The 65,478-nt window shown below is 38.2% G+C and overlaps 1 long non-coding RNA gene across 1 annotated transcript; it reads right to left on the reverse strand.

Annotated features, from left to right (window-relative positions):
* Positions 1-3,698: 3,698 nt before the first annotated feature.
* On the reverse strand, positions 3,699-22,264 carry LOC128245658 (uncharacterized). The gene is made up of 3 exons (XR_008263208.1): positions 22,090-22,264; positions 5,232-5,379; positions 3,699-4,214 (listed from the first exon to the last, which is right to left on the reverse strand). It is a non-coding gene; the product is annotated as an uncharacterized LOC128245658 (long non-coding RNA).
* Between the last annotated feature and the right edge of the window lie 43,214 nt (positions 22,265-65,478).

A 65,478-nucleotide genomic window follows, 5' to 3' on the forward strand; every position in this document is an offset into this window, starting at 1 on the left:
AAAATCATGTATACTTGCTCGTATTGACTATTCTAGGCTTGTTTGGACCGATTTGGGGACCCTTTAACTTAGGAGTTCATGGGACAAACCCAACAGAACAAAATGAACTACTTATAAAGCGTATGTTCTTAATTTCATTGCAATTTAATACATGTGTACATACACATAAGCTATACATATGACTAGTGTAGGGAATCGTTTATAAACAAGGCGTAACAGCGTTTTAGTTCGATCAGTGAAACGCACGGGATAAAACCAAGTGGACATAACAATATCTAATCTGAGCGCTGGTCTTGTTCATTGCTCTGGTTTACTTACGATACATGTCCAATTGAAGCAAACAGTGGCTAAATTAATAACAGTATCAAATCTGAGCGCTGGTCACGCAGCAAGAAAGCTGCTTTTACAGTTTATTAAGTCAGTTCGGTTAATATCATTCATTAAATGATTACGGTTTTCCCATCTCAATATATAGGTGTATATTCGGGCGATGATCAATATGTAAAAACTTCAATTCAGCAAATACTCATCTTTTAATTGCCCGATGCGATATCATGTTTCAATTGCTTACTAATTCATATCGATTTTACTTTTGTCCTGATTTCAAATTTGCGGAATTCAATGCTAATGCGAGGGAATCCTTCAGATGTTTATTATTCACAATTTTTATAGATTGTGTTGATTGATAATAATGTTAATCTTGCAATGTAATGGTATACCTCTTTTATTGCAGTTTCATATGCATTATGAATTTAAATTCGAATTTCTTTTTGCATAATACCATTATCAAGTTCAGAGGAAAAACCAACCACGAATCGATTTGTATTAAACTATGAAAGTATCAAGATATTTTCCGGGTGCCAACATCTTTGGGTGCCTTGAAGAGACTAACTGTGTTGCTAGTATTTCGTTGAACTATTCAATGAGACCACACTCGTCCAGCAGCTATAGCTTACACCAACAGAAACCCTCCTTCGCAATCGATATGTCGAAGTTCAAACAGTGTTATAAATAAACGAAATCTGCAAATATATAGAGAAGGAATACAGCAGCACTGTTGTAATGGGAGTTTGCAGACTTTGTACACCCACTTTAATGGCGTCGTTTTCTTTATCTGCCATGAAGAAACAACTGATGTTGATACCTATATAAAGGAGTTTGAATTATTGCTTTGACTGGAATCATCTGTTTGTAGTTGATATCCGTATCTGGTCATTACGTACTTAAATTAAGTGTATCTGTTTATTAATGTGTGGTTTAGTTTACTTTAATCTTCATTGTCTTCAAGTTGATGCTGGCTTCAGAAGCGGATCCCGTATTTGAAGTAAGAGGGGCATAACATAGGGGCGTAAGTTTTTAACTTGCACCCCTCCTCCTGATCCCAAATTGATTTGGTTTTATGTGTGTTTGTATTAGATGATGGGCCGAATGTGATCTTGTGTACTCATGTAGTTTAAACCCATACTGAACGTCTGTTTCGCTCACCGTTTCAAATTGGTAACTCTAGCATGTATAAATGAAGATATTTTGATACATGTTAGGACTGTCCGTGTTGTTTTGTACTTAGTGTGCTTATCACTAAAAAGTGTTTGTTTGACCTTAGTAATGCGCCTTTAGACAGGGTTTCCATTAATCTTTTGTATAGTTGGCTTGTCCCTGTGATGTGATATTAAGATAAAAAGAAAACTTTGACTCTGTAAGCCCCCTTGGCCCCTGGTTCCGCAAGTGCGTTGATGGACTTGATCCAGTTTTTTTTAACTCTTAACGTAACTCTAACACAAAGGAAAACGTCACAAACAGTCACAAAATACAACAGAAAGGCGAAATGGCGAAATGATATTCTATAATAAAAAAAATATGGGAGATAAATAATTGAAACAAACTTTTCGTTGACAATGCAATAACAAAAGTACAAAAATATGCTGATTATAACAATATCCATTTTCTTAAAATACAAAATTTAACATACCCTTTCTCTTTGAAAGATGCACTCTTACTCCCAAATAAGATTTACCAAAATTAATAATATTGTTTTTAATATTCCAAGAAGGATGAATAAATGTCGAAAACAATGGTTCTTATTAAGGATACCGAGTTTAATTTGAAAGAAATGAGCATAAAACACGGTATTTCTACCTCATGAGACCACAGTAAATCTTTTAGCATTCACCAATCATTTAATATTTTTGCGTTTTCTGCTATTAAATACACGGTTACAATCTTGTTATCAGTAATTAATATTTTCCATAAATGCATTATTTAGTAAGAAGTTAAAGTTTTATTAGTCAAAATTGGTGTTTGTTATACATGTGTATGTATTGATTTTGAATAAGAGTATCACTTTAAGCCAATAAATGTAGAGTTAGTGATTTCCTTGGAAAAAATGTCTTAAAAATACTCACTCATCCAACCCTAACAATTATATAGATAAATAAATAATAATAAAAACGCCTTGAAATATGTATCCGAAATAACCGTGCGATGTGGGTTTTTATTATTGTTACCCGATGTAGACAAATATCTGGGCGCAAAATACAGGCGGGCCGTTACCAAACCGAGATTGCCGATAATGTTTACGAGATCAATTTGATTTTGGAAGAGATGTCGATAAAATTATGATGTCGATTTGATTTTGTTAACCGCTGTTGGACCGATGTCGCGCCTTGTTTCAATATCAAGGCGGAACGATAACATATCGATATTTTAACTTTATCGGGCTGATATTATAAGCGACATAAGTTTGATCAGCACAATAACGAATTATTTGACTTGACATTTGAGTACGTGCCGTAATCGAACACTGCTGATACGTTTAAGATTAGGTTAAGATTTAAGGATGAGAATATTGAATAAGATCGAATGTTTTTTTACATTTAAGAACACATATTTTTGTGAATACGGCCCTTGAACGATACGTTATTTTTACATTTATAGGTAATTGTTGTTTTTCTCACTTAATCTTCTTGGACCTAAACATATGCCAAGTTAAGGAAAAGCCGACGTTTGAATGAAACAGGAGAGGTACGAGCAAACACTACTAAGTAATCGGGCGAATAGCCGTAAATTGTGCAATAGTTTACGAACACATAGCAGTGAGTAATAAAGGCTTCAATTTCAACAAATGTCGTACTTATAAATTCCTCTTTAAAATGTACGTGTAAATTGTGTAATGAGTGTTGAAATATATCAAAATCAATAATTGAGACTTCTGTTAAATGTCAATACTTTTAAATTGAACATTAAAAACCCAACATGCATGTACACAACTATATTATGAAACAAATTTATATTCGTTGCCCCACCTGCCAATTACTGGCAATTAGACAATTTATAAAGACTGAAGATCAATTACTTGAATGTCGTATCATTTTCTCCTCATTGCTAACATTGATTTGAACACGTTTACGACGTTAAATGTCAGTCTGTACGCGTGTCACCTGCTCATAGCAACCAATTTATGACAATTAAACGAATTTGATCATCTCTGTTTGTTTACATGTCAAGGATGATTGTCTTGGTTTCTTCTGTCAATAAATCAAAATGATACAATTGCAACATTTCTTTGTCAATTACAACGTTCAGTAACAACGGTCCAAACAAGAACATTGCTTCGACAAAGTATTTTGCTCATAAATTAAACATGGATTGCTTTTTGAAAATGTTTATTAACATACTTGCTATTTTTATGTTTACCACCATTCAATTTCAGGAAACTTATGGTAAGTATTGAATAATAGTTTTTAACTATTTAAAAAATAATTGTATTTCAAATAATAATCTCATTTCTAATAATTTACGTACAAAATTCATAATATACAGCATACAGTCGACAATGAAAATGCGTAATGCACTGTTAAACTGACATAAAACCGTTGATTAACCGGTTATTTTATTTTTCAATAATCATTTTCAGACTTTGTGCGGTAGTAAGAATATGAGATTGGTGTTTGTTTCAAGACAAGAAGGTTGATTAATCTTAAGTATGTAGTTTAACCGATCGCCTTATATAATCCAGCCATTAATATTACTATATAATTAAATGTGTTCGTCGTCTATTTCCTTGGAATGAGACCTTATAATGTGCAAGAGGGCCAGATGTCGTGAATAATGCCTTTTTGTTTAACAACAGCATTCATAGGAGAGCTGGACTTTGGTGGGATGGACTTTGGATTTTCGGACAACTTCAATCCCCTCTGGTGCGGTTATGGCTTTCCCTGTAGACAGATGCTGTTTTATGAAATGATGACCAACTAATCCGAAGGTACAAATACCATACTATCTTGTTAGATAGACTTATGCACATTTTAATATTGTATTACTGTGCCATTTTACCAAACTCCACACAGCAGTGACTTCCCTTTGTGACAAACAGTGGTTACTACATACGGAGCTCCTCGGCCATTTTTATCGAAAACAACCTCGGATGTATGCCGGTACGTCAGTTAAAGTAATACGTAAAATTTTGAATTATATCATTAATAAGATGAAGTGTTTTAGCTTTTATTTATTGATCTAAGTTTAAATTTATTGCCAGTGAAGTGTATTATTGCAAACATAATTAAGATTCCCAAGAGTTAAGTTATTAAGTTTAACTGCTAAATTAAATCACTACGCGATCTACTCTTAGCGGACTTAAAGTGTATCGAATTCTGATATTGTAAACCGTCCATATACATCCGAGGTTGTTTTCGATAAAAGAAATGGCCGAGATGTTCCGAATTACAGTGGTAACTACCCAATTTGAGCATCTCGACCATTTTCCATCGCAAAAAAACGCGGATGTATATGCCGGTGCATAAGTAAAAATAGTTCGTAAAATTTATAATAGCAATATTAATTAATGGTATTGTTTTAACGTGTAATTTGTATTACTTAGTTCAAATCTATTCCCAGTGTAGAGTATTATTGCATAATTCATCCAGATTCCTACGAGTAAAGCCGTAAACTTAACAGCTTATTTGAAATAACTATGCGATCTACTAGCAGCTTTGTTGAATGTTAAGAATTCTAACATTGTGAAAAATCCATATTAACGGAGGTTGAATTCGATGGAAAATGGCCGAGGTGTTCCGATGGTATCACTACCATTACGTAATATTTATCAAAATCACGTGACATCATTCATAAAGTTAAAATTTTCTTTCATTTGAAATATATAAATACATATATTAACTTCGTCAGCCGCGTGATTTGAAACGTTAAAACAAAATTGCATAAATACGTATACACACCTTTTTAAATAAAGTATAATACTAAAGTTCGCGGTGGCTATGATCTTCTCTGCTCGTTTAAGAAGATCACAACGTCGTTGACATTGCCCGTGTCGTTGCTCGACCATTTGATTGTCCATTGCTAAAACCCCAAGTAAATCTTTGAATTCTGAAATATGAATACATATCTGTTTCTTTTACAGAATACTCTCTTACAATTAGCGCCAAAAATCGGCCCATAAAATGAGAGCTTCGAATTGTGTAACCCTTCTCACGTTATAGTTACGTGGGTTACAGGGAAATAAATAGAACATATTATATACAATGAAAACAAATCAATGTTCAACCCCAAAAATCGATTCATTGTAATTATTGTAACCGCATAACTCTGATCAGTTGTCGACCTAAAAACTCGATTTTTGATGTTGAACTTTAAAAATTTTCGATGTAACCGGTTGTTACCAATGCAACCGCGTATCCCGATATTTGAGATAGAAAAAACACTTTTTCAAACTTGTCAAAAACTTTGCTGTAACTCATTGTAACTAATGTGACCGCATAACTCTGATCAGATGTCGACCTGAAAACTCGTTTGTTGATGAAAATTTTCGATGTAACCGGTTGTAACCAATCTAACCGCGTAACCCGATATTTGAGATTGAAAAAAAAACACATTTTCAAACGTTTCGAAAACTTTGCTGTAACTCATTGTACTAATGTGACCGCATAACTCTGATCAGATGTCGACCTGAAAACTCGATTATTGATGTTGAACTTTATTAATTTTCGATGTAACCGATGTAACCGGTTGTAACCGCGAAATCCGATGTAACCGCATAACTCTGATCAGATGTCGACCTGAAAACTCGTTTTTTGTTGAAAATTTTCGATGTAACCGATTTAACCGGTTGTTACCAATGTAACCGCGTAACCCGATATTTGAGACTTTTCAAAAACGTTGTTGTAACTCATTGTAACTAATGTAACCGCATAACTCTGATCAAATGTCGACCTGAAAACTCGATTTTTGAGGTTGAACCTTAATAATTTTCGATGTAACCGGTTGTAACACCATTTTCAGCATACACGACTTACAATAAACCAGTTTAACCACTGTACTGATGGTCTTATAGGCGTTACAATATTCAAAGCTTTCATTTTATGGGCCAATGTTGTGCCCTATCTCCCAAACAGGGGCATTTTACTCATCAATTACTCAAGCCAGGGTTTGTGCTCATGATCTTTGGAAACATGTGTACCATGTTTTTCAGCTATGGCTTAAGTTAACATTTCGGTAGACGGACAAGTGTATATTTACGCTCCACAGCTTTCTAGTTACAAACGATCGTTCTGTTTTCAGGTCCCACACAAACGTGTCCGCTTGAAACTGTGGGTTAGGCGTACAACTTCGTGTGGATTCAATGAGAATGCGTCCACACAATATTTTGTAATTACTTGTATACATATAATAAAACGAGTGTATTTTTTATTATACCTTATATTATCAGCTCTCACCAGCATTCGATTTTGTAATGATAAGATAAGATTTATTATAATTCGGCAGGATAGCAAGAAGTACAACGTAAACTCGTATGGTCCTTTAAACCAACTTTGTTTTAACATACAGTATATAGTTTAACAATAAGTTTAACAATAAGTAAAAGAGATGCAATGGCAAAATTGCCATTGATTACAATAATAATAACTTTTAGAAATAAAAATATTCATTTGATTCATAAACTTGATTCATTATAATAAGAACAGTTATACAAATAGTGTAGTAGCACAGCTTTTTGATGTCAATCTTAATATATATATATAAGAGTAGCATGAATGATAGATGAGAGCTTAGGTGTCAAAAAATTGTAATAACAAATATCACAAAAATGGTTTACAAAAGTTTATTTAGAATTCAATATATTATTATGTATTATGACATAGCACAAATTGATTAATATACAAAAATTACATAAAAAAAATCAAAAACCGCAACGTGATAACACAGGGCAAGCATAAGCATGTATGTATTATCCGCCGGTGCTATGCAGACCCAGTTGACCATGCAGTCTACAAGCAATGCACTTGCAGTCCCTGCCACTCTAATTTGAAATCAGGCTTCTCTTGGTTGAAGCTAGAGCAGGTCCTAAAGTTGTCTAGCAGTGAGTTCTACAACATACTTGGTCGCATTTTAACCGTATGCAGTTGTTCTTACATTGTTCTGACATCTGGAACCTGTAATATAATCGAATATCTAACATTCATATGTGTTCCTTTTCGACAACAAAGTAATATAAACCCGGTGGAGCAATATTGTTTACAGTTATGAACGTTTCTTGAGCCATAGTTTACATTCTACGAACATGTTAGCTGGTAGGCATATTAGCTTTAACAAGTAATTCAGTGGAAGTGGATAAAAATCATTAGATAAAAATATAATAGCTCTCTCCTGAACCTTCTCCATTTTCTTGGTGTTTTTCTCGGTATAAAAGTGGCAAGCTAGTGAAAAGAAGTTAACATTTGTCAGAACAAAAGTATAAATTATAGTGAGTCTTTTTAATCTATTAAAGTTGTGACCTATTCTCATAAAAAATGTTGGCTTACTGTGCGGTCTTCTTTCAAATGTTACTGAAGTGAGTTACTTCAACTTGCTGTCAATGTCCACTCTATGATTGTATAGTTGTATAGGGTACCTCTATGGATAAAATAGAAACTATCATTTATGAACACATTAAAAAGCATTGACCCTAATATAGATCCTTGAGGAACACCCCTTTGAATGTCAGCTACTACATTCCTATCTTAATTTGTTGTTTTTATCAGTTATGTATGACTCTAATAATTTGGTTGTCAGAAATTTCGTATGCAGACAGTTTTTGAAGTTAAATAGTAAAAGTTAGGCAGTCAAATGCTTTAGACAAGTCTATGAGGATGGCAGCAACATATTTATAAATTTCTAAAGCAAGTTTCCAGTCCTCAAGGTGTCTTTACAATATAGTTTGGCAACCATGGTTCTTTCCGAAAGCACATAAAAAGTCATGAAACATATCACTTAAATATGCACAGCGTTGCTAACTAATACTTTCACAAATATACTGGAAATAATAGGCAAGATGCTGACGCGTCTGTAGTTACAGGTATCTAGAAGGTCTTTCTTCTTGTATATTAGAGTAACTTGTGTATGTTTTTTCAGGGAAGATACCAGTATTTATTTATGTCGTTTGGAGATAGGTCAAGTGTGGGACAATAGCCTCTTTACCATCTATCTACCACAGTTCATACTATTCACACTTATTAAGTGTCACAAAATTGACGCAAGGCCGTTGGTGACATTTCATCCTCACATTTTCAACTTTAGGAAATTAGGATATCAACTTCATTTTTGTTCACTCTTTTAACGATTTTACTATTTTAACTTGAATTCGAGAATTCTTGAAGTTGAACCATCTCAACCAAACCGCTATATATACCTGATTTTCGCGATTATCATACACTTCGGTTGCATCTTGGGCGGGGGTTCTCTTTTCTTTCTTTTTTTTTCTTTTTAGGGTCGGGAGTATTTTATTAGACCATTCAGCCCCCTCCCCAAGAATCTGTATGGTCTGAATGCGGTATGAGGGGCTTATGGGTAATTTAATTTAAATTGGTGCATCCTGGTTGAATATATATCTGCATATATGAATATTTCCTCAGACAGGTGTGAGAGCTGCACCCAATAAACGTAATTCGAAGCTAGTTATCTAAATAGTTATCTAAAAATACATTCCTCATACAACTGATTACTAAATGTAGCTGTCTGCGTTTTATTTTAGTAAGTGAGCGCATAGTATTTCTGTAAGAGCTTTTGAACTTAGTTTCTACACAAAACAAGAACAACCTCGAAGAAAATAAAATTAAAAATAAATGGGAATGGTTATCAAAGCACATGAACGTCAACGATACTTCATAATCTGTGTTTGGCATCCTACACGGGAGAAATCGCTCACAACCGTTACTGCTTTTTCAACATTTTCCAACCATGACTTTATATAACTATGCTTTCAAATCATTAAACAATATTTTATACAAAAGACGACAGGTGACATTGATTATGCGTTAATGTGTTCCAAAAACAACAATTAATTTTGTCTAAGGTCACCGTATAGCATGTTGAGTACTTTTGGTAACATTCAAGATATGTTTAATGAAGTCAGAATGATTTTTGGCTTCATTCGTAGCCCCATATTTCACAAGCATGTAATACAATTGGCTGGCATTCAATTGACAAACGAAAGTGTCTTATTTTAAGAACAGACTGACCAACCAGAGTCCCTATATCGCCCATATGGCTACAAACATGTCTAAACATGATACGGCCGAAAATCGTTAGGCGACTATAAATTCATTGCTAGATTTTCATACTCGTCCGCTTCTTTTTCCGCCACCCCTTATATGTTATCGCCTCAAATCAAAATGTCGAACTATGGTCTGTATTTGCGTACCGTTCATGTACTATCCGGTAACGGTGTGTATTCCTACCTATGGTGTCGATGTATATCATGCAAATGTAAAAAAGGAGAATTGTTACTATCATGATCGTGGTCCGTCTAGAAACTCATGTATATGGACCCCAATAAAATGAGAAAGAGCAGTAACACATATTCAACGGTTAAACAGTAATCTAAGAAAAATAGAAAAAATAAAAATGTCGCCCCGCCCTTATTTAAAAACAAATGTGGATGAAAGTCTAGCAAGTAGTTTATAGTGGCCTTACCAGGGGGTGAAAACGATTAACTTGAGTAAATATAGTTAGACTACTTTTATACCGTTGGACATTCTTCTAGTCCTAAAAAGTAATACACCTGCTAAATTGCTCATTTTATTGTAATTGTTGTATTATGATGAATATAATTATATGTTAAAACTAATAATTGCACAACTAAAGTAAAGCTTACTCTTTGTCATCAATATTAGTTAAGTAATTAAATAATGTAGAAGATCAAAACAAGGGTTTTCCAGAGTATGATTGTTTTTTTCGTTAACAACAAAAACAATCTACTTCAGAATTATGGAGAGACGACACTGGTCGTTGCCTAATCAACGTCACCATAGAAGTTACGATGATCTATAACAATATGTTACTCACCTCTGTGCAGACAAGGCATGATGCATTTATACAACAAGAAATGATGGACCTGTCAATACCATATAAAATTGCAATAAAAATTCTATACTTATACTGCTGTAATTAGTTATTTTGCGTTTATCAGTCATTTATTGATTTTTCGTTCAGTGGTTACTTCTTTGTCGTGACGTTCTGAAGTAGGTAAACGCAGCGATAAACAAATATATGTTAGTTAATTAATTCATATATGTTTTAATAAATACTACATAACCTGATCGATCTGATCAGAAGGACTCCAATAATCAATAAGCGATAACAAAAATAAGATATTATCTATTTTCTTCAAATAAAGCTATTCTTTATCTCAGAAATGTTTCGTATTTCGACTGTAACGTTATGTGGAGGAATCGTGCTAGCTGTCTGTCTACAAGCTGTACAAGGTAAGAAATACTTATTACGACTGAAAGAAAAATGCAATTTACCATTACGGATAACCCAAGTGTACATATACCTTTCTAAAACTTATAATACTTTTTAATTGTTAGAATGACTCAATTGATAAATATATAATTTATAAAGTCGCAATTTTATTGTTAATTGTCGGGTTTTACTGTTATTACCTCAATAAAATATGCTTCTTACTTTCACGTTAAATTAATATATATTTTATTGAAGTCTGCGATGCAGCAAATTATATTTTCAAAATAAAACGGCTTGTTTTTTTCTATTCACCGTCGTAGTGAAATTTCCAAGAAGTTTTCATTTCTTACTCATGCACGTTTAGTGTGCAATCTAATTTTCTAAGTGTATGTAAGAGTGTGTGTTTTTTCCATCGTCTGAAAATTAAGCGTAAGTACCTCGGTCTCCGGCATTGGTCTAATCATTTAAGCACCCTCCTCCTTTACGTTCATACAATGGCTAGATTTTGAGTTTGAATATGAACTTTTAAGGCATTTGGTACTGTAACTTTTTAACCATTTCCAAACTGAAATTGTGTATGACCATCGTCCTGTGTTTATCTTATGCCACGAAAGTTCAGGATCTTAACACATAAATTTCAGTGTTTATATCGTTGAGGACGATGATTCCTAAAAGGTTCAGCTGCAACAAATCGTTGCTCTTCTAATTCTATACATTTTTTTTCACAGGACCATAATTCGAGGGGTGAAAGCGAAAAGGTCCTATCTTCTTCTTTATTTAATATCACTTAGAACCTTTTCGCATTCATCCCTCAATATTCAACCTTCGATACATTCGTTTCAATAAGGTTTAATCAATGTTCCATATACATACAGAATCTCCGTTTACACTGCACGTTTATAGTGGAATAACATTAAAGCTGCACTCTCACAGATTTACCGTTTTTACAACTTTTTATTGTTTAAGCACATTTCTGCTTAAATATCTGCAAACTATTGATATAAGATGGCTGACAAAAGATCAGATTGCAGATTTTCATATTTCCGTTCTAAAATTAATGTTTTATGGCTTTAAGAAAAAATGCATAACACATCAATTTTTGAACTTGAATATAAAAATCTGCGATCTTATTTTTGTCAGCAGTCTTATATAACTGGTTTCCATGCATTTTCGCCAAAATTGGCTCGTTCCAAGACAAAAAAATAAAAAATGTCAAAACGTTCGATCTGTGAGAGTGCAGCTTTAATAACCACCGCATATTATATTGTACTGGTCAATTGATATATTATTCATTTATTTTTTCCAATCTTCAGGGCAATGGGACGACTGGGGTGACCGTTTCGAGGACAGGCGCTGGCCCAGACAGGGGGGTAATATCTGGAACAGAAGGGACGATAACTCATTCGACGATCGCTGGGAAAGACGGAACAATCGATGGGACGACGATTCATGGAGAAGACAAAACAACGTGTGGGGCAATAGAAATAACAGGTGGCGCTTTAACAACGACGATGATGATGATGATGATGATGATGATGACGATGATTGGAGACAAAGAAGGACCGGTAACACTTGGAGGCGAAATGGCAGACGGGGCGATAACTCTTGGGACGATAGACGCGATGATTCCGATGATTGGTCTCGGATGAGAGCATTTTCGAATAGAGGATTCAACAACGGATGGAATAACAATGCTAGAAGTCTCAATGTTCCCATGAATAACAACCGGAACAACGGACAAGGACCAAATTTAAATTTCTGGAACAATAATCAATTTCCAAACACTAATACAGGACCTAATGGCATTGCTGGAGTTCAGTTTTTAGGAAGCAACACTAACCAAGGTAGAAACAACTGGAGAGCTCCGCCCGTCAACCAAACACCTCTCGTCAACCAAACACCTCGAGCCAACCAAACACCTCGAGCCAGCCAAACACCTCGAGCCAACCAAACACCTCGAGCCAACCAAACACCTCAGAACGGAGTTGGTCAACAGCAGACATTTAACAACAGACTTCCAAATAACCAATGGGGAGGAAACAACCAGATTCCAGCAAATAATTTTAATAGAAATAACAACTGGCAACAACCGAGACAACAACAATTTAATAATGGATGGAATATGAACCCATTCATGGCAATGTGGGCGATGAATGAAATGTTTTGATGTGACCCGATAACTATACTAGCCGAATAAAGAAACGGTGCAAGCAAAATATACTATGTCTGAAAGAAACCTTGCTAGAAATTAACTTTAAAAGAGGACATAATTCTGAAAATTTCCTGCTTTAAAATTCCAGTGTTAAACAACTTTAAAACAGCGTACGTCACTATATCATATTTTGATAAGTGGGTGTTTTCTGCTTGTATGAAGTACATAACATGATACATCCATATGTTTCATTACTAACTATAGTATTATTAAATACTTCCTTGAGTAGAAAAAGTAGAAAGTTCGCCCATTAAGTTATTTGTGTTTACCATTTCGTTATAATAAATTATTGAAGCAATGTTCATAGTTCAAGTTTGATATATTGACTCTCATAATTTGATGTTGTTATTTGATAAGGTTAAGAGTAGCGACACATCTTCACCCAATGAAAGCCTACACGGAAACCTAGTATGTTTTTCTGGTTCAATTTTATACAAACCATACGCCCATCGGAATAAGATTTAACAAACAAGAAGTAAATAAGCCATAAAATAATGTAATAGGCGGTGTGTTGGTTACTTGATCACTCAACATCATGTTCAATTAGCGCCAGAAAGTTAAAATGAGAGCTTCAAATTTGGTAACCCGTTCCCACGATTTGGTTACACGGATTAAAGGCAAACATTCCTAGCACAATTTATACATCGAACAATAGTTGCAAACTTTCAACAAAATTTCGCGTGTCTCTGGTAAGATGTCGACTTAAAAACTCGCGTTTTGAATTTAAACTTTGATTGTTTTTCTCTGTAACCGGTTGTAACCAATGTAACCGCGTAAACCGGTATTTGACATCGAGAAAGACACATTTTCAAACTTATGGAAATTCTGCTGTATTAAACTTAATGTAACTATTGTAACCGTAACTCTGATCAGATGTCGACCTAAAAACTCGATTTATGAAGTTGAACTTTGAATATTTTCAATGAAACCGATGTAACCGGTTGCAACCAATTTAACCACCGCGTAACCCGGTATTTGACACAAAAAAAAAACATTTTAAAAAACTCTGATCAGATGTCGACCTTAAAACTCGCCTTTTGAGGTTTAACTTTATTTTTTTATGTAACCGAAGGTACCGGTTGTATCCAATTTAACCGCGTTACCCGGTATTTGACAAAAAAACATATATTTTTTTTCAGACGTTTGAAAAATATTCTTGAAACTCATTGTTACAAAATAACTGCAATGAGATGGCGACCTTAAAACTCAAATTTGAATTAGAACTTGAATTTTTTCTCTGTTATCGATGTAACCCGGCGGGAGTAACCAGTGCAACCGCGAGCTGGTATTTGACATAGAAAAAAAACCTTTTGAAAAGTCTGCTGTAACTCACTTTTACTATTGTAACCGAATAACTCTAAATTAGATTTCGACCTTAAAACTCAATTCTTGAGATTAAACTTTGATTTTTTTCTCTGTTATTGATGTCACCAATGTAACCGCGTAACCCGGTATTTGACATACGAAAATAAAACACCTTTTCAACTATTGTAACCACATAAGTTTGATCAGATGTCGACCTGAAAACTCGATTATCTCTTAACCCGGTAATATGACACAGAAAAAAACACCTTTTCAAACTTATGAAAAATATTCACAGTTGTTACTCATTGTAACCACTGTATCCGCATAACTCTGATCAAATATCGGGCTGAAACCTCGATAATTGAGTTTGAACTTTGATTATTTGTGTAACCGATGTAACCAGTTGTAACCAATACAATACGCAACTTGGTATTTGACAGAGAAAACCACTTTTTAAAACATTTGAAGTACATTCTTGTAACTCATTACAACTATTGTTACCGCATTACTCTAATCAGATATCGACCTGAAAACTCGATTTTTGTGTTAAAATATGTTGAAATATTCCGATACAACGACGGTGTAACAGACTTTTCACAGCATACCGCCTTATTATAAACAAGTGTAACTGATGTAACTACGGTCTAATATGCGTTACAATATTCACAGCTTTCATTTCATGAGCCAATTGTGTTCCCAATCTCACTCCACATCATGGTCAATTTCTATTCAAAAGGCGTGTCGTTGGCCGCGGGATCACCCCATATTCTGTTCAACTTCTATTCAAAAGGCGTGTCGTTGGCCGCGGGATCACCCCATATTCTGTTCAACTTCTATTCAAAAGGCGTGTCGATGGCCGCGGGATCAACCCATATTCTGTTCAACTTCTATTCAAAAGGCGTGTCGATGGCCGCGGGATCAACCCATATTCTGTTCAACTTCTATTCAAAAGGCGTGTCGTTGGCCGCGGGATCACCCCATATTCTGGTCAACTTCTATTCAAAAGGCGTGTCGTTGGCCGCGGGATCACCCCATATTCTGGTCCACTTCTATTCAAAAGGCGTGTCGTTGGCCGCGGGATCACCCCATATTCTGGTCCACTTCTATTCAAAAGGCGTGTCGTTGGCCACGGGATCACCCCATATTCTGGTCCACTTCTATTCAAAAGGCGTGTCGTTGGCCGCGGGATCACCCCATATTCTGGTCCACTTCTATTCAAAAGGCGTGTCGTTGGCCGCGGGATCACTCCATATTCTGTTCAACTTCTATTCAAAAGGCGTGTCGTTTGCCGCGGGATCACCCCATATTCTGGTCTACTTCTATTCAAATTGCGTGTCGTTGGCCGCGGGACCACCCCATATTCTGGTCTACTTCTATTCAAAAGGCGTGTCGTTAGCCGCGGGATCACCCCATATTCTATTCAACTTCTATTCAAAAGGCGTGTCGTTGGCCGCGAAATCACCCCATATTCTGTTCAACTTCTATTCAAAAGGCGTGTCGTTGGCCGCGATATCAACCCATATTCTGTTCAACTTCTATTCAAAAGGCGTGTCGTTGGCTGCGGGATCACCCCATATTCTGTTCAACTTCTATTCAAAAGGCGTGTCGTTGGCCGCGGGATCACCCCATATTCTGTTCAACTTCTATTCAAAAGGCGTGTCGTTGGCTGCGGGACCACTCCATATTCTGTTCAACTTCTATTCAAAAGGCGTGTCGTTGGCCAAAAGGCGTGTCGTTGGCCGCGGGACCACTCCATATTCTGTTCAACTTCTATTCAAAAGGCGTGTCGTTTGGCCGCGGGAGCACCCCATATTCTGTTCAACTTCTATTCAAAAGGCGTGTCGTTGGCCGCGGGATCACCCCATATTCTGTTCAACTTCTATTCAAAAGGCGTGTCGTTGGCCGCGGGATCAACCCATTTCTTTTTGTTTAACTTCTATTCAAAAGGCGTGTCGTTGGCCGCGGGACCACTCCAAATTAATTTTGTTCAACTTCTATTCAAAAGGCGTGTCGTTGGCCGCGGGATCAACCCATATTCTGTTCAACTTCTATTCAAAAGGCGTGTCGTTGGCCGCGGGATCACCCCATATTCTGGTCTACTTCTATTCAAAAGGCGTGTCGTTGGCCGCGGGATCGCCCCATATTCTGGTCAACTTCTATTCAAAAGGCGTGTCGTTAGCCGCGGGATCACCCCATATTATGTTCAACTTCTATTCAAAAGGCGTGTCGTTGGCCGCGGGACCACTCCATATTCTGGTCTACTTCTATTCAAAAGGCGTGTCGTTGGCCGCGGGATCACTCCATATTCTGTTCAACTTCTATTCAAAAGGCGTGTCGTTGGTCGCGGGATCACTCCATATTCTGTTCAACTTCTATTCAAAAGGCGTGTCGTTTGCCGCGGGATAACCCATATTCTGTTCAACTTCTATTCAAAAGGCGTGTCGTTGGCCGCGGGATCACCCCATATTATGTTCAACTTCTATTCAAAAGGCGTGTCGTTGGCCGCGGGACCACCCCATATTCTGGTCCACTTCTATTCAAAAGGCGTGTCGTTGGCCGCGGGACCACTCCATATTATGTTCAACTTCTATTCAAAAGGCGTGTCGTTGGCCGCGAGATCACCCCATGTTTTGTTCAACTTCTGTTCAAAATGCGTTTCGTTGGCCGCGGGACCACTCCATACTCTGGTCAACTTCTTTTCTAAAGGCGTGTCGTTGGCCGCGGGATCACCCCATATTCTGTTCAACTTCTGTTCAAAATGCGTTTCGTTGGCCGCGGGACCACTCCATATTCTGTTCAACTTCTATTTTCAAAAGGCGTGTCGTTGGCCGTGGGATCACCCCATATTCTGTTCAACTTCTATTCAAAATGCGTTTCGTTGGCCGCGGGACCACTCCATATTCTGTTCAACTTCTTTTCAAAAGGCGTGTCGTTGGCCAAAAGGCGTGTCGTTGGCCGAGGGACCACTCCATATTCTGTTCAACTTCTAATCAAAAGGCGTGTCGATGGCCGCGGGATCACCCCATATTCTGTTCAACTTCTATTCAAACGGCGTGTCGTTGGCCGCGGGATCACACCATATTCTGTTCAACTTCTATTCAAAAGGCGTGTCGTTGGCCGCGGGATCACCCATATTCTGTTCAACTTCTATTCAAAAGGCGTGTCGTTGGCCGCGAAATCACCCCATATTATGTTCAACTTCTATTCAAAAGGCGTGTCGTTGGCCGCGGGATCACCCCATATTCTGTTCAACTTCTATTCAAAAGGCGTGTCGTTGGCCGCGGGATCAACCCATTTCTTTTTGTTTAACTTCTATTCAAAAGGCGTGTCGTTGGCCGCGGGACCACTCCAAATTAATTTTGTTCAACTTCTATTCAAAAGGCGTGTCGTTGGCCGCGGGATCAACCCATATTCTGTTCAACTTCTATTCAAAAGGCGTGTCGTTGGCCGCGGGATCACCCCATATTCTGGTCTACTTCTATTCAAAAGGCGTGTCGTTGGCCGCGGGATCGCCCCATATTCTGGTCAACTTCTATTCAAAAGGCGTGTCGTTAGCCGCGGGATCACCCCATATTATGTTCAACTTCTATTCAAAAGGCGTGTCGTTGGCCGCGGGACCACTCCATATTCTGGTCTACTTCTATTCAAAAGGCGTGTCGTTGGCCGCGGGATCACCCCATATTCTGTTCAACTTCTATTCAAAAGGCGTGTCGTTGGTCGCGGGATCACTCCATATTCTGTTCAACTTCTATTCAAAAGGCGTGTCGTTGGCCGCGGGATAACCCATATTCTGTTCAACTTCTATTCAAAAGGCGTGTCGTTGGCCGCGGGATCACCCCATATTATGTTCAACTTCTATTCAAAAGACGTGTCGTTGGCCGCGGGACCACCCCATATTCTGGTCCACTTCTATTCAAAAGGCGTGTCGTTGGCCGCGGGACCACTCCATATTATGTTCAACTTCTATTCAAAAGGCGTGTCGTTGGCCGCGAGATCACCCCATATTTTGTTCAACTTCTGTTCAAAATGCGTTTCGTTGGCCGCGGGACCACTCCATACTCTGGTCAACTTCTTTTCTAAAGGCGTGTCGTTGGCCGCGGGATCACCCCATATTCTGTTCAACTTCTGTTCAAAATGCGTTTCGTTGGCCGCGGGACCACTCCATATTCTGTTCAACTTCTATTTTCAAAAGGCGTGTCGTTGGCCGTGGGATCACCCCATATTCTGTTCAACTTCTATTCAAAATGCGTTTCGTTGGCCGCGGGACCACTCCATATTCTGTTCAACTTCTTTTCAAAAGGCGTGTCGTTGGCCAAAAGGCGTGTCGTTGGCCGAGGGACCACTCCATATTCTGTTCAACTTCTAATCAAAAGGCGTGTCGATGGCCGCGGGATCACCCCATATTCTGTTCAACTTCTATTCAAACGGCGTGTCGTTGGCCGCGGGATCACACCATATTCTGTTCAACTTCTATTCAAAAGGCGTGTCGTTGGCCGCGGGATCACCCATATTCTGTTCAACTTCTATTCAAAAGGCGTGTCGTTGGCCGCGAAATCACCCCATATTATGTTCAACTTCTATTCAAAAGGCGTGTCGTTGGCCGCGGGATCACCCCATATTTTGTTCAACTTCTATTCAAAATGCGTTTCGTTGGCCGCGGGACCACTCCATATTCTGTTCAACTTCTAATCAAAAGGCGTGTCGATGGCCACGGGAGCACCCCATATTCTGTTCAACTTCTATTCAAAAGGCGTGTCGTTGGCCGCGGGACCACTCCATATTCTGTTCAACTTCTAATCAAAAGGCGTGTCGATGGCCGCGGGAGCACCCCATATTCTGTTTAACTTCTATTCAAAAGGCGTGTCGATGGCCACGGGATCACACTGTTCTGTTCAACTTCTATTCAAAAGGCGTGTCGTTGGCCACGGGATCACACTGTTCTGTTCAACTTCTATTCATTAAGCAGGTTGTTGGCCACGGGATCACAGCGTAAGTTATTTAATTTCTACTCAAAAAAGTGAGGTGTTTCACGGAATCATGGTGATGACTTACTCTGTCAACGCTTATTGATAAAAACTTTAGAGCGCCCTTGCTTCAAACTTTAGTTGCTGTTTTATATCCGGGTTTCTGGGTTATATAATATACTTCCGAAGGATCATGCTTGCAAAACATTCTAACATTTAGATGCATTGATATCTAATAAAGTACTTTGTTCAACCGATGTGTCCAAATCGTCAGATATCAAAAATAAAATGTCGAGGACCATTATGGGCCGTGTTGTATAAAAAGGGGAGGGTAATACGTCAAGACTCCTGTATAAGTTTCGGACGCATTGATTCGCTTTAATTTTTATGTACGCGATTCGGAATTCCTCGGCCATTTTCCATTGAAAATAACCTTGGCTGTGTATAGACGGTTTACATTGTCAAAAATCTTTCGAGTAAAACTATGCTGCAAGTGTCTTGGATATCTTAATTATTTTTGCATTTGCACACATCACTGACAATAATTTTAGTCTTATGCACCAGTCAATTGTAACCATGCCCCCCCCCACCCAGGTCCGAGGGTATACCGGGAAAAGACGGGGAAATGGACCGTGTTTTTACCTTCCAGAATGCAGTGGATTTGTCTTCGCGCCAAATATAGCGGGGAATGGGCCTTACCTAGAGTCCCTCGGGTGCGGGGGCATTTGGCGGGGGTTTCACCAGCAGTTCGTCTCCTCAGGGCGGGGATTTTGCCCGGGCTTGGCTGGACAATAAGTCAAAGTCCCCGCTATTTACCGGACCTGGGGGGGGGGGGGGGGCGTGGTTACAATTGACTGGTGCATTAGAAATACAAAACACACGTTAAACACTACTTTTTATTCATACTATTACTTAAAATTTTACGAGATTGTTTTCGGTGGAAAATTGCCGAGGAGCTCAGAATGCTTTATACGCATGCATGATATGTTTAACTCTATTTCTTATAATAAGAAAAAAATGCTTCAACGTAACCATTATGTATTTAAGAACGTATTTAGGACTACAACCAATATGCGTTAAAAATGTAATCAAAAACGTAGCTCAAATTGATCCATGTTCAGCATGTATTTTAAATCACGAACCAATTTGTTTCAAACCCTATACAGATGGAAAGCAGCCTATGGTCTTAGATGCTATGATTCACCGTCTTATGATAAAAAGGAAGAGAAAAAACACATATTACACTAAGCAGTCACTTCCAAATTGGTGTAGTTTGACCTTCAAAAACTGGGCCGTATAACAAGGGGAGAGTAATGCATATACACTCGAGTAGAAAATTCTGACGCATTCTCTTCCATTTGCATGTTCCATGGCTGATATGCTTACCTTCTTTACAATACAACATCGAGGCTTCTGTTTTCGGTGACCCCTTAACAAAGACCCTAATACAACATCAAATGACATCTCATTGAATTTAACGCTATAAAGAAAGTTTTCAGAATGCTTTTCATAAAGGTTTACAGCGCTGCAGACATAATGTTAAAGATTCCCGTTATGGTCATGATCGTTACAAAAAGCGGACATGTACATCTACATGAAGTTTGATGAATCAAATTTCAAAATGAAATCAACTGCCCTTAAATGAAGCTTAACGTGATGTGTAATAATTCGTCAACAATACGAGAGACATAACTTGAGGGGTGAGGGAGGGGGGTGTGGTGTTGGTAAGGGTGGGGTAGGGGTAGGGGTGGGGTTGGAAGGCTTGATTTTGATTACGTTTGTAAACTTATATATAAGTAGGTCATTTTTTGTGTAATTAAGTGTACAGATTCATGCCTTCGACAGTGGGATTGCCGGATATAATCACATTTAATAATTTAGAAAAGTGCTGACAACCAAAATTCCATCAGCCAGATAATAATGCCAATAATCCAGCCAGACCAACCGCTTGATTTCCTTTTAGTCATAAATGAGTCATCTAGAAACTCGCGCACTGACTAATGTGAAGGCATTTTCGGGGCATTTTCGCTGAACATTAATAATGATAGTATGTATTTAGTGTTCTAAACAACAAGTCTGTGGCGGGCTGCGCATGACCTCCCAACTTAATTGCTAAGAACACAAAAAGCTACAAAATCATGGACGTCAAGCACCAGATGTTGGTATGTCGCCCAACCACTTCACACATTTTCGTCTCCAGTAGGCATGCACGTAACCGAATTTGTTTAAATCTTTCAACGAAAACAGACATTTCATTCCATCATTGCATTTTCTGGTGTTGAACATTTTATGTATGTTCGGCACGATTAGTATTACTCTTCAAAATGATACGTACATGCACAGGGTTGGAACGGGAGCTGTACGAGCTGCTTTGATACCCTTTTGTGCATGTCTTCCGAAAGGCTCAATTGCGAAAACGAAAGTAGCACTTTATCGAAAATGCGTCAGAACACAAAATGGCAGAACTCGGCTACCATGATAAATCGAAAAGGCTTTGATGACAAAAACCTAGAATCCAGTGTCCAGAATTCATTAATATGTACTTGTTGTAATGACATCAGAGGGAAATACATTAAAATATGTTTATGTCAGACAGAGCATGTACAAGTTTATTGAACAGCTAAAGTCAGACAACAAAAATACTGTACATGTATTTAAATTATCCAAATATATATAAGCTCTTAAACATAGAACTTCCGTTACATATAGTGATAAGTTTATATCAGCTCATCCTCATGTTCTATCAATTGCATATTTTTTTTCACTGTATGGACAAGTATTCATATCTACATATAGACATTGCATTTATCGAATCTGTAGTATGTGACATGTTGAATTCACATTATATTAATGTATTTTTATTCTATGGCTATGTACCTTGTTGATATACGTCGAGTGAAATCATGTTCTGTTCTATGTTCTGTCTTTCCTGATCACTTATGAATCATCCCATTTTGTTTAATTACTTTACGTTGACACTGATAAAAAGGAAAATGATATTTATGGCAGGCATGGCAATTGATATATTTCGCCAAACAACACTTAAATCCGCTTTCACAGGTGTAATTCGATGAACTGTGAAGGGAGTTTTACAAAATGCTTAAATTAAGATGAATCAGAGAATTACCCTTTCTTCTCGGAACCGGACCTTGTAAAGTGACACATGCTTTGCATACATTCAATTAATTTAACACTTAAAAAGGAATATGCAACCGGAAAAAAGAAGTACCAAGTAAATATACACATACACTTTGCGTATAGACAACAAGTTCTGGTAATGTCACTGGTGGTAAATCCGGTATTTGATACACAGAAATTTGTTACGAATAAGTTTACGTACATGATTACTTTGAGAGTCATATCTGCGCTTCCGAAAAAAAAAAGATTCACGCCTAAACTAGATTGTGAATCTGCCCTTCCCGCCTAAACCTGATTGTGAATCTGCGCTTCTCGCCTAAACTATATAGTGAATCTGCGCTTCCCACAACACAACGATTCCACGCCTTAACTAGATAGTGAATCTGCGCTTCCCACAACACAACGATTCCACGCCTAATTAACTAGATAGTGAATCTGCGGTTCCATCAACACAACGATTCCACGCCTAATAACCTAGAAAGTGAATATGCGCTTCCCACAACACAACGAGTCCACGCCTAATAAACTAGATAGTGAATCTGCAGTTCCCACAACACAACGATTCCAAGCCTAATAACCTAGATAGTGAATCTGCAGTTCCCACAACACAAAAAGTCCACGCCTAATTAACTAGATAGTGAATCTGCGCTTCCCACAACACAACGATTCCACGCCTAATAACCTAAATAGTGAATCTGCAGTTCCCACAACACAACGAGTCTACGCCTAATTAACTAGATAGTGAATCTGCGCTTCCAACAACACAACGATTCCACGCCTAATAACCTAGATAGTGAATATGCAGTTCCCACAACACAACGATTCCAAGCCTAGTTAACTAGATAGTGAATCTGCAGTTCTCACAACACAACGATTCCACGCCTAATTAACTAGAAAGTGAATCTGCGCTTCCCAAAACACAACGATTCCACGCCTTAACTAGATTGTGAATCTGCGCTTCCCACAATACAACGATTCCATGCCTAATTACATAGATAGTGAATCTGCGGTTCCCACAACACAACGATTCCATGCCTAATTACATAGATAGTGAATCTGCGCTTCCAACAACATAACGATTCCACGCCTAATTAACTTAAAAGTGAATCTGCAGTTCCAACAGCACAACGATTCCACGCCTAATTAACTAGAAAGTGAATCTGCGCTTCCAACAACACAACGAGTCGACGCCTTATTAACTAGATAGTGAATCTGCAGTTCCATCAACACAACGAGTCCACGCCTTATTAACTAGAAAGTGAATCTGCGCTTCCCACAACACAACGATTCCACGCCTTAACTAGATTGTAAATCTGCGCTTCCCACAATACAACGATTCCACGCCTAATTAACTAGATAGTGAATCTGCGGTTCCCACAACACAACGATTCCATGCCTAATTACATAGATAGTGAATCTGCGCTTCCAACAACACAACGAGTCCACGCCTTATTAACTAGAAAGTGAATATGCGCTTCCCACAACACAACGATTCCACGCCTAATTAACTAGATAGTGAATCTGCGGTTCCAACAACACAACGATTCCACGCCTAAACTAGATAGTGAATCTGCGGTTCCAACAACACAACGAGTCCACGCCTTATTAACTAGAAAGTGAATCTGCAGTTCCATCAACACAACGAGTCCACGCCTTATTAACTAGAAAGTGAATCTGCAGTTCCAACAACACAACGATTCCACGCCTAATTAACTAGAAAGTGAATCTGCGCTTCCCACAACACAACGATTCCACGCCTTAACTAGATTGTGAATCTGCGCTTCCCACAATACAACGATTCCACGCCTAATTAACTAGAAAGTGAATCTGCGGTTCCCACAACACAACGATTCCATGCCTAATTACATAGATAGTGAATCTGCGCTTCCAACAACACAACGATTCCACGCCTTATTAACTAGAAAGTGAATATGCGCTTCCCACAACACAACGATTCCACGCCTAATTAACTAGATAGTGATTCTGCCGTTCCAACAACACAACGATTCCACGCCTAAACTAGATAGTGAATCTGCGGTTCCAACAACACAACGAGTCCACGCCTTATTAACTAAAAAGTGAATCTGCAGTTCCATCAACACAACGAGTCCGCGCCTAATTAACTAGAAAGTGAATCTGCGCTTCCCACAACACAACGATTCCACGCCTTAACTAGATGGTGAATCTGCGCTTCCAACAACACAACGATTCCACGCCTTAACTAGAAAGTGAATCTGCGGTTCCAACAACACAACGAGTCCACGCCTTATTAACTAGAAAGTGAATCTGCCGTTCCATCAACACAACGAGTCCACGCCTAATTAACTAGAAAGTGAATCTGCGCTTCCCACAACACAACGATTCCACGCCTTATTAACTAGAAAGTGAATCTGCGGTTGCAACAACACAACGAGTCCACGCGTTATTAACTAGATAGTGAATCTGCGGTTCCATCAACACAACGAGTCCACGCCTAATTAACTAGAAAGTGAATCTGCAGTTCCAACAACACAACGATTCCACGCCTTAACTAGATGGTGAATCTGCGCTTCCAACAACACAACGATTCCATGCCTTAACTAAAAGGTGAATCTGCAGTTCCAACAACACAACGATTCCACGCCTAATTAACTAGAAAGTGAATCTGCGGTTCCAACAACACAACAAGTCCACGCCTAATTAACTAGAAAGTGAATCTGCAGTTCCATCAACACAACGAGTCCACGCCTAATTAACTAGAAAGTGAATCTGCGCTTCCCACAACACAACGATTCCACGCCTTAACTAGATGGTGAATCTGCGCTTCCAACAACACAACGATTCCACGCCTTAACTAGAAAGTGAATCTGCGGTTCCAACAACACAACGAGTCCACGCCTTATTAACTAGATTGTGAATCTGCGCTTCCCACAATACAACGATTCCTAGTCTTAACTAGAATGTGAATCTGCGCTTCCCACAACACAACGATTCCACGCCTAATTAACTAGAAAGTGAATCTGCGCTTCCAACAACACAACGATTCCACGCCTTAACTAGATTGTGAATCTGCGCTTCCCACAATACAACGATTCCACGCCTAAACTAGAAAGTGAATCTGCGGTTCCAACAACACCACGATTTCACGCCTAATTAACAAGATAGTGATTCGGAGCTTCCAACAACACAACGATTCTACGCCTTAACTAGATAGTGAATCAGCGGTTCCATCAACACAACGATTCCACGCCTAAACTAGATAGTGAATCTGCGGTTCCAACAACACAACGATTTCACGCCTAATTAACTAGATAGTGAATCTGCGGTTCCAACAACACAACGAGTCCACGCCTAAACTAGAAAGTGAATCTGCGGTTCCAACAACACAACGATTCCACGCCTTATTAACTAGATAGTGAATCTGCGGTTCCAACAACACAACGATTCCCCGCCTTAACTAGAAAGTGAATCTGCGGTTCCAACAACACAACGATTCCACGCCTAATAAACTAGATAGTGAATCTGCGGTTCCAACAACACAACGATTCAACGCCTTATTAACTAGATAGTGATTCGGCGCTTCCCACAACACAACGATTCCACGCCTTGACTTGAAAGTGAATCTGCAGTTCCAACAACACAACGATTCCACGCCTAAACTAGATAGTGAATCTGCGCTTCCCACAATACAACGATTCCATGCCTAATTACATAGATAGTGAATCTGCGGTTCCCACAACACAACGATTCCATGCCTAATTACATAGATAGTGAATCTGCGCTTCCAACAACACAACGATTCCACGCCTAATTAACTAAAAAGTGAATCTGCAGTTCCAACAACACAACGAGTCCACGCCTAATTAACTAGATAGTGAATCTGCGTTTCCAACAACACAACGAGTCCACGCCTAATTAACTAGATAGTGAATCTGCAGTTCCATCAACACAACGAGTCCACGCCTTATTAACTAGAAAGTGAATCTGCAGTTCCAACAACACAACGATTCCACGCCTAATTAACTAGAAAGTGAATCTGCGCTTCCGACAACACAACGATTCCACGCCTTAACTAGATTGTGAATCTGCGCTTCCCACAATACAACGATTCCACGCCTAATTAACTAGAAAGTGAATCTGCGGTTCCCACAACACAACGATTCCATGCCTAATTACATAGATAGTGAATCTGCGCTTCCAACAACACAACGATTCCACGCCTTATTAACTAGAAAGTGAATATGCGCTTCCCACAACACAACGATTCCACGCCTAATTAACTAGATAGTGATTCTGCCGTTCCAACAACACAACGATTCCACGCCTAAACTAGATAGTGAATCTGCGGTTCCAACAACACAACGAGTCCACGCCTTATTAACTAAAAAGTGAATCTGCAGTTCCATCAACACAACGAGTCCGCGCCTAATTAACTAGAAAGTGAATCTGCGCTTCCCACAACACAACGATTCCACGCCTTAACTAGATGGTGAATCTGCGCTTCCAACAACACAACGATTCCACGCCTAATTAACTAGAAAGTGAATCTGCGGTTCCAACAACACAACGAGTCCACGCCTTATTAACTAGAAAGTGAATCTGCCGTTCCATCAACACAACGAGTCCACGCCTAATTAACTAGAAAGTGAATCTGCGCTTCCCACAACACAACGATTCCACGCCTTATTAACTAGAAAGTGAATCTGCGGTTGCAACAACACAACGAGTCCACGCGTTATTAACTAGATAGTGAATTTGCGGTTCCATCAACACAACGAGTCCACGCCTAATTAACTAGAAAGTGAATCTGCAGTTCCAACAACACAACGATTCCACGCCTTAACTAGATGGTGAATCTGCGCTTCCAACAACACAACGATTCCATGCCTTAACTAAAAGGTGAATCTGCAGTTCCAACAACACAACGATTCCACGCCTAATTAACTAGAAAGTGAATCTGCGGTTCCAACAACACAACAAGTCCACGCCTAATTAAATAGAAAGTGAATCTGCAGTTCCATCAACACAACGAGTCCACGCCTAATTAACTAGAAAGTGAATCTGCGCTTCCCACAACACAACGATTCCACGCCTTAACTAGATGGTGAATCTGCGCTTCCAACAACACAACGATTCCACGCCTTAACTAGAAAGTGAATCTGCGGTTCCAACAACACAACGAGTCCACGCCTTATTAACTAGATTGTGAATCTGCGCTTCCCACAATACAACGATTCCTAGTCTTAACTAAAATGTGAATCTGCGCTTCCCACAACACAACGATTCCACGCCTAATTAACTAGAAAGTGAATCTGCGCTTCCAACAACACAACGATTCCACGCCTTAACTAGATTGTGAATCTGCGCTTCCCACAATACAACGATTCCACGCCTAAACTAGAAAGTGAATCTGCGGTTCCAACAACACCACGATTTCACGCCTAATTAACAAGATAGTGATTCGGAGCTTCCAACAACACAACGATTCTACGCCTTAACTAGATAGTGAATCAGCGGTTCCATCAACACAACGATTCCACGCCTAAACTAGATAGTGAATCTGCGGTTCCAACAACACAACGATTTCACGCCTAATTAACTAGATAGTGAATCTGCGGTTCCAACAACACAACGAGTCCACGCCTAAACTAGAAAGTGAATCTGCGGTTCCAACAACACAACGATTCCACGCCTTATTAACTAGATAGTGAATCTGCGGTTCCAACAACACAACGATTCCCCGCCTTAACTAGAAAGTGAATCTGCGGTTCCAACAACACAACGATTCCACGCCTAATAAACTAGATAGTGAATCTGCGGTTCCAACAACACAACGATTCAACGCCTTATTAACTAGATAGTGATTCGGCGCTTCCCACAACACAACGATTCCACGCCTTGACTTGAAAGTGAATCTGCAGTTCCAACAACACAACGATTCCACGCCTAAACTAGATAGTGAATCTGCGGTTCCAACAACACAACGATTCCACGCCTAAACTAGATAGTGAATATGCTGTTCCAACAAAACAACGAGTCCACGCCTAATTAACTAAATAGTGAATCTGCCGTTCCCACAACACAACGATTCCACGCCTGGTTAACTAGATAGTGAATCTGCAGTTCCAACAACACCACGATTCCACGCCTTAACTAGATAGTGAATCTGCGGTTCCAACAACACAACGATTCTACGCCTAAACTAGATAGTGAGTCTGCGGTACCAACAACACAACGATTCTACGCCTAATTAACTAGAAAGTGAATCTGCGCTTCCCACAACACAACGATTCCACGCCTGAACTAGATGGTGAATCTGCGGTTCCCACAACAAAAAACGATTCCACGCCTAATTAACTAGATAGTGATTCAGGGCTAAAATACTCCAAGTGGAATGGTGAAAAGCCCATGTGGTGTGCTAAAATACGCCAAGAAGCGGGGTGAAAACACCAAGTGGTGGGATAAAATGCGCCAAGAAGCGGGCTGAGAAAGTGCAAAATGATGGGTGCAAATGCGCCAGGAAGCGAATAAAAAGGCGCTAAGTGGTAGGCGAAAATGCGCCAAGAAGCGGGATGAAATGGCGCAAAATGGTGGGTGAAAATGCGGGGTGAAAAAGCGCAAAGTGGTTGGCGAAAATGAGCCAAGGGGTGGGTGTAAATGCGCCAAGAAGCGGGTTGCAAAAGCGCCAAATGGTGGTCGAAGAATTTGCCAAAAAGCAGGATGAAAACTCGCCAAGTGGTGGGCGAATGCGCCGATAAGCTGGTTGAAAAAGCGCTAAAAATGCACAAGCTAACCGGGTGAAAATGCGCCATATTTTGTTGCGAAAAAACAACACTAAAGAACGAAAACATTAAACGCGCCAACTCTATGACGGCGCAATCACAAAATGGCGGAAACCAGCCACCATGATTTCTGGTAAGAAACGACAGAAACACTTATAGGTTTTTTTTTTTTTTAATTATTCTTTTATCTTTATTTTAATAATGAATGCATTGATGGATTGTACGTTTATTACAAAACTGTTTTAAAAAAAAGGTAACTTCGTCTTAATAACTAAAACACGCCTCAGGACTTACACATGATGCATAAAAAGCGGCATTATCATGGCGTGACAGTTAATAGTAAAATCAAGCCGCTTCTATTATAACAATTTTGCGATATTTTCTCCTAATAAATTAGCATCTCTTACCGTGGGAAAATGAGAATTCGCGCTACGCAACGATAATTATGCGGCTAAAGATATTTAACAGTCCGCCGTATTTACTCATTGTAAATCTATGAAATTTTAATGATATTGAAATGGTTTGAAGAGCTTTTCAAAGATAACGATTTGTTTGCATATCGAGTATAAAGTGGCTTCTTTTTTAAAAATACACCCCGACGGCAAAACATTTGGCCATGTAGTACGAAATCAGGTTTATCGTCCGTAACAGGAAAATTGAATATATATATATATAATTATATATATAAATATATTATTATTTTATTTTATTTTATTTTTATTTTATTTTATTTTTATTTATTTTTTTTTGGGGGGGGGGGTGGGGGGGGGGGCACTTTGTAATTTAGATCAATTGGAATATCATAAGTTGAAATGTTTTTATTTCAAACAAACGACAGTGAGATTGTGTTTTCGGTCACTTTTGTGTACATACTATTCAATGTATGTTTGACTAATAAACTATGTTCAGTCGAACCCTGTCGGCTCGAACACGCTTGGCTCGATTTCCACGTTGGCTCGAACTTGATATAAGGATCGATTTTATTCTATTAAGTGTAAGCATTACGCTTGTCTCAAATTTCCTGAGGCTCGAGGTATTTTCGCTGGTCCCTGGGAGTTCGAGCCAACAGGGTAGACTGTATATACATTAACATAAAGTATTATTATAGCTATTAAAACAACCATAACCTGATTATATGTAATGGTAAAAGGTTTTTAGTATGTACTTACACAAAATAAATGAGTATGCGACTATGTCTATCTTTCTAGTGATTTACATTATAGTTTGTAAACTACCCACTTAATGCGCCAATCATCCATAATATATATCGCTTAATCGGGTGTAAATAAATAAGGGCTGACTGCTCATATATTGAAATAAATATGTCCGAAAACTTGACCAACACTGCCTGCTCATTGGACAAAAGAAAATGTTGACCACTAAACTAACTATGGTCTGATTTTAAAGTCACACATTTAATAGCAAACAAGATTTGGCTTTCACAAGTATACCAAAACACATTTTGGTATATTTAGTAATCTAGTTGCGAGTATGCAGACAATAGATTTTACTAATGTACGTGAAGTTAGCGGCCTAGCGGCCTAGCGGCCTAACGGCGTGAAGTTAGCGGCCAAGCGGCCTAGCGGCCTAGCGGCGTGAAGTTAGCGGCCTGGCGGCCTAGCGGCCTAGCGGCGTGAAGTTGGCGGCCTAGCGGCCTAGCGGCCTAGCGGCCTAATTATTTTTTCTATGTCCAAGCAATTGTTAATGCGTTTTTTTTAAAAAACAATGATAAATCAAGGTTTTTTATTCATATAGTTACATAGCGGCCTTAAATTGTTATCTATTCAGAATATCTTTCTTTATCTTTTATTCTAAAACAATTTTAAATTAACTGTTTTATGCACATAATATCACTCTGAAGCGTTTTTCAACTTTTTTTCAAAAAAGTCGATCGAGCACTTCAGCGGCCTAGCGGCCTAGCGGCGTGAAGTTAGCGGCCTGGCGGCCTAGCGGCCTAGCGGCCTAAAATGGTATCCTATTTCAAAGCATGAATGCATGCATTTTCTTCTAAAACAATGACATCTTAGCTATTTTTATGCACAAATTAACACTTTGAAGCTATTAGCGATTATCAACAATTTTTTTTTAAAGCGTCAATTAAGCAGTCAGCTTTTTCAAATTATTAAACATGCCTGATCTTCTAAAACAATGATATATTTACTGTTTTTATGCACAAATTATCACTCTAAAGCGTTTTTTTTTTTTTTTTTTTTAAAGTTGATCGAGCACTTCAGCGGCCTAGCGGCCTAGCGGCGTGAAGTTAGCGGCCTGGCGGCCTAGCGGCCTAGCGGCCTAGCGGCCTAACATTGTTTCCTATTTCAAACCATGTATACATGCATTTTCTTCTAAAACAATGACATATTAACTGTTTTTATGCACAAATTAACACTTTGAAGCTATTAGCGATTATCAACAGTTTTTTTTTTCAAAAGTGTCGATAAAGCAGTCAGCTATTTCAAAGCATTAAACATGCCTATTCTTCTAAAACAATGATGTATTTACTGTTTTTATGCACAAATTATCACTCTGAAGCGTTTTTCAATTCTTTTCCAAAAAAGTCGATCGAGCACTTCAGCGGCCTAGCGGCCTAGCGGCCTAGCGGCGTGAAGTTAGCGGCCTGGCGGCCTAGCGGCCTAGCGGCCTAAAATGGTTTCCTATTTCAAAGCATGTTTACATGCATTTTCTTCTTAAACAATGACATATTAACTGTTTGAATGCACAAATTAACACTTTGAAGCTATTAGCGATAATCAACATATTTTTTTTCTTTCAAAAAAGTCGATTGAGCAGTCATCTATTTCAAAGCATTAAACATGGCTGATCTTCTAAAACAATGATGTATTTGCTTTTTTTATGCACAAATTATCACTCTAAAGCGTTTTGTTTTTTGTTTTGTTTTGTTTTCAAAAAAATTTGATCGAGCACTTCAGCGGCCTAGCGGCCTAGCGGCCTAGCGGCCTAGCGGCCTAGCGGCCTAGCGGCGTGAAGTTAGCGGCCTAGCGGCCTGGCGGCCTAAAATGCTCTCCTATTTCAAAGCATGTATACATGCATTTTCTTCTAAAAAAAATGATATGTTAACTGTTTTTATGCACAGACTATCACTCTGAGGCGATTATCAACATATTTTTGAGAAGGATAGGCATGTTCACATGCTTTGAAAAGCTGACTGCTTGTTGACTTTTTGAACAAAAAGGTTGATAATCGCCTCAGAGTGATAGTGTTTGCTTAAAACAGATAATATATCATTGTTTTAGAAAACAATGCATGTATACATGCTTTGAAATAGGATACCATTTTAGGCCGCTAGGCCGCCAGGCCGCTAACTTCACGCCGCTAGGCCGCTAGGCCGCTGAAGTGCTCGATCGACTTTTTTGAAAAAAAGTTGAAAAACGCTTCAGAGTGATATTATGTGCCTAAAAACAGTAAATACATCATTGTTTTAGAAGAACAGGCATGTTTATGCTTTGAAATAGCTGACTGCTTTATCGACACTTTTGAAAAAAAACCCTGTTGATAATCGCTAATAGCTTCAAAGTGTTAATTTGTGCATAAAAACAGTTAATATATCATTGATTAAAAGAAAATGCATGTATACATGGTTTGAAATAGGAAACAATTTTAGGCCGCTAGGCCGCTAGGCCGCCAGGCCGCTAACTTCACGCCGCTAGGCCGCTAGGCCGCTGAAGTGCTCGATCAACTTTTTGGAAAAAAAACAAAAAACGCTTTAGAGTGATAATTTGTGCATAAAAACAGCAAATACATCATTGTTTTAGAAGATCAGCCATGTTTAATGCTTTGAAATAGCTGACTGCTCAATCGACTTTTTGAAAAAAAAAATATGTTGATTATCGCTAATAGCTTCAAAGTGTTAATTTGTGCATCCAAACAGTTAATATGTCATTGTTTAAGAAGAAAATGCATGTATACATGCTTTGAAATAGGAAACCATTTTAGGCCGCTAGGCCGCCAGGCCGCTAACTTCACGCCGCTAGGCCGCTAGGCCGCTAGGCCGCTGAATTGCTCGATCGACTTTTTTGGAAAAGAATTGAAAAACGCTTCAGAGTGATAATTTGTGCATAAAAACAGTAAATACATCATTGTTTTAGAAGAACAGGCATGTTTAATGCTTTGAAATAGCTGACTGCTTTATCGACACTTTTGAAAAAAAAACTGTTGATAATCGCTAATAGCTTCAAAGTGTTAATTTGTGCATTCAAACAGTTAATATGTCATTGTTTTAGATGAAAATGCATGTATACATGGTTTGAAATAGGAAACCATTTTAGGCCGCTAGGCCGCTAGGGCGCTAACTTCACGCCGCTAGGCCGCTAGGCCGCTGAATTGCTCGATCGACTTTTTTGGAAAAGAATTGAAAAACGCTTCAGAGTGATAATTTGTGCATAAAAACAGTAAATACATCATTGTTTTAGAAGAATAGGCATGTTTAATGCTTTGAAATAGCTGACTGCTTTATCGACACTTTTGAAAAAAACTGTTGATAATCGCTAATAGCTTCAAAGTGTTAATTTGTGCATAAAACAGTTAATATGTCATTGTTTTAGAAGAAAATGCATGTATACATGGTTTGAAATAGGAAACAATTTTAGGCCGCTAGGCCGCCAGGCCGCTAACTTCACGCCGCTAGGCCGCTAGGCCGCTGAAGTGCTCGATCAACCTTTTTTGAAAAAATAAAATAAAAAACGCTTTAGAGTGATAATTTGTGCATAAAACAGTAAATATATCATTGTTTTAGAAGATCAGGCATGTGTAATGCTTTGAAATAGCTGACTGCTTAATCGACGCTTTAAAAAAAAATGTTGATAATCGCTAATAGCTTCAAAGTGTTAATTTGTGCATAAAAACAGCTAATATGTCATTGTTTTAGAAGAAAATGCATGTATACATGGTTTGAAATAGGATACCATTTTAGGCCGCTAGGCCGCCAGGCCGCCAACTTCACGCCGCTAGGCCGCTAGGCCGCTAGGCCGCTAAAGTGCTTGATCGACTTTTTTGAAAAAAAGTTGAAAAACGCTTCAGAGTGATAATTTGTGCATAAAACAGTTAATTTTAAATTGTTTTAGAATAAAAGGTAAAGAAAAATATTCTGAATAAATAACAATTTAAGGCCGCTATGTAACAATATGAATAAAAAACCTTGATTTATCATTGTTTTAAAAAAAAACGCATTAACAGTTGCTTGGACATAGAAAAAATAATTAGGCCGCCAGGCCGCTAGGCCGCTAGGCCGCCAACTTCACGCCGCTAGGCCGCTAGGCCGCCAGGCCGCTAACTTCACGCCGCTAGGCCGCTAGGCCGCTAGGCCGATAACTTCACGCCGCTAGGCCGCTAGGCCGCTAGGCCGCTAACTTCACGTACATATTTTACTACCGTATTTTTCTGTAAATTAAAGCTGTGTGAAGTTAGCTAAACATACGACATTGGACACTGGACATTCAAGATCGAATGTTGTGCTGGCACGACATTGGACACTGGACATTCAAGATCGAATGTTGTGCTGGCACGACATTGGACATTGGACATTCAAAATCGAATGTTGTGCTGGCACGACATTGGACATTGGACATTCAAAATTGAAAGTCGTGCTGGCACGACATTGGACATTGGACATTCAAAAATAAATGTAATGCTAGCACGACATTGGACATTCAAAATCGAATGTTGTGCGGGCACGACATTGGACATTGGACATTCAAAAGTGAAAGTCGTGCTAGCAAAACATTGGACATTGGACATTCAAAAATGAATGTCGTGCCAGCACGACATTGGACATTGGACATTGGAATTTCAAAAATGAATGTCGTGCTAGCACGACATTGGATATTGGACATTCAAAATCGAATGTTGTGCTGGCACGACATTGGACATTGGACATTCAAAAGTGAAAGTCGTGCTAGCACGACATTGGACATTGGACATTCAAAATTGAATGTTTTGCTGGCAGGACATAGGACATTGGACATTCAAAAGTGGAAGTCGTGCTAGCACGACATTGGACATTAGACATTCAAAAATGAATGAAATTGAATTTTGAATGTCCAATGTCCAATGTCGTGCTAGCACGACATTCATTTTGAAATCCCAATGTCCAATGTCCAATGTCCAATGTCGTGCTGGCACGACATTCATTTTTAAATGTCCAATGTCCAATGTCGTGCCAGCACAACATTCGATTTTGAATGTCCAATGTCCAATGTCGTGCCAGCACAACATTCGATTTTGAATGTCCAATGTCCAATGTCGTGCTAGCACGACATTCATTTTTGAAATCCCAATGTCCAATGTCGTGCCAGCACAACATTCATTTTTGAATTTCCAATGTCCAATGTCGTGCTAGCATGACTTTCAATTTTGAATGTCCAATGTCGTGCCAGCACAACATTCGATCTTGAATGTCCAATGTCCAATGTCGTATGTTTAGCTAACTTCACACAGCTGTAAAAGCTGTATTTAATTCTTAAGTACTATTCTTCTGTATAAGCCATAAAATGCAAAATGCATGATACATTAAAAGCGACATTTACATTTTATAATTTAATGATCACATCTTAAGAGAATTTATTAAAATATTAAAAGCATATTTGACATGAAAGCGGGCAATAGTATGGCAAATGACTATTATGCAACATTGAAGTAATAATACAGAATGATGCAGTTTTTTTATGTTTCATGTTTTATTGCTAGTTTCACATTAGAAACTATTTATTACTTTCTCTTTTAGAACGAATCACGAGACGCCTTCCTTTCCGGGATACAAAAGGACTGTGTTTCATTGCGATCTTTTGCTAAAACATAATCAAAATTAAAATTACGGTTCATCTTTCCTAAATGTTTATATATTATTTTCGAGCTATTTTCGCAATCTAGAACAAGTTTACTCCAATATGAAAAGGAACTCGTATAACAATTTCAAATTGTTGTTCGGATTAATTAGGATATTGTGTGATATACCATGGTACGACTTTCGCTGATGTAAGAAGACATTTTTAATTTTTGTTGTTTTATTACAGTTAATAACATAATTATATATTTATAGGCGTCCGTTTGACTTTTTTTGAATTTCGTTCTTATTATCAACGTTCCTGTGTATCTGCGCACGTTGTTATTTCCTGTGTACATGCGCAGATTGTTAGTGCCTGTGTGCATGGGCAGATTGTCTTTTCCTGTGTGCAGGCACATATTGTTATTTCATGTATGCGCGTTGTAATGTTGTAATTTCTGTGTGAGCATGCGCAGATTGCTACTTCCTGTGTGCATTCTCAGATTGATATTTCCTATTTGCACGCGCAGAGTGTAATTTCCTGTGTGCATTGTCAGATTGTTATTCCTATTTGCACGCGCAGATTGATATTTTACTGTGTGCATTCTCAAATTGTTATTTCCTGTGTGCACGCGCAGATTTTTATTTCCTGTGTGCACGCGCAGATTTTTATTATCTGTGATGCACGCGCAGATTTTTATTCGTCAGAGCACGAGCGGTAATAAGATCAAAGGCGCGTAGCTATGGTTTGTATTAAACCCCCTGTGTGCATGCGCAGATTGTCACCCCCTGTGTGCATGCGCAGCTTGTCACCCCCTGTGCGCATGCGCAGATTGTCACCCCCTGTGCGCATGCGCAGATTGTCACCCCCTGTGTGCATGCGCAGCTTGTCACCCCCTGTGTGCATGCGCAGATTGTCACCCCCTGTGTGCATGCGTAGATTGTCACCCCCTGTGCGCATGCGCAGATTGTCACTCCCTGTGTGCATGCGCATAATGCTATCCCCTGTGTGCATTCTCAAAATGTTATTTCATGTGTGCATGGGCTGATCGTCATTTCCTGTGTGCATTCTTATATTGTCATTTCCTTTGTGCACGCGCAGATTGTCATCCCCTGTGTGCATTCTCAAATTGTTATTGCATGTGTGCATGGGCTGATGGTCATTTCCTGTGTGCATTCTTAGATTGTCATTTCCTGTGTGCATTCTTAGATTGTTATTTACTGTGTGCATTCTTAGATCGTCATCCCCTGTGTGCATTCTTAGATTGTTATTTCCTGTGTGCATTCTTAGATTGTTATTTACTGTGTGCGTTCTTAGATCGTCATCCCCTGTGTGCATTCTTAGATCGTCATCCCCAGTGTGCGTTCTTAGATTGTCATTTTCTGTGTGCATTCTTAGATTGTTATTTCCTGTGTGCGTTCTTAGATCGTCATCCCCTGTGTGCGTTCTTAGATTGTTATTTCCTGTGTGCATTCTTAGATTGTTATTTCCTGTGTGCATTCTTAGATTGTTATTTCCTGTGTGCATTCTTAGATTGTTATTTCCTGTGTGCGTTCTTAGATCGTCATCCCCTGTGTGCGTTCTTAGATTGTTATTTCATGTGTGCATTCTTAGATTGTCATTTCCTGTGTGCATTCTTAGATTGTTATTTCCTGTGTGCGTTCTTAGATTGTCATTTTCTGTGTGCATTCTTAGATTGTTATTTCCTGTGTGCGTTCTTAGATCGTCATCCCCTGTGTGCGTTCTTAGATTGTTATTTCATGTGTGCATTCTTAGATTGTCATTTCCTGTGTGCATTCTTAGATTGTTATTTCCTGTGTGCATTCTTAGATTGTTATTTCCTGTGTGCATTTTCAGATTTCTATTTCATGGGTGCATGCGCAGATTGCTAGTTATTTTAATAAAAAAGATGCACGACGACAACTTTTTTTTTAGTGTTGATTGCCAAATGTCTCTTTAGTACCATCCTATTTAACTTCTAGATATCCCTATTAATTAAGCCAATTGATGACTAAATTGAAAATGAGCGGCCGTAATCTGCTATCGGTTTCGTCAGAGCTGTTCTAAATGATTGAATGTGAATCTGACTGGCGATGCCATGGGCGGAGGCGTGAGCATTAACAATAAATTCTTGAACGGAATGATGACAAAAAACAACATGTATAAACTTCTGTAGCACAATTTTGTAGACCTAATTTTTATAACTAAGAAGGCATTTGTTAAGAATTGTAAGCATTTGCCTCAGTATTACAAGGCATTGTTTATAAAATCGTAAATAAAAAAAAATGTTGTGGAATTATCAAAAGAAGAGAATGTTCGGAAACAAAAGAACAAATCCATTTGTCCTTAAATATATGAAAGTGTTTTTATTTTTTATTTTTTTAGTGAAGTCAGTAAATCTTTAAAGAAAAACGTATGTAAAATGAGTGAGGAGTTCGTCTTCAATCCATAAATGTGGAAAGAATATAACGTTTTAAGCGACTATGATGCATTTACCATGACAGATTCTTTTGTTTCGATTTATAATTTTATAAGATGCTTTAAATGAGATATTGTTTCATCTTTCGTGATTGATATTATAATTGATACTCGAAATTTAATGCTGTCTCAAGATAAATTACAATCTTGTACTTTATCATTTAAAAGTTTTTTGTTTTCGTTTTGTTTCTCAATTTTACATTTCAAATTTTTGAAACATGTTCAAATGAAACATTAATTGTTTCAGCGAAAATAACTTAAGGATTTTATGTTTTCTTATCGAAGAAAACAATTAATTAAATATAATGAACAAAAGAGAATAAATAAGAACGATTTACTTTTTTCCATAAATAATAATATGACGTTAACCAAAGAAAACATGTTCGATCACAGTAAGTGTGTTAATATACTTAAAGTACAGCCTACATTTTTGGCCAATAGGCAATGCACTAGTCAATTGTAACCACGGCCCCCAGGTCCGAGGAATAGCGGGGGGAAAGCGCCGTGTTTTCACCTTCCAGGTTGCCCCGCAGTGCCGAATGAATGCGGTGGTTTAGTTTTTGCGCCAAAATAGAGCTGGGAATGGGCCTTAGCTAGGTATCCCGGGTTCCTCGCAGGATGGGGATTTTACCCGGGATTGGCTGGACCGAAAGTCAGAGTCCTCGCTTTATCCCCCAGGCTTGGGGGCCGTGGTTACAATTGTCTGGTGCATAAATACTAGGCTAGGCTTAATCATTCAGAATTTCGACTCTTTCAAAATTGACTAGTGCATAACTATTACTTGTAATGGCATACCAGAAATAATATTGTGTCTGCACCGTTAAGATACCATATCTGTTTTAAACCAGTTTTATTTAAACAAATAATTGGGAATATAATAATAAAAGTGATAGTTTAAATTGACCACGACGGATATGCATATAAAAGCTAATAAATGTCAGAAAACTTTTAAGCCCTGACATGCCTATGATGAGAATCATGTCAAAGGAGTAAAATTAAAGTGAAAGTTGGCGTCGCGCTAACCGCAACGCAACCTTCTGTAAACACAGCCATGTCCATCTCTGCAAATTGATGACTGCACGCTAAATCTGGTGCGATTACCTTCAAGTGGGCTGAACAATGTTAAACTTGTCTTCTCTACAGTTGTAAATATCAAAGGTGGTGACAAAGAAAAATGTCGCACCTGTTCGTTGGAATATTTGTGAAATGGGTGTTGCAGAAAAAAATAAGATATTAATTTAAAATAAAAGTCGATTGGCGATCGATTACATTTTGGCATAAATATTAAATGCTAGGAAAACTGTTCAGCGGTATTACTTGTTACTGTATTTTGAAATCATTTTGTTATTTTTTAAATCATTTAGAATAGAATTTGTTCTTAAGAAAATGTATGAATACACTAAATCGGGTGCAGAGCTCAATGCGGTCATATCTGTGTTGCCGAACTCGTTTAAGTTCATGAATGTATTAAAATACAGTAATTGTTATCTTTGCCTTATAACGCAATTAAGGCTGCGGTTTAGGGACTGGCTGATGTTTTTGTACCAACCAATAGATTTCCCGGATATGCATCTAAAACACTTATTTTATCATTAATTTAATCTATGATGTCGAAATTGCAGAAAAAAAGACAATAAAAGTATGAAAAAATATATTTTAGTTTAAGTGGGGTGCCAACCCGCGCCAATAAAGTCAAGAAAAATATATCGAAAAACGACGTCTTAACCAGTAGGCCACAACGACTTGTATACCAGAAATGGCTATTTTGACTTTTTTACAATACATTGACAACATCCCGGATAATATAATGTCAACCAACCAATCAAAGTGCATATTACAAACCATGAGCCGCGAGTCCCTTTAAGTCGACATTAGCCGGATGCTCTCGACTGAAATGTTTAGCGATGAAAAGTATTCTAACGATTTTAGTGTTGGTGCGAATGTCTCTTTTCTATCCTCTACGTGTGCACAACCGCTAAATGACCCAATTAATAACATACCAATTATGTTAAGGATAAAAAGTTTTTTGGGAAGTCGTGAGTTTTGTTTGGTGGTACATGAGCGCTTAAGCTCAACTGAAATGTTATCTATGCGAAATGGCAACAAGCTATCATGAATCACATTGCAGTCATTATATTTAGGCGGTAGAACCCAGTATCGTGGCTGATTTCTCGACAAAGCTTAACCTCGTTTGAGTGGTTAATCCCGATTTCTCGAAAAAGTTTGAGCTCGTTTTAGTGGCTTAGTTCCCGATTTGGCGACAAAACTTAATCCCGTTTTAGCGGGTAATCCCGACGGATTGCGAGTGCATTATTTCAATCAAAAGGGTTGCAAGTTAGTTAACTGTGTTACACAAAGTTGTCACGGACAACGTTCAAAAACTAGCTTGCGGTAAATCTAAATAACGCTGTAATATATCCACACGATAGTTATTGAACAGATACACATATTCACTTGTAACTATTCCGATATTGTAGACTCATTCGGAACTCCTCGGACGTTTTCCATCGCTGCAAGTAGATCGCGTAGTAGTTTTAATGTAACAATAAATTTAATTACTTTACTATTGGGAATCGTAATTAATTAATACTTTTATTTAAAATTTAACGAACTACTTTTTCCAATGTACCGCAATAAACGCGAGGTTGTTCTCGATGGAAAATGGCCGAGGTGATCCGAATTATTATAAACGTAAACGAAAACATTCTCAAGCATAATACAAACTTTAGTTACTATAGGTAACTTGCTCATTTTATCAAATATAGAATCTTCACTTTATTTTGTATTTTGATTAAATGCCGAACAAATACACAACCTTTAACCAACTCATGTATGCAGTAACTTATCTTAAGTGTCGTGGCAGTTGAAATAATAACAATGGCGCCAAACGAACTGGCAGGCTTAACGATTTCGGACAAGACGTGTATCATATCATCTCTTTGCTTTTAATAAAATAAAGTGGCAGTTTAAAACAACACTGTGTCATTTCCATTACTGTGATGTGTATAGCATACATTCTTTTAAGAAATTCTATTGTTACTGGGATTTTTTACCACCGCAAATTGCTTTGAATGTTGAAAAGGGCTATGGGAATCATTTTTTATGATTTATACCGCGCGCCCTAATAACATGTGCCATTTCTTTGAGTAAAACGAAAATTAAGGCATTTGATCCACAAATAAATGTAGTGTTGTATTGCACCATTAGGGATGATGTGAAAGTTTGATACATGATTAACTCACATGACGTTTGTATCATTCGAAAGGGTATCGCTTGCTGATAACTTATATGTAAAATAAATTATCAAAAACACATTACGGTTGAGGTTCAAATAGTTTTGCAACATAACAAGTCACATTTCCAGCGAATGAAATATCAGTTTATATTTGTAGATTTACAACGTAACATACATGACGTCATAAGTTGGATCCCAGTCTGCTAAAATAAGTTAAAATCTAAGGCATTTCAAACATTCTAGATGTAGATGATGTTTTTGTCCGTTTCGGTCCCACGGTTATCTGCCCTTTTATACACTTCAAAATGTATTCACCGGATGAAGTAAATGAAGTCACCTCCCTATAAAAGAAGGGACGTAATTTCGTTACCACAATGTGAAAACTACTACGGGCTTGGAGACTTATAAACAAAAATGTAAATGACAAGTCTAGTGGTACATACTTATTATGCTCTTGTCTGATGCCACAAAGATCAAACGTCAAACAAATAAGCAATAAGATAACTCACGGTAACATATCAAATCTACACAAATTATCGTTTATAAATAATGGTTGGGGTTACCGTCTTGGATCTGTCAGCAAACGCAAAAATTCACTGAAGTAAGTTTTTATGGGGTCGATGTATATGAAGTAAGCCATTTCGTTCGATTCAGATATTAATAGCTAACAGCATTTGAAAGGAAAACGTTTCATTGAGATTATCACTAGAAATAAGCATATAGTAATAATATATACCCTAATAGCAGACATTCTAATGTATGAAATCAACCATTCAACTAGACAACTAAACAACCATATCAACATACATACGTCACAAGCACCTGCTGAACGATTCCACGCGGACTATGAAAACGTCAACAATCCACATTACGTACCTTATGAAATACTTAAGGTATCTCCTAGATGGAACATCACTTCCAGAAGTGTTGATGAAATTGTAATTGTACATCTGTACAATTCTGCAACACTATCAGTCTTTTTTAAAATAATGATCACAGTTTTATCGAAAATGCTGTAAGCATATTACATTCTCTACCCAGCAAACACATGACGTTGGATCAACGTCGGATATAGGTTGGATTTAGGTCGCGACGTCGGCGACTTTAATACAACGTTGTATCAACGTGAAAATCACGATGTCAGTCCGACGTCGCAATCAGACATCGAACCGACGTTGCGATTTGGTTATTGTGTGTAATAAGTTATATTTTTCAAGTTAATACATGATATACACATGATGTAACAAGAAGTTGCTCGAAAAATCGTGATACTGCTGCAAATAAATACTAAAATTCGATCATGTTATTATTCAAGTTGCTTCTCTTTTCTGTGCCCTTGGTTTCTGTAATTGGAATTTCCGCATGGTGTCGCATGTTTATAGACTTTTTTCTTTCTTTTTTTGTTGTTGTTAAAATTCATCTTGTTAAACAAAAAATAGCAGAAATAATTATATCGATAGCTTCTAATCATGTCATTTAGATAATTACGAAAAAATGCATGTTGAATTCCTTATCTTAAAATAGACGCGCGCAGTTTTGAACCCATTTCGATCCGCCATATTGCTCATGAGGCGTACGAATATTGACGACAGTGAAAGAGTCAATTACTCCTCTAGAGACTCGACGGTTCATATTTTAAATAATACAACAAGGTAAGTTGATACAATGCATGTTTAACGGTTTATAGCAATAATTTTATGGTGTTTTACCAGGTTGTTTCAATGAAATTTTAGCATACATGTAATTCAACCCGATTCGCCCTCAATTGACAATTTTCAGCAGTTTCAAGTCAATATAATTTTATTTGACAAGATTGTTATGTATTTCAGCAAGTGTCCCTGTGTTTACTGCTACTGAGCATGAGGTTGATGGGACAATTGGATCCTGTCTGAAGTACGCTCCAGACAGACAAGGAGGTGGAGGACGACGAACTGTTTACACAAGTTAATTAACATACATCTCGATCTAAACTTATAAATCTACCATGTGTCATTTAATCTAATGTGCCTTTATCATTTAATACTTTTAGTGTCTGTACAGATTTGTTGTGAATATAAAACTTGTACATTCTCTGAGTTGTTTGTTAATGAATGTAGGTGAATGCTGCGGTAATTCCTAATTACCTGTTACCTGTGTGGTATGCATATTTATACTATAGATTTTGGTCGTTATCAAGACGTTGTTTCAACGTCGTAACTCCGACGTTGTTTCAACGTCGTGATTTCGACGTCTAAAAAACTTTCATTTTCAACCAATATACAACGTTTATCCAACGTCAGTTTCTGACGTCGTTACAACGTCTTTCCAACGTCAATTGTTTGCTGGGTAAATTCCCAATTCACTAACATTTCAAATATTGGAATATGTCGGAAGTAAATTTGCAACACTTAAGTCTGTTCTGTTCTTGCCAAAACATTACACTGTGAATTTATTTCTACTGTCGTAGTAAGTAAGCTCTTAGATGACTTGAATAATTTTAACACGTCTAAACTAAAACAAAGAGGACAAATGATTCTAAAATATATATAACACTTTTCTATCTTAATTCATCCTACAATCTCTGAAGTGTTCTAGTGAAAAATATAGTGTGGAAGTTGTCTTGGCAATTGTCTATTACTTCGTAATCTTCATTCTGGTTGTCGACTGTATCATTCCGATCAGTCTACATTTATAATATTAATCGATTCTATGTTAAGCGATATCGACTGTGATCGAATTGTTGTAATCATTATTCTTGATCTTCGTAAAACTTTTGAACATAGCATCACTATTCTGCTATATGTACATGACCACTTATTTACTTAAGCGAAGACAATATGAAGATGTTGGTTATAAAAAGAATCTATAATTCAATATCATTAAACTGGTTTTCAACAAGGATCTATTCTTAGTCCTATGTTCTTTTTGATATATATCAATGATAAACCTTTCTTTAATTAAATCTCGTATTGACCACTTTTCATGAGTATTGTCTGATATGTTGTAAAATGAATAAATCAAAATATTTCCCTCTAAAAAATGTTTTGAAGTATTACAAGAACAAGCTATTTAACAAGTCTTATCTACGATTTTACCTCTTTTAACTCCATCTAGTCTTTAATCAAAAGTACATTTATTAGGTTGGTTATCTTTTGATGACAGATGCAAATTCCATTTATTAATATTTGCATGGACTCATGCTACAAACTTACTTGAATTTACAACAACGGTAAATCTCAAATTGAAACAATGATCAAAACTGTGGAAAATGAATGTGTCAAAATCGATGTTTTACATCAGTAGGTAAGTTTTATTGCGATGTATACAACGATGTCAATTTTATGTATTTTTTTGATAATTTTCTTTCTTTCTTGCAAATGGTGTCTAGTCCGCCAGAAACAAAGATTAACTCTTTGCTTTAAAGCCAACAATGGTAATCCAACGTTTTCTTACTTTTCAAAATCATCTGGGAAATAAAAAATAGTGTTATTAATATTGTTGTTGTTGATGTTGTTATAACAAGTGTATAATAGTGATGCGATGTTTTGTGGTTTGCAACTGCATATATGTATGATTTTATAACCGTGCTAATACCGAAATAGCAGCTCATTATCTATTAATCAAAGTGCGCAAAGATAGAATGAATTCTATGAGGTTGAACTGCAAGCCCTTTTAAAACTATCATGATCTTCAGCACTATTCAGACGTTTTAAAGAAATCAGCGCAAAATAACAGATCCGTCAAATGGATTTCCATTCATCAGAAAACCGTAATTATAAAATAGTATTAAGGTGTATTGTTGGCGGATCTCTACTCATCCACATTGAAAAATGTTAAAATAATGACGGCTACTTGTTATCGTTCATTTTCAAATTAAAAAATGTTGCCCTTTTAAAAGCTTGATATAATCGTGAATATTTCAAATAAAATATGACTGTTTTATTGCTGTAATATGAAGAATTAATTTCATGTTCAGGGGTCAATTGAATATTTTGACTTTATTAAGGCCTCCTTCAAACGCCGCGACTGATTATTCAACAACAATTCTTTATTAAGTATATAGAGATCAAAGAGGACGCCGTCTATTCCAGAAGTCATCAAGATATCCTTAAAATGAGATAAAATCAGAAATTAAGTACGACTGTGATGGAAATGGTAATTTATTTCATTTCTTTCGTTTATTTTATATTACACTGGTATAAAACAGACATTTCTGCTTTGAAATTTGACATCAAGACGATATTGCGAAAAGACGCAATCTAATTCAAAGATATTTTGTCGGACACAACTACTTATACATTGAAGGTGTTTATTCAATAATAACCAATCCCTTAAGAATTCTCAGTGCGATATAAGCTCTCACTACTTGAATAATAAAATCATATGATTATTTTATTTTGGCACAGCTGTTTTAAATCGTTGGTCATTTCCACAGGCCAAATGTTTGATTAAAATGACAAAAAAAAACAATATTATAGTTTTTATCTGTATTAAGTTCAAATCTTTCCTCTTCCTTTACATGAAGACCAGGCTTGAACATCTACACTGGTGGTTTAGACGTTTAATGTTTCTCTGAACCATAATATTATTCAGCCTGTATGAGGCGTCAAAAATGGTTTGTTTCCAACGTGTTTCCAGTACCTCGACCGACCGTATGTTTTCCTCCGGACTTTACACCTTCTGCTGTTGTGTGGATTTTTGATTCGTATTCTTTTGAGTGAAAATGTTAAAAATTAACCATTTCGTATTTATTGTTTTCTATAATAGTGACAAACACTGATATAGATCGTTATTTTTAACAGAATCCTGGTTTTCAAAAAATAGTAATGCCTACCTACCCTGTTGCTGGGTTTTGAGATGTTTGTGGCAAAACAGAACTTTCTTTGGCTTAAAGCTAAACTTTTAACATATTGTCTTACAAAATGCTTTAAAGCTAGGGTGTTTCGTAGGAAACTCTAAAAATATGATCTGTGTTAATTCAGCTTAACATACAACATTGGACATTAAAAAAAATGAAAGTCGAGCTGGCTTTTTTGAATGTCCATTGTCGTGCAAGCACGATATTCATTTTTGAAAGCTCCATGTCCAATGTGCCAGAACGACTTGAATGTCCAATGTCCAATCTCGTGCCAGCACGACTTTCATTTTTGAAAGCTCCATGTCTTATGTGCCAGCACGACTTACATTTTTTTGGATGTCCAATGTCGTGTCAGCACGACTTTCATTTTTGAATGTCCAATGTCCAATGTCGTTCCAGCACGACTTTCATTTTTGAATGTCCAATGTCCAATGTCGTTCCAGCACGACTTACAATTTTTGAATGTCCAATGTCCAATGTCGTGCCAGCACGACTTTCATTTTTGAATGTCCAATGTCCAATGTCATGCCAGCACGACTTTCATTTTTGAATGTCCAATGTCGTGCCAGCACGACTTTCATTTTTGAATGTCCAATGTCGTTTGTTTAGCTAACTTCACACAGCCTAAAATTATGTGTATCAGTTTGTATGAATGGCATATATATGTATCCCTCATAAGCGCAACATACATTCTGAATTCCGTAGTATATGTTAATAGCAGATTTTGTTTGATGGATTATTTCTGAAGGAGAGATTCCTCGGACTCTCGAATTCGGACTCTCGAATATGAAAATGCAACCTCGTGTGGATCCGGACCGTTCATAAACAACAATGGTAGCTGTTACACTGTCAACACCAACAGACACAGTTTTTCTTTGCTTTGTTTTATCAAGAGTCATGCAAAAGGGGCACACTATACAGTCGATGCAAACAAAATGTTAGTTTTAATGCATTATTGTGTTCAACTCATTTGACTTTACTTATCAAAACAAAACAAAAACAGATTATTTGTGTACAGATAAACAAATATTAGACTTAATAGATGTTTACAATTGCAAGCTACGTATCCTCAAAGTCCCCAGCTCAGGGCATTCCACCGTGCAAATGTCGTTTGAATGACTAAAACATAAAATGTAAAAAACAAACATTTTTATTTAGTTTTAAGGGCCAATATTTTGCAAGCTTAATACGTACATTCTTTGCAGCATATGAAGGTGTACTAATGAAATAAGCAAATTTTACAAAAGAAGATCATATCAGAGTTTATTAAAAACAACATTTACACTATGAATATGCTTTCGTTTAAAAATAGTAATCCCTATCAACATTCAATGTATTGCGGAGTTGTGGTGATTGCTTCTATTTTATGAAAGTAATTTGCGTTTTTGTAACCAGAAATGAATTCAATCCAATTTTTCACTATTTTATTGAATAGCTTTCTTTTTGACAACATATCTCAAAGTAAACCGAAGATGTTGTTCATTGTCACATAATTTTGACCAACAAATATACTTATATTGTCATTGAAAAGACGTTTCCAAGAAAATGCAAATGCCTTTTTACCCCAAATCTGATAAAATCTACTTTCATTAAAGTTGGTCAATTCCCTTTTACCAGAAGCATGTCACAAAGGGTGTATGTTTCATTCCAGATTGATCCTCGAAAATTAAAAAAAACAACATCAACCTTCTGAAATATTTTTTTGTCTTCCCCACCCACTTTTAGCCCGCCAATACATATCTTTATTAATCTGAACTTAAGTCATACGATTTTTTTTGTTTTCATCATTTAAGTCAAATTAGTTTAACATGTAAATAGAAAGAAAGGGACTAGCTCATGTTTTTTGTAAAATCCACTTTTTTGTATGACGAAATGAAGTATGGCAAATAATTAGGAGTGTTAAAACTAAGATTCTGGCGGCTGGAACCCTTCAGCAAATGTTGATATATGCTCAAATATTGTCTTTGAAGTCCACGATTTTGAAAAGCATTTGTGACGCGACTCAACAAAATGATTAAGGGTTAAGTTATAAACATGTTTGTTTATGAGCCTTTGTGGCGTAAGGTTTTGTTGTCATTTTTTATATTTTTACTGAACTTTTCCGGCGTGGGTTCAGTCCTCACTAAAACTAAAATGTGTATGTTTTCTGCGATTTCGGTACTAAAGCTTCACTCTCACATATATACTGTTTTTCCAACTTTTTTTTTATTTTGGAAAGAGCAATTTTAGCGTAAATATCGGCAAACCAATGGTAAAACATTGCTGACAAAAGATCAGATCGCAGATTTTCATATTTCCGTTCGAAAATTAATGTTTTATGGCGTAATTAACGGTTTAAGAAAAATGCATAATACATCCTTTTTTTAACTTTAATATAAAAATCTGTATTCTATTTTTTGTCAGCAGCATTATTTTAATACTGGTGTTCTTGCATCTTCGCCAAAATCGGCTTGTTCCAAGACCAAAAAAGTAAAAAAGTTGTCAATACGTTCAATCTGTGAGAGTGCAGCTTTAAAGAAAAGAATAGTTATAATTTGAGTGTGTTAATATGTATTACCAGGAAAAAATGGTACCAAAACATGAGCGAGTCTCTTTCAATTTATAAAAGAAATGTTTTCTGTGTTGCGCCCCTTTGAATGACCCCCAACGACCAAAAGATTTAAAACACTGCACTGTAGAAGAAATACGAGATGATTTTTGGAGACATCTTATCATTGACAGTCAGAGAAAGAGCATACTAGATAATCCAAAGTTGTTTCAAGTTCACCAATAAGGCTTTATATCGCTCGCCTATCACCAAATCTTTCTGACCGCGGCTGTTAGAGTATATTTTTAACAATGGATCCATTTAATCTTTGTATAAAGTTTATATTAACATAATCACATATCCCCAAATCAATCTGACCGCGGTTGTTTTAAGTATATATTTTTTACAGCGGACCCATTTAATCTTTATAAGTTTATATTAACATAATCACAAGTAATACAATGTTGTTTTCTCATCATAATGTATTTTGAATATGCAAAACTGTTTGTGATAAAAATGTTAAACGATATAACTTATGATAAGAAGGTTAAAAGCAAAACATCAAATATTAAAATCTAGGTAAAAATGTGCGAATGTTCACGTCATCTATTTCCATATTTTATCCACTTTTAACAAAATATATGTTGTATTAAAATATTCGTAAAAACCTAGGTAATGTGTCACAAAAAGTATAGATCATTAAACGAACAAGTTTTGTACCATTTGTTTATTTTACAAAACAAAAACCCCGAATAAAATCATTTTATATCACAAAAGAATATTTAAACTGAATAATAATTAACTGAATAGTGTGTATGTTCCATGCTGCATTGCTCGGCGATTAAAGGAAACACAATATTTAATATACAAACTGGCGACAACCTGCATTACATTTAATGTAAAGATGATTAATTTCTCAACGTGCGCAACTTTGATTGACAGGCGAGGCGCGTGGGTCTAATTATAGATGATCGTGTGAAAACTCCGCCCCTCTTTGCTTCACGGCTATGATACACTGTCATCCTCCGAAAAAAATATAGATCTCAGTCGTCATTTATGAAAAACAAATGACAACGCAGAGGGCTAATAAAAAAGTAATCATGTTATGAGATTATGTTTATTTATTTAAGACTTCAAGGGTAAGTCTCTGTATGCAAATATTTTTTTTCTTTTATAACAAGATTCATACATGTGCGGAAATTATACACGATACTAAAAGGACGGTACGCTTGCATTATTTTTCTTAAACAAATACAATCTCAAATATGACAAAATTCACTCACATGTACTTACATGCAAATTCATGTATTCGGTGCCTGCCTAGTTCAATGAAAACGAGCGAGATATTGTTTTCAGAACAAACAACCGCATTAACTTTAAATTTAAAAACGTCGCCTTTAATATCCAAAGTCGTGTTCAAATGATTTATAAGCTATAGGGGTGTAAGCTTATTTATACCCGCACTCGGGCCTTGCCCGTTCTGCGAGTGCTCCGATAAGATTGTTAGTCATTTTCTGTTTTTGGAGCATAGTGTACAGACAGAATTTTACCCTGGTTAGAGCTACCCGGGTTCTTAAACGTGCACCAGTGCTTAGCACCGTCCACTTTTAACGTCCCTCCCGGAAGACGATTTGTATTTGTTTAGTGGTGTCCAGGGGAATCGAATTTACGATCCCTGTATTGACAGTCAAGTGTTATACCACTAGACCACGGATAAGCCACTTATATGTATAAGCAATATGAAAATAATTATAATATCAGCGTTTTCTGACGTTTCAACAGGGAAACATTTTGGTGCCTAAACATGAGCGTGTCCCTTTAAATACCCACGAAATAACTGTAGTTTTCAAACTTGTAGCCCAAACATTGTTGATAACATATACCTTAGTTATTATTTTTATCTGACGAGTATAGTTGTATGTTAGAAACCATCATAAGACGACCCTCAAAAGCAGGCAGGTGTCACTGTTAACCACATGTCCCTAAGCTAGCTTTAGGTCGTGAGAAAGGTAACGAGAATTGGCTGTGTGCGCCGTGAGTAGACAAAGTATACTCCTATTTAACAGGGACTGATTATTGGCGTTTTAATGAAGAACCTTTAATACGCGAGTTTTTTTTTGGTTAACATAGAATGTGTTACGACAAGTTTTCTTGTGGAAGAAAATATGTTTTACTATGCAGGTTTCACTCTTCATAATGCTTAAATTAACTTTAATATAATCATCAAAAAGGATTTGTACGTAAGCTTTTACCTCAGAATATAACCTTTTCTGTTAAATGTTTATTGAAATTCAATCTCTTTTTTAACGGAATGATCTCAAAAGAATTCAGCAGCTTGCGATTTTTTTAAACAAAAAGAAAAATGAAAAATTGGATGAATATAAATTGTTCGTGTTTTAACAGATTGTATAGCAATGAAAGAATACCTATTTCGCTTATTATTAACGCAAACTGATTAAAATCAGAACTATTTAAAACCGTTTAATACACACATTTACTCTTTGTGGGTCCTTTAATGTTAACCGGCTCATGAGATATAGTCATTATAATTTTTCACTTAAATTTCGTTTTATGATTACCGATGCATTATATGGTAAACACGCAAACAGGTTACACGAGTATATCACAGACCATGGGAAAATTATCAAAATGTGATTGATAATAAAGACGTTAATGACATGATGAATAAACTCCGGAATAGCTTTGAATGTATATTACCGAGAATAAGGTAACTAACAGCGCATGATAAGATCTTCGTCCAAAAATGAACATATGACTTAAGCCAGGTAAAGGCTAACAGTCGCTAACGTTAGCTATCATGTTCAATTTGGTTCCCAGCCCTGAGTTCAGGTAAAGGCTAACAATCGCTAACGTTAGTTATTGTGTTCAGTTGGGTCCCAGTCCTGAGCTCAGGTAAAGGCTAACAGTCGCTAACGTAAGCTATCGTGTTCAATTTGGCTCCCAGCCCTGAGTTCAGGTAAAGGCTAACGGTCGCTAACGTAAGCTATCGTGTTCAATTTGGTTCCCAGCCCTGAGTTCAGGTAAAGGCTAACAGTCGCTAACGTTAGCTATCGTGTTCAATTTGATTCCCAGCCCTGAGTTTAGATAAAGTCTAACAGTCGCTAACGTTAGCTATCTTGTTCAATTTGATTCCCAGCCCTGAGTTTAGATAAAGTCTAACAGTCGCTAACGTTAGCTATCGTGTTCAATTTGATTCCCAGCCCTGAGTTCAGAAAAAGTCTAACAGTCGCTAACGTTAGCTATCGTGTTCAATTTGATTCCCAGCCCTGAGTTTAGATAAAGTATAACAGTCGCTAACGTTAGCTATCGTGTTCAATTTGATTCCCAGCCCTGAGTTTAGATAAAGTCTAACAGTCGCTAACGTTAGCTATCGTGTTCAATTTGATTCCCAGCCCTGAGTTTAGATAAAGTCTAACAGTCGCTAACGTTAGCTGTCGTGTTCAATTTGGTTCCCAGCCCTGAGTTTAGATAATGTCTAACAGTCGCTAACGTTAGCTATCGTGTTCAATTTGATTCCCAGCACTGAGTTTAGATAAAGTCTAACAGTCGCTAACGTTAGCTATCGTGTTCAATTTGATTCCCAGCACTGAGTTTAGATAAAGTCTAACAGTCGCTAACGTTAGCTATCGTGTTCAATTTGATTCCCAGCCCTGAGTTTAGATTAAGGCTAACAGTCGCTAACGTTAGCTATCGTGTTCAATTTGGTTCCCAGCCCTGAGTTTAGATAAAGGCTAACAGTCGCTAACGTTAGCTATCGTGTTCAATTTGGTTCCCAGCCCTGAGTTTAGATAAAGGCTAACAGTCGCTAACGTTAGCTATCGTGTTCAATTTGGTTCCCAGCCCTGAGATTAGATAAAGGCTAACAGTCGCTAACGTTAGCTATCGTGTTCAATTTGGTTCCCAGCCCTGAGTTCAGGTAAAGGCTAACAGTCGCTAACGTTAGCTATCGTGTTCAATTTGGTTCCCATGCCTGAGTTTAGATAAAGGCTAACAGTCGCTAACGTTAGCTATCTTGTTCAATTTGGTTCCCAGCCCTGAGTTAAGATAAAGGCTAACAGTCGCTAACGTTAGCTATCGTGTTCAATTTGATTCCCAGCCCTGAGTTTAGATAAAGGCTAACAGTCGCTAACGTTAGCTATCGTGTTCAATTTGATTCCCAGCCCTGAGTTTAGATAAAGGCTAACAGTCGCTAACGTTAGCTATCGTGTTCAATTTGATTCCCAGCCCTGAGTTAAGATAAAGGCTAACAGTCGCTAAAGTTAGCTATCGTGTTCAATTTGATTCCCAGCCCTGAGATAAGGTAAAGGCTAACAGTTGCTAACGTTAGCTATCGTGTTCAATTTGGTTCCCAGCACTGAGTTCAGGTAAAGGCTAACAGTCGCTAACGTGAGCTATCGTGTTCAATTTGATTCCCAGCCCTGAGTTTAGATAAAGTATAACAGTCGCTAACGTTAGCTATCGTGTTCAATTTGATTCCCAGCCCTGAGTTCAGGTAAAGGCTAACAGTCGCTAACGTTAGCTATCGTGTTCAATTTGATTCCCAGCCCTGAGTTTAGATAAAGGCTAACAGTCGCTAACGTTAGCTATCGTGTTCAATTTGATTCCCAGCCCTGAGTTTAGATAAAGTCTAACAGTCGCTAACGTTAGCTGTCGTGTTCAATTTGATTCCCAGCCCTGAGTTTAGATAAAGGCTAACAGTCGCTAACGTTAGCTATCGTGTTCAATTTGATTCCCAGCCCTGAGATTAGGTAAAGGCTAACAGTTGCTAACGTTAGCTATCGTGTTCAATTTGGTTCCCAGCACTGAGTTCAGGTAAAGGCTAACAGTCGCTAACGTGAGCTATCGTGTTCAATTTGGTTTCAAGCCCTGAGTTCAGGTAAAGGCTAACAATCGCTAACGTTAGCTATCGTGTTCAATTTGGTTTCCAGCCCTGAGTTCAGGTAAAAGCTAACAGTCGCTAACGTAAGCTATCGTGTTCAATTTGGTTCTCAGTCCTGAGTTCAGGTAAAGGCTAACAGTCGCTAACGTTAGTTATTGTGTTCAGTTGGGTCCCAGTCCTGAGCTCAGGTAAAGGCTAACAGTCGCTAACGTAAGCTATCGTGTTCAATTTGGCTCCCAGCCCTGAGTTCAGGTAAAGGCTAACGGTCGCTAACGTAAGCTATCGTGTTCAATTTGGTTCCCAGCCCTGAGTTCAGGTAAAGGCTAACAGTCGCTAACGTTAGCTATCGTGTTCAATTTGGTTCCCAGCCCTGAGTTCAGGTAAAGGCTAACAGTCGCTAGCGTTAGCTATCGTGTTCAATTTGGTTCCCATCCCTGAGTTTAGATAAAGGCTAACAGTCGCTAACGTTAGCTATCGTGTTCAATTTTATTCCCAGCCCTGAGTTTAGATAAAGGCTAACAGTCGCTAACGTTAGCTATCGTGTTCAATTTGGTTCCCATGCCTGAGTTTAGATAAAGTCTAACAGTCGCTAACGTTAGCTATCGTGTTCAATTTGATTCCCAGCCCTGAGTTCAGGTAAAGGCTAACAGTCGCTAACGTTAGCTATCGTGTTCAATTTGGTTCCCATGCCTGAGTTTAAATAGGCTTATAGTCGCTAACGTTAGCTATCGTGTTCAATTTGATTCCCAGCCCTGAGTTAAGATAAAGTCTAACAGTCGCTAACGTTAGCTATCGTGTTCAATTTGGTTCCCAGCCCTGAGTTCAGGTAAAGGCTAACAGTCGCTAACGTTAGCTATCTTGTTCAATTTGGTTCCCAGCCCTGAGTTTAGATAAAGTCTAACAGTCGCTAACGTTAGCTATCGTGTTCAATTTGGTTCCCAGCCCTGAGTTTAGATAAAGTCTAACAGTCGCTAACGTTAGCTATCGTGTTCAATTTGATTCCCAGCCCTGAGTTCAGAAAAAGTCTAACAGTCGCTAACGTTAGCTATCGTGTTCAATTTGATTCCCAGCCCTGAGTTTAGATAAAGTATAACAGTCGCTAACGTTAGCTATCGTGTTCAATTTGATTCCCAGCCCTGAGTTTAGATAAAGTCTAACAGTCGCTAACGTTAGCTATCGTGTTCAATTTGATTCCCAGCCCTGAGTTTAGATAAAGTCTAACAGTCGCTAACGTTAGCTGTCGTGTTCAATTTGGTTCCCAGCCCTGAGTTTAGATAATGTCTAACAGTCGCTAACGTTAGCTATCGTGTTCAATTTGATTCCCAGCACTGAGTTTAGATAAAGTCTAACAGTCGCTAACGTTAGCTATCGTGTTCAATTTGATTCCCAGCACTGAGTTTAGATAAAGTCTAACAGTCGCTAACGTTAGCTATCGTGTTCAATTTGATTCCCAGCCCTGAGTTTAGATTAAGTCTAACAGTCGCTAACGTTAGCTATCGTGTTCAATTTGGTTCCCAGCCCTGAGTTTAAATAAAGGCTAACAGTCGCTAACGTTAGCTATCGTGTTCAATTTGGTTCCCAGCCCTGAGTTTAGATAAAGGCTAACAGTCGCTAACGTTAGCTATCGTGTTCAATTTGGTTCCCAGCCCTGAGATTAGATAAAGGCTAACAGTCGCTAACGTTAGCTTTCGTGTTCAATTCGGTTCCCAGCCCTGAGTTCAGGTAAAGGCTAACAGTCGCTAACGTTAGCTATCGTGTTCAATTTGGTTCCCATGCCTGAGTTTAGATAAAGGCTAACAGTCGCTAACGTTAGCTATCTTGTTCAATTTGGTTCCCAGCCCTGAGTTAAGATAAAGGCTAACAGTCGCTAACGTTAGCTATCGTGTTCAATTTGATTCCCAGCCCTGAGTTTAGATAAAGGCTAACAGTCGCTAACGTTAGCTATCGTGTTCAATTTGATTCCCAGCCCTGAGTTTAGATAAAGGCTAACAGTCGCTAACGTTAGCTATCGTGTTCAATTTGATTCCCAGCCCTGAGTTAAGATAAAGGCTAACAGTCGCTAACGTTAGCTATCGTGTTCAATTTGATTCCCAGCCCTGAGATAAGGTAAAGGCTAACAGTTGCTAACGTTAGCTATCGTGTTCAATTTGGTTCCCAGCACTGAGTTCAGGTAAAGGCTAACAGTCGCTAACGTGAGCTATCGTGTTCAATTTGATTCCCAGCCCTGAGTTTAGATAAAGTCTAACAGTCGCTAACGTTAGCTATCGTGTTCAATTTGATTCCCAGCCCTGAGTTCAGGTAAAGGCTAACAGTCGCTAACGTTAGCTATCGTGTTCAATTTGATTCCCAGCCCTGAGTTTAGATAAAGTCTAACAGTCGCTAACGTTAGCTATCGTGTTCAATTTGATTCCCAGCCCTGAGTTTAGATAAAGTCTAACAGTCGCTAACGTTAGCTGTCGTGTTCAATTTGATTCCCAGCCCTGAGTTTAGATAAAGGCTAACAGTCGCTAACGTTAGCTATCGTGTTCAATTTGGTTCCCAGCCCTGAGTTTAGATAAAGGCTAACAGTCGCTAACGTTTGCTATCGTGTTCAATTTGGTTCCCAGCCCTGAGTTTAGATAAAGGCTAACAGTCGCTAACGTTAGCTATCGTGTTCAATTTGGTTCCCAGCCCTGAGTTTAGATAAAGGCTAACAGTCGCTAACGTTAGCTTTCGTGTTCAATTCGGTTCCCAGCCCTGAGTTCAGGTAAAGGCTAACAGTCGCTAACGTTAGCTATCTTGTTCAATTTGGTTCCCATGCCTGAGTTTAGATAAAGGCTAACAGTCGCTAACGTTAGCTATCTTGTTCAATTTGGTTCCCAGCCCTGAGTTAAGATAAAGTCTAAAAGTCGCTAACGTTAGCTATCGTGTTCAATTTGATTCCCAGCCCTGAGTTTAGATAAAGGCTAACAGTCGCTAACGTTAGCTATCGTGTTCAATTTGATTCCCAGCCCTGAGTTTAGATAAAGGCTAACAGTCGCTAACATTAGCTATCGTGTTCAATTTGATTCCCAGCCCTGAGTTAAGATAAAGGCAAACAGTCGCTAAAGTTAGCTATCGTGTTCAATTTGATTCCCAGCCCTGAGATTAGGTAAAGGCTAACAGTTGCTAACGTTAGCTATCGTGTTCAATTTGGTTCCCAGCACTGAGTTCAGGTAAAGGCTAACAGTCGCTAACGTGAGCTATCGTGTTCAATTTGGTTTCAAGCCCTGAGTTCAGGTAAAGGCTAACAATCGCTAACGTTAGCTATCGTGTTCAATTTGGTTTCCAGCCCTGAGTTCAGGTAAAAGCTAACAGTCGCTAACGTAAGCTATCGTGTTCAATTTGGTTCTCAGTCCTGAGTTCAGGTAAAGGCTAACAGTCGCTAACGTTAGTTATTGTGTTCAGTTGGGTCCCAGTCCTGAGCTCAGGTAAAGGCTAACAGTCGCTAACGTAAGCTATCGTGTTCACTTTGGCTCCCAGCCCTGAGTTCAGGTAAAGGCTAACGGTCGCTAACGTAAGCTATCGTGTTCAATTTGGTTCCCAGCCCTGAGTTCAGGTAAAGGCTAACAGTCGCTAACGTTAGCTATCGTGTTCAATTCGGTTCCCAGCCCTGAGTTCAGGTAAAGGCTAACAGTCGCTAGCGTTAGCTATCGTGTTCAATTTGGTTCCCATCCCTGAGTTTAGATAAAGGCTAACAGTCGCTAACGTTAGCTATCGTGTTCAATTTTATTCCCAGCCCTGAGTTTAGATAAAGGCTAACAGTCGCTAACGTTAGCTATCGTGTTCAATTTGGTTCCCATGCCTGAGTTTAGATAAAGTCTAACAGTCGCTAACGTTAGCTATCGTGTTCAATTTGATTCCCAGCCCTGAGTTCAGGTAAAGGCTAACAGTCGCTAACGTTAGCTATCGTGTTCAATTTGGTTCCCATGCCTGAGTTTAAATAGGCTTATAGTCGCTAACGTTAGCTATCGTGTTCAATTTGATTCCCAGCCCTGAGTTAAGATAAAGTCTAACAGTCGCTAACGTTAGCTATCGTGTTCAATTTGGTTCCCAGCCCTGAGTTCAGGTAAAGGCTAACAGTCGCTAACGTTAGCTATCTTGTTCAATTTGGTTCCCAGCCCTGAGTTTAGATAAAGTCTAACAGTCGCTAACGTTAGCTATCGTGTTCAATTTGGTTCCCAGCCCTGAGTTTAGATAAAGTCTAACAGTCGCTAACGTTAGCTATCGTGTTCAATTTGGTTCCCAGCCCTGAGTTTAGATAAAGTCTAACAGTCGCTAACGTTAGCTATCGTGTTCAATTTGATTCCCAGCCCTGAGTTAAGATAAAGGCTAACAGTCGCTAACGTTAGCTATCGTGTTCAATTTGGTTCCCAGCCCTGAGTTTAGATAAAGGCTAACAGTCGCTAACGTTAGCTATCGTGTTCAATTTGATTCCAAGCCCTGAGTTTAGATAAAGTCTAACAGTCGCTAACGTTAGCTATCGTGTTCAATTTGATTCCCAACCCTGAGTTTAGATAAAGGCTAACAGTCGCTAACGTTAGCTATCGTGTTCAATTTGGTTCCCAGCCCTGAGTTTAGATAAAGTCTAACAGTCGCTAACGTTAGCTATCGTGTTCAATTTGATTCCAAGCCCTGAGTTTAGATAAAGTCTAACAGTCGCTAACGTTAGCTATCGTGTTCAATTTGATTCCCAGCCCTGAGTTTAGATAAAGTCTAACAGTCGCTAACGTTAGCTATCGTGTTCAATTTGGTTCCCAGCCCTGAGTTTAGATAAAGGCTAACAGTCGCTAACGTTAGCTATCGTGTTCAATTTGATTCCCAGCCCTGAGTTTAGATAAAGTCTAACAGTCGCTAACGTTGACTATCGTGTTCAATTTGGTTCCCAGCCCTGAGTTTAGATAAAGGCTAACAGTCGCTAACGTTAGCTATCGTGTTCAATTTGATTCCCAGCCCTGAGTTTAGATAAAGTATAACAGTCGCTAACGTTAGCTATCTTGTTCAATTTGATTCCCAGTCCTGAGTTTAGATAAAGGTTAACAGTCGCTAACGTTAGCTATCGTGTTCAATTTGGTTCCCAGCCCTGAGTTTAGATAAAGGCTAACAGTCGCTAACGTTAGCTATCGTGTTCAATTTGATTCCCAGCCCTGAGTTTAGATAAAGTCTAACAGTCGCTAACGTTAGCTATCGTGTTCAATTTGATTCCCAGCCCTGAGTTTAGATAAAGGCTAACAGTCGCTAACGTTAGCTATCGTGTTCAGTTTGGTTCCCAGCCCTGAGTTTAGATAAAGTCTAACAGTCGCTAACGTTAGCTATCGTGTTCAATTTGATTCCCAGCCCTGAGTTTAGATAAAGTCTAACAGTCGCTAACGTTAGCTATCGTGTTCAATTTGATTCCCAGCCCTGAGTTTAGATAAAGGCTAACAGTCGCTAACGTTAGCTATCGTGTTCAATTTGGTTCCCAGCCCTGAGTTTAGATAAAGGCTAACAGTCGCTAACGTTAGCTATCGTGTTCAATTTGGTTCCCATGCCTGAGTTTAGATAAAGGTTAACAGTCGCTAACGTTAGCTATCGTGTTCAATTTGATTCCCAGCCCTGAGTTTAGGTAAAGGCTTACAGTCGCTAACGTTAGCTATCGTGTTCAATTTGGTTCCCAGCCCTGAGTTTAGATAAAGGCTAACAGTCGCTAACGTTAGCTATCGTGTTCAATTTGGTTCCCAGCCCTGAGTTTAGATAAAGTCTAACAGTCGCTTAGGTTAGCTATCGTGTTCAATTTGATTCCCAGCCCTGAGTTTAGATAAAGTCTAACAGTCGCTAACGTTAGCTATCGTGTTCAATTTGATTCCCAGCTCTGAGTTTAGATAAAGGCTAACAGTCGCTAACGTTAGCTATCGTGTTCAATTTGGTTCCCAGCCCTGAGTTTAGATAAAGGCTAACAGTCGCTAACGTTAGCTATCGTGTTCAATTTGGTTCCCAGCCCTGAGTTTAGATAAAGTCTAACAGTCGCTAACATTGACTATCGTGTTCAATTTGGTTCCCAGCCCTGAGTTTAGATAAAGGCTAACAGTCGCTAACGTTAGCTATCGTGTTCAATTTGATTCCCAGCCCTGAGTTTAAATAAAGTCTAATAGTCGCTAACGTTAGCTATCGTGTTCAATTTGATTCCCAGCCCTGAGTTTAGATAAAGGCTAACAGTCGCTAACGTTAGCTATCGTGTTCAATTTGGTTCCCAGCCCTGAGTTTAGATAAAGGCTAACAGTCGCTAACGTTAGCTATCGCGTTCAATTTGGTTCCCAGCCCTGAGTTTAGATAAAGTCTAACAGTCGCTAACGTTAGCTATCGTGTTCAATTTGGTTCCCATGCCTGAGTTTAGATAAAGTCTAACAGTCGCTAACGTTAGCTATCGTGTTCAATTTGATTCCCAGCCCTGAGTTCAGGTAAAGGCTAACAGTCGCTAACGTTAGCTACCGTGTTCAATTTGGTTCCCATGCCTGAGTTTAAATAGGCTAATAGTCGCTAACGTTAGCTATCGTGTTCAATTTGATTCCCAGCCCTGAGTTAAGATAAAGTCTAACAGTCGCTAACGTTAGCTATCGTGTTCAATTTGGTTCCCAGCCCTGAGTTCAGGTAAAGGCTAACAGTCGCTAACGTTAGCTATCGTGTTCAATTTGGTTCCCAGCCCTGAGTTCAGGTAAAGGCTAACAGTCGCTAACATTAGCTATCTTGTTCAATTTGGTTCCCAGCCCTGAGTTTAGATAAAGTCTAACAGTCGCTAACGTTAGCTATCGTGTTCAATTTGGTCCCCAGCCCTGAGTTTAGATAAAGTCTAACAGTCGCTAACGTTAGCTATCGTGTTCAATTTGATTCCCAGCCCTGAGTTTAGATAAAGTCTAACAGTCGCTAACGTTAGCTATCGTGTTCAATTTGATTCCCAGCCCTGAGTTTAGATAAAGGCTAACAGTCGCTAACGTAAGCTATCGTGTTCAATTTGATTCCAAGCCCTGAGTTTAGATAAAGTCTAACAGTCGCTAACGTTAGCTATCGTGTTCAATTTGATTCCCAACCCTGAGTTTAGATAAAGGCTAACAGTCGCTAACGTTAGCTATCGTGTTCAATTTGGTTCCCAGCCCTGAGTTTAGATAAAGTCTAACAGTCGCTTAGGTTAGCTATCGTGTTCAATTTGATTCCCAGCCCTGAGTTTAGATAAAGTCTAACAGTCGCTAACGTTAGCTATCGTGTTCAATTTGATTCCCAGCCCTGAGTTTAGATAAAGGCTAACAGTCGCTAACGTTAGCTATCGTGTTAAATTTGGTTCCCAGCCCTGAGTTTAGATAAAGGCTAACAATCGCTAACGTTAGCTATCGTGTTCAATTTGGTTCCCAGCCCTGAGTTTAGACAAAGTCTAACAGTCGCTAACGTTGACTATCGTGTTCAATTTGGTTCCCAGCCCTGAGTTTAGATAAAGCCTAACAGTCGCTAACGTTAGCTATCGTGTTCAATTTGATTCCCAGCCCTGAGTTTAGATAAAGTATAACAGTCGCTAACGTTAGCTATCTTGTTCAATTTGATTCCCAGTCCTGAGTTTAGATAAAGGTTAACAGTCGCTAACGTTAGCTATCGTGTTCAATTTGGTTCCCAGCCCTGAGTTTTGATAAAGGCTAACAGTCGCTAACGTTAGCTATCGTGTTCAATTTGATTCCCAGCCCTGAGTTTAGATAAAGTCTAACAGTCGCTAACGTTAGCTATCGTGTTCAATTTGATTCCCAGCCCTGAGTTTAGATAAAGGCTAACAGTCGCTAACGTTAGCTATCGTGTTGAATTTGGTTCCCAGCCCTGAGTTTAGATAAAGTCTAACAGTCGCTAACGTTAGCTATCGTGTTCAATTTGATTCCCAGCCCTGAGTTTAGATAAAGTCTAACAGTCGCTAACGTTAGCTATCGTGTTCAATTTGATTCCCAGCCCTGAGTTTAGATAAAGGCTAACAGTCGCTAACGTTAGCTATCGTGTTCAATTTGGTTCCCAGCCCTGAGTTTAGATAAAGTCTAACAGTAGCTAACGTTAGCTATCATGTTCAATTTGATTCCCAGCCCTGAGTTTAGATAAAGGCTTACAGTCGCTAACGTTAGCTATCTTGTTCAATTTGGTTCCCAGCCCTGAGTTTAGATAAAGGCTAACAGTCGCTAACGTTAGCTATCGTGTTCAATTTGGTTCCCATGCCTGAGTTAAGATAAATTTTAACAGTCGCTAACGTTAGCTATCGTGTTCAATTTGATTCCCAGCCCTGAGTTTAGGTAAAGGCTTACAGTCGCTAACGTTAGCTATCGTGTTCAATTTGGTTCCCAGCCCTGAGTTTAGATAAAGTCTAACAGTCGCTAACGTTAGCTATCGTGTTCAATTTGGTTCCCAGCCCTGAGTTTAGATAAAGTCTAACAATCGCTTACGTTAGCTATCGTGTTCAATTTGGTTCCCAGCCCTGAGTTGAGATAAAGGCTAACAGTCGCTAACGTTAGCTATCGTGTTCAATTTGATTCCTAGCCCTGAGTTTAGATAAAGTCTAACAGTCGCTAACGTTAGCTATCGTGTTCAATTTGATTCCCAGCCCTGAGTTTAGATAAAGGCTAACAGTCGCTAACGTTAGCTATCGTGTTCAATTTGGTTCCCAGCCCTGAGTTTAGATAAAGTCTAACAGTCGCTAACGTTGACTATCGTGTTCAATTTGGTTCCCAGCCCTGAGTTTAGATAAAGGCTAACAGTCGCTAACGTTAGCTATCGTGTTCAATTTGATTCCCAGCCCTGAGTTTAGATAAAGTATAACAGTCGCTAACGTTAGCTATCGTGTTCAATTTGATTCCCAGTCCTGAGTTTAGATAAAGATTAACAGTCGCTAACGTTAGCTATCGTGTTCAATTTGGTTCCCAGCCCTGAGTTTAGATAAAGGCTAACAGTCGCTAACGTTAGCTATCGTGTTCAATTTGGTTCCCAGACCTGAGTTTAGATAAGGGCTAACAGTCGCTAACGTTAGCTATCTTGTTCAATTTGATTCCCAGCCCTGAGTTGAGATAAAGGCTAACAGTCGCTAACGTTAGCTATCGTGTTCAATTTGGTTCCCCACCATCAGTGTGAGTACTACGATACAACACGGAGATATAAAAACAAAGCATTTTGCTATGCTCGCCGATTTGGTTTTACCCGATGGTGACGGTTAAAACGCTCACCCACCCCCTCCCCCCTCCTCACCCCGCCTGCTTTCTAACGTATTTAGTTAACATATCGATACATCTCCGACACGAAGGAACAAAGGGGTTACTTCCTCATAATATGTGATATTTCATTTGTAAACATGTTTTTCTCTCGAGTTATTAAAAGAAAGTTTCGGTATGCTCAGTCGCGTCACGAAGGAACGAGGGGGGTACTTCCTCATAATACGTGATATCTCATAAATGTAAACATGTTTTTCTGTCGAGTTATTGAAAAAAAATGTTTTGGTATGCTCAGTTACTTTCTTCGTCTGGTAAACATAGACTACACATGTGGTCATAAGATATTTGTTATGAAAAGTAAGTGCGCATAATTATGCCATGATTCGTCTGAATAAAGTATATTTAATTATTTATGAATATATTCAAGTGCACTGTTTTCTAGTCTTTAATAAGTGCATCAGTGCACACCTACTTCGTGTAAAGATTGATTTGATTTGAGTTCTTTCCTTTTGTTTAAATATTTTCCAATGTATACCTCCGCAGAAAAGGCTTTATAATAACATCTCAAGCGAGGAATTTGTTGTGTTTAACAATAACATTGTGTAAGAAAGTTAGTAAATAAAATGTAAATTGAAAAAACAACAACTTAAACACCAGTGTGAGTATACCACGTGATAAAATACGTCATATATGCTATTTTGGAAGGCAACATTTTGCTTAAAATAAAGTCTTAAAACCAAGATCACTTTTCTTTTTCTTCACCATTTTAAATGAAATAAAGGGCAGTCTATGCCGCTTAAAGAGCCCGCCTTTGTTTCATTACCGGATGTTGCTCCATCAGGCTGTGGTATTGTGAAAAGGTTTGTTGAAGTGTTTTCAGAAACAAAACTCTCAGTCAAACTCTGGTAAAACCGAAGGCGGGGCTCTGTAAGTGGCGTTTACTGCGTTATGTTTCATTTGAATATATTGTAAAGTTATCTGTGTTTTAAGTATTAATTCAGAGAAAAATATTGCCGTCCTACGTAGCATTTATAACGCAATTTATCACGTGATATACACAACTACAGTAGTCCACCCCACACCTTTTCCCAAGTGTTTTATATCGGAGAACTAAAACAGATATACAAAAGTTCACTATTTATTAAAAAAATAAACATCATTTTCTTGTTGGACTTCCGAACCCCCCCCCCCCCTTCTACCCGCCTATATAGTTTGGTTCAGGGGAGAGGTACATGCTTAAAGTTGCGCCCCTCCAATGTCCAATCCTGAAACCGCTCACGGTAGTTCCAAGAGTCATCAAATCAAGAATTGCGTGATTGACGATATTATCGGGATGCGAACTCAGTGGGGCTGTTTAAAGTGTGTGGAGACAGAAGGGAGCATAGGGAATAATAAATCACTTAAAAGATACCTTTTAAGTAACGTTTAATTGAAACAACAATCCATTTAACAAATAATAAATTAACTTTTTTCAACATGTATTTATCTATTTGTGTGGACTGCTGACACAAACAATAATTAGATAAATAATTTTCAATTTATATCAAATCGCGATTTATTCTCGATCCGAACGTAACGAAAAAAATGCGTGCATCGGAAAATATTCACAATTACCGGAAGCCGTTTATTAAGGAATGGAAGCTGAGGTGTAAATATTGATGTCTTCGTATCAAAAATATAACTAAACTACACTGCGATCGTGTTCAGGATAAGAGGACTCGCTATTGAGACATTCCATCAGCAATGATAGATTGCTCCCCATACTGATTTAATTCTAGAAAATAGCAATTCATTGTTATTCCAAAACACGTCATACGTTGCTTTTATGTGGAAGTCCCGTTCTCAGTACGCATTTTTTCAATAAAGAGGGTGTCAAACGTCGCCCCGTTCTCCGTCCACATTGTTACAATTGAGAGTGTGTCAGACGTCGCCCCGTTCTCCGTCCACATTGTCACAATGGAATGGGTGTCAAACGTCGCCCCGTTCTCCGTCCACATTGTCACAATGGAGAGGGTGTCATACGTCGCCCCGTTCTCCGTCCACCTTGTTACAATGAAGAGGATGTCAAACGTCGACCCGTTCTCCGTCCACATTGTTACAAATGAACAGGGTGTCAAACGTCGTGTTAGTAAGATAGAAAGCTGCAGAAAACACGGCATTTCTGCCTGATGAAACGATAGCTGATTACTGTAAATCTTTTAGGACGCACCAGTTTGATATTTGTGCGTTTTCAGCCATTAAATACATTGTTACAATCTTATAATCAGTAATTAGTTTTTTTCATAAATGCATTACTAAGTAAGTAGTAAAAGGTTTTATCACTCAAAATCTGTGTTTGTTATACAAATGTATGTATTGATTTTAAATACGAGTATCACTTAAAACCACCCAAC

This window comes from Mya arenaria, chromosome 9 (genome assembly GCF_026914265.1).
Source record: "Mya arenaria isolate MELC-2E11 chromosome 9, ASM2691426v1".
NCBI classification, from domain to species: Eukaryota; Metazoa; Mollusca; class Bivalvia; order Myida; family Myidae; genus Mya; species Mya arenaria.